The 68,122-nt window shown below is 33.5% G+C and overlaps 1 protein-coding gene and 1 long non-coding RNA gene across 2 annotated transcripts; both read right to left on the reverse strand.

Moving 5' to 3' along the window:
* Positions 1-1,386: 1,386 nt before the first annotated feature.
* Positions 1,387-6,773, reverse strand: LOC138312116 (fucolectin-5-like; the record flags this gene model as incomplete). The annotated part of the gene is made up of 4 exons (XM_069253156.1): positions 6,704-6,773; positions 5,782-5,988; positions 4,850-5,083; positions 1,387-1,626 (listed from the first exon to the last, which is right to left on the reverse strand). Coding segments are annotated over exons 1-4 (751 nt in total), but the record flags the coding sequence as incomplete, so codon positions are not given.
* Positions 6,774-14,968: 8,195 nt separating this feature from the next.
* Positions 14,969-16,250, reverse strand: LOC138312117 (uncharacterized). Its single transcript, XR_011206863.1, has 3 exons — positions 16,192-16,250; positions 15,806-15,861; positions 14,969-15,613 (listed from the first exon to the last, which is right to left on the reverse strand). It is a non-coding gene; the product is annotated as an uncharacterized lncRNA (long non-coding RNA).
* Between the last annotated feature and the right edge of the window lie 51,872 nt (positions 16,251-68,122).

Here is a 68,122-nt window from a genome sequence, read left to right on the forward strand (position 1 = left end):
CAGCGACCTGCACCACCAGTTTGCCCCATTACCCTCTTGGGATTGGCCTTTCCAAGGACAAATGTATTTGGTCGTTGTTGACTCTTACAGTAAGTGGAAGTCCGCAACCGACAGGTGACTGTCAGTAAACTATGTCAGATTTTTTCGCGGAACACGGTTTACCGGAAAACTCGTGTCTGACAACGGTCCATGTTTCGTCAGTGAAGAATTTGAGACATCCATTCGAGAGAACGGAATCAAACACGTGCTTAATTTCATCTCATCACCCTGCTACAAACGGATTAGCTGAACGGTCAGTTAGAATCTTCAAAGGGGAAAAGAAAAAGATGGGAAATTTTGGTGACACTACTATGGCGATACTAAATTGAGCCGTCTTCTTCTCTCATATCAGTCAACACCGCATACTTCTACAGATTTATTACCAGCAGAACTGTTATTTGGTCGCAAGTTATGGACAATGTTAGACTTGGTAAGACCTCAAGTACGCGATCGAGTCGAGAAACGACAACAATCTCAGAAAGACTATCACGACGCTCGTGCTAAGCATCGTTCGTTTGCAGTCGGTGATAAAAAAAACGTCTATGCAGGACATAAATGGAAGTCTGCCGAGATAGTACCTAAGAACATACCTGTATCGTACAATATTGAAGGACAAGACGGTACTGTTGTCAGACGTCATGTCGATCACATTCGACAAAGACATTGTCTGACAGTCAATGAACCAGACAGTCAATAATTGCAGGATAATGTGGAATAGGACAACCCTACCCCTACTCCAATTCCAACAGATGTAGCAACCACAACGGAAGCTCAACCTGTGAGGAAAGGGAAGATCAGCAGACAGCCAACTCAATCTGTCCGTCCACAGCGTGTGAAGTAACTATGTGACTCCGAAATGAACAGTCCCCAGAGACACAGTTAATTAAATGTTCAAAGTGTTTTGAAGAAATCTTAAATTTTACAAGTTATTTAGTATACCAGCAGTATATTTTAAGTGTTCGAAGTTCTAGTTATGATGAAAAACAATGATTCTTACAGTGTTAGTACGTTTTTGAACAGCGGTGATACTATAGTCAGACATGTGAAAACATTAATCATTTCGTTTTGATAAATATTTATAGACGGTTTATAGTCTTTACTTAATGGTGGAAAGATGTAATGTATCTGCATAGTTAAGTCTTGTCGCTGTTTGTCAGTCGACACTATCCGTAGTATAATTCCGGTAATAAGTATGACTAATGTAATACCGAACTGTAATCATGGGTAATAAAAGCACATGTTGACTCCGCCATATTTGTGTCTTTCACTTATGTCATGCGGTCCACATATTTGTAACAAAGACTACAATGTAACCTTCATGTGAAACTAAGTAAAACAAAATCTTACGTGGTCCGACAAAACAGCTTTTCCCTCTCCATCCAGACTGACATCGTCCTCCCGGACACGCCCCCGTATCTATATCACAGTCCCCGCCCCCGTCACAGTGACATCGGAGACTACAGGACAGCCCCATCCACCCTGTCTGACATCCAATTACATCACACTGTCCAGTATCCGGGTCACAGCCGCCAGTCTTACAGTGACAGGTACCGCCACAGTTATATCCAAACTGACCAACTGGACATCCTGCAACAGATAAAGAAATCTATATTTAATAGATATTCACTTCTTAGAGAAAAGTTTGGTTTATTACAACCACAAATTGCAAGCTTGTTTAATCTGTAACCTCTGTGGATAAAATCACTGAAATCGAAGATTATATTATTAAAACTTAGCTGATGCCTCGCACTTTCGTGGTGTTCTTACCTAAATACAGCATATATGTCTAGTAGTAGAATATCAGAGCATTTAAATATAATGGTCAATATGGCTTATTAGCGAACAAAAAGTAATTGACAACTCACGTGACATGTAAACAATGAATATAAAACATTGTTTTATCTAATATGTCCTAACGGAAATGTCTTAATATTACATTTCAATTTCAACAAATTTTATTTCAAAATATTATTTGAAAAAAGGATTGAACAACAGGCATAGCCTATTTCAGTTCTCTCCCTAAGAAACAACTAGTGCATAGCAATATATATAAGATGTATAAGATAGTGATCATACGCAGTGTTGTTTACAATATATAACAATAAATAACAGTATAAACATATAGTAATTAACAGATATAAGATTTGAATTTGGAGATTTGTATTTACGGATATTTTTTAATCATGTTAAATTGCTAAAAACTATATGTATATAGAAGATAATTGCCAGGTTTTAAAAGGTTATTGGTACTGAATCCAGTATTTAATGAAAGGTTTCCCTCCATCCAAAAGTTACATACCAAAAAATTCCATATTGGCTTACTAGCCATTTGCCATGAGTTTAGAGGCTATAGTCATGGATACTGGATTCTGTATTTAAAGTAAGATTGTTAAGAGCAGTGAGTCAGTTTTGCCTTATTTATGAATACACTTTGAAAGATTTTTAAAAGTGCATATAAGTTAATCTACATATAAAAGTTATATAATTATAGTGTTAGAAAATATAGGACATAATGATAAGATGTTGATTGAATTAATCCATCTCCAGAAAATTCATATTCATGTTAAGAGCTAAAATATAATCATCTAAACAACACTGCATAGTAATTATTATAATTAATACATAATGCATACAAGTATAAAATATTCAAAAAATCAAACAAAGCAACCACTAGATCTATATGGAGGAATGGCAACCAGTGATCAAAGGCACAGTGATATGATTATTTACTATTGTGAAGTGCAATCAACGTATTATTGCATTTGTTATATTTTATTTTACATTACATGTCCTGTATTATATGCTCAAAACATCTATTTGCGGATCTTACAAACTCAATAGTACTTTCAACTATATATTTATTGGCCTGATCATCACGTTCACAACAACCTGATAGAATCCTATCTAGATTATAGTGGTTGTGACAATCATCAAATAATTTATCTTTTAAAGTTCTGCGTGGAATATCATATTTCACACTGTCAAGAAAATATTGTTGTACAGTACATGAGCATTACCACAGCTACAAGTTGGTGATTCAGTAAGATGGTCCCAATAAAGATCAAAATTAAGATTACTTGAAGAATTTTTAAGTAGACATAATAAAATATTATCTTTCCTATCACCTGTATTTACAAATGCAGTGGTCCTAGTTGTGTCTGTGGTAATGTCAATTACAGATTTGTTTAGGAGTTGCTTAAATTGGTATAATGATGTGATATTAGTTAAGTCAAACCTTGCTGCAAGTTCATTATAATCTCTTATTGTAGATGGTAAAAAAATGCATATGCAGTTGTCCTTCATACAGGTATTGTAAAGATTCGTTCATTTCTTAATAAATATGGATTTACATTATTTTAAAAAAATCACTCAATTATATTAAGTAAGTGGGAGCAGCTCCCATAATAATTTTTGTACAAGAGAATTAGTCTTTTTAGTGTTTTTTTCCGTCTTGTAGCAAGGGTGTCCCAACCAAGTTCAAAACAGTTCATAGTGCGAGGTTCCCTTGCGCAGTCCTGTAATAACTCTAGCTGCATCTAATTGATATATATCAGAAATAGAAAAGGATCGAGGACTGATCCCTGGGGACACCAGCACTTATCTGTCTATATGACGAGTAGAAGCCTTCAGTCATAACTCTATGTTTACGATTACTGAAGTAGTTTCTAAACCAATTAAGGAGATTTCCCTTAATACCATATTTTTCAAGTTTAAATAATAACCCAGGATGTCATACTATATTACATTTAATAAGTACATAATGTTTTGGCAATTTGTACTTATCATTGTTGGGGCATAGATACAATACAATTACAACAAACACTGTCAGAGTTATAAATGCTTTCATATCTTGTTGTCCTCCATGTTTTCATAAAGTTACAGCTAGTGCCGCAGTCTATTAATAACAGTTATGCCAATATGAATATTAGAAAAAATAGCCATAAGAAAACGTTGGCATCTCAGAAGAGAATATCCTTAATGTAAAACTTCCCTTTATAACGAAGTTGTTGTTTTTTAAACTGCAATTTAAACCATAAGAACTGTAAAAATATCTTCATTATTGAACAATTTCTGTGCAAAAGGTACCAACATGTATATTTCGATGCTTTAAAACTACCAAAAGTCCATTAAGTTAAGCATTGATGTCATTTTTTGTTAAAGATATAAACTGTGAATCCGCGTACGGATTCTCACAAGTTTGGAAACAAAATTTATTTTGTTACTAGATGAACTTAAAAATAGTTACATCAATGCTTATAATTTATTTTTCAGATAACATGATAACATAAAAATACGTTTAAACGTACTATTTTATTGGTTTTCCAATGGATTATTTTTCTTAATCTCTATTGTGACGTCATGATAACGTCGAGTTTTCGCGCTTTAGTCTGAGGGAAAATACTTAATTATTCTTCAATAACACTCAATGTAGTATTCTTTACAATTTTCCACTTCATTTATGAATATGTTTCCGCGCTGCTTGATTTTGGCATATAGACATTTATAAGCCCACATAATCTTTAATTATTTATTATAAGTAAGAATGTCAGAAAGACTTGGTCCTTCCTCTTCATTCTCACCTGTTTCTTGTCTTTGGTTGTGGACTAGAGACGATGTTGATAAGTATTGTATGTGTAAGTAAAGTGAGAAGGTAAATATCCTGTACCCTGAAGTAGATATGTCGTTATAATATGTTAATACGGTTTAATACGTAATACAATCATTCAACTTTCTGTTTGTTACTGTAATTAGTGGTTAATATTTGTAATATAAAATGAAACAATTACAAGTACCTCAACAATATACTCACCGTAGACCTGGACCTCACACAGTTCAATATATGTATCTTCACGTTGTCTCATATTGAAGAACACGACATAACGTCCTTTCATATGGCAATTGCGGATCTGGTTGAATGTTGGGTACCCTGGACTGTTGTCAACGTAACACAGATGTCCGTCATGTTCGTTGATAGAACCATCAGTCTGCGTCATGTTGGTGTTGTTTGTGACGTACAGACTGTAACCGTCCAGGCGATGTATATCTGTAAAGGAAATAGTCTGGTATACAAGCCATATTGCAATATTATAACTGATAACTTTGCTTAGTCAAATTAATTTGAAAGACTAATTCATACTAACCACTTAAACATAAGTTTCCCTACGGTAGTAGCCTGGAAATTAAAATACCTAGAGGTCCCGGGTTCGAATCCCTATCCCAACATTTTCTCCTTTTCTGTTATAAAGAAATGACGAATTACTCATTTCTAAAACGTCTTTCGAGGATGAACATAGCCTTGTTGTATAAGGACATCGTCTATACTGATGATTGCATGATAAAGTGATACATTGAATCTAAAAATTGAAAGGGATTTGTTATGTGCGATTTATTTTCTCTGGCATATCTGAAAAAGAAATAAAAATACATAAGAAATGGACAGAGTAAAACGAACATCAGTTATGCTTCTGCCGAAAGGAGCTCGCCTACTTAAATATTTGAAACAAAGTGGATGTTCAACCGTGACGTATCAGTGTATTGGGCTATCAATATAATTTTGGAACATCTAAAACATCGAAATAGCAGTCAATTATGTGAGAAATATACAGGCCTGTAGGTTAATCAGGTATTCAAAATATTTACTCTACATGTACCGGGCAAAACGCATCAAATAATGGTGAAACTATTAAGCCATCATATTTACAGGTAGAATATTTTGTTAAGGTTAGCATCATTACTGCTTACAGTCGTGTCTGTAAGTGATGTTGATCATCTGTATCCGGTAAACCTGTCTTAGGTCAACCTTCCACCAGGCCTTGCGTTGTCCAATACCCGTGTGGGAACAGTGTCCAGAATTTATATCACTCGCGAAGATACCGTCCACAGCTTTCCCAGCGGTGTAAACGCTAAAAGTCGAACTTTGTGTTGCTGTTTTATTAACAGCCAAATTTCCTGAATAATATATATAAAGTTATGTATTTATATTTCAAATAAAACAGTAAATATCAAATATATTCGTCAATCATTGTTTTTTTAATTCCTCTAATATTGTGATTCAATAGCTTATAGTGCAGCACTAGATATGGTTATTTATTAAATCTGTAAAATTTAATTTATCAAATCACCTTTTGTAAAAAATCTAACATTCATTTTCTCCAATTACAAAGATTAGGAATTGAATTTACTTAGTTATTTAAAAGTTGATATCCTATTAAATAAATAGCGATGGAATGCTTCGATACAGCTTGAAAGATGCATATGTTATCAAAGACTACCTAGTACATGATCGAACCTATGTTAGGTATAATATCAAAATTCTTCATTTTCGAAGACACAATATCTTATGTTGAAAAATTAAGGTACATAAGGTAAAACTAGCAAGCCAAAAAGCAACAATTAAGTGCATTGATTCTATGTTGTAACTTATAACTAAGTTGAACTTCTGTAGTTTGGATACCATTTGTAGTGGTTGTGATGGTAGTAGTAGCTAGGAGATCAGTTGTAGTTGGTTTGATGGTAATAGTAGTTTAGATACCAGTTGTAGTGGTTATAGTAGTAGTAATATTTTACAGGAAAAGGCGGGGTAAAATGACATCAGACCATAACCAAACCTAACAACAAACGATTCCAAAGACAACTATGGACTTTATATCAACAACATACTTACTTGAGCAGTTTACTGAGTACATCAAGAAACAAACCACAAGAAATCCCTTGAAATAAACAATCACTTCCATGTTAAAATCGTCCGTCAAATATCGCTGATCACCTCATGATGTCCTAAATGTGGCCATGTTATTTGTAATGATTACAAGGAAGTAAAATTCCTCCATTACACGATATATATATATATATATATAGGAACCAGGAAGGCCGTGTTATCAGTGAAACCGTTATCATACCCGGGTCCCGCTGGAATTCTGTCTTTTTTCATATCATTACAGCTCAATGTTGTGACCGTTATCTCGTGGGGTGTACAAGGGTTGATAGTGTTATCTTAGTAGTAGTGTCATGGCGGATATAAACAATGACAACCGAAGTTTTTATGTGATCATAGCTCCTATGCTTGGATTACATATGTACTTTATAAATCCATTAGACAGTGTCGCATTTACATAAAATGTAGAGAAAGGAATATACAAAAATAGTATAGTCTAAAAACTGTTTGGTGCTTTATAACGGGAGAGGAATAAAAATGATATGTGTGTCATAAATTATAATAATTTTACGTAATCACGAGTTATTTAAAGTGTACACGGAATGGTTTGGTTTATAAGGCTTGATAAAAGCGTCATTGGATAAAATTTAGAATGCCGAAAGTACGAGTTTCATAGCGATTACGGTATTAGAGATAATGCGCCGTTTCTCTAGAACACACCTGAAGCCCCAAGCCACTGACCCCGATTCAGGACCCCTGACCTGTGACGTCACGAGGACAACGGGATCGACTCTACTCGCATAAGTTAGAGTGGCGATAATGTGAACCATCCGTTTGTAAAAATCGATTTTGAAGACACAAATACCTGTGTACATGTCCGATATCTATTTAATATTATCCTCAATCACAGATATGAGTTTGGAATATGCATGGAAATAGGGATTTATACCATACATATATTGATGTACCTGTCGTAGATAAATGAACATCTCTGCGCGATTACTGCATAATTACACACAATAAAATGTACGTAATAATCCATGTACGTTGTATATCCGCGGTGTTTGGGACCACATATACATGAATATTATATCAAGGACGTATATGTTCTTGATTATGTTACCCAAAACCCAACTCGGGTCGTCTAATGTCAACTGGTCAAATAAATCCTTGAACCCACTTTACAAAATTCCGACTTTTTCATAAAACCTGCCCATACGACTTAAGGTATGATTCTAAACAGATTTTTTTGCATATGTGCAAATGCATCTAGCTACTAATTGTACGTGTTTTGTCTGAAATCGATCGTGTGACTTAATACACATTTTATACCATTGTTTAATTACCAGTAAATATGTTTGTCATTTAATTCTACTGTGAGTTGGTGGATTTAATTCTATATACTAAGTTTTGAGAACCGTAACACATATTTAGAATTTAGATAGAGTGATATTTTCCGATCTAATTGTTTTTTGACGAAATACATTCAGCTTTCATATACACGTAATACGGTACATCCGACGACTTGTTGATATTTCGCTCACATTCATTCATTAGTGTCTTTACTAGAACAATAAATCATGCACGGGTCAGACGAACTGAAGATGTCTATGTCTTTTCCAAATATCAGATATCAAGTTTCAAAATCAGAATACTTTCAATGTCGTGCCGCGTTAATCTCTATACCTGTATACTGCAGTAACTAAAGCGCGTGATCAACCCTGGCTAATGAGGGGATTACGTAAGAAAGGTGTTAGTGACCTGCCACGCTTAGTTGATTAGCACACGTCACGTGTCAAAATATCAGTTCACAGGTAAGTTAGCGATAGGCCATCATGTTAATGTTGTATAATGTCATATTTGTAAACACTTATAAATTTTTGGTTTGAAAATAAAAGTAAAATACACCGTTTATGCGTAACATATAACAAGTGTGTCAAGCACTACATGTATATACTTCAGAAACACCCATGCATACATTCATGTATATGTATTTTTATAACAAAAACTGCAAAATTATTTACAAATGACATATAGAGAAAGATTAATGCAAATATAATGCACAATGTCAGAATTTTGATACATCTGATAGTTACTAGATTTCAGATGTCCTATTCTTTGTGAATTTTGGTCAATATCGATCATAATTATGATACCAAAAATAATAATCTATATGATCAATAAATGTACTGTTGAAGATTGTTTAAATAACACATGTCGACATAGATTAAAAGAGAAGAGAAACACGTTATAGCTATAAATGAATTTTATATTATAAATTCAAACTCTCAAGTTTTGTTTTATTGTTTACCCCCAATTTATGTCTATGATGGCTACGTATACGTGTATTGAACTATAAAATACATTCAACACATTTTCTTTTTTGTTATGTTGGTTCTTGAAATTCATAGCGGTGAATTTTTATTTATACAGAAACATATTCAAATGGATAATTATATGACCATCATTTTCCGAATTTGTCTCTTTTAAGATTACATAGTGAAAATTGAATATTCCCGAAGTTTGATAATTTAGTGATTTGTTGAAACAGGGATTAGATCTCTTGTAAAAACGTACCGAGGCGTGCACGTATAAAAGTTTACACAAGGTACACAAAGTGATGCTTTTAGACTGATTATAAATATGTATTTTAGCCTTATTTCAGTTGCGATATTTCCTAATATAATATGATCAAATCGTCATCATAACTGTATACATATTTGTCAAATTATCGTAACCCCATTTCAGGAATATATATATGTCCACCTTTGTGCTATAACCCCACTACCAAACATATACAGCTCACAACTGCCGTTGTCCTCGTGACGTCACATCCTGTTATTTCCCAAATCAGGGTGAGCGGCCGATACCCTGATTAGCAGTCGTTATACAGGTAAAAATCGAGCACTTCGGAGGGCGGTATCTCGGTACTGAAGCGGCCGATTTTGATGCGGTTTTCAACATTCTTGTCAGGAGATCAGACAGAATAACATATCAAAATATAATTTTCCGTTCCGTGTACACTTTAAGTTTCGTTATCATGCAAGCTAATCATGCAAGACTTGTCTGAGTTTCTAGTTTTAGTTGTTGCATAATTGAAACCTACGCTCACTAATAGGAATCTTGTAGTGTTTTATCGCTATTTCCGCTATTTATTTATTTCAATGTTAATTTTATTTATTGGTTTATTAATTTTAAATCATGTATAAGTTCTTATTTGTCAATTTATATTCATTTTTATCATTTTCAAGTTGTCTGCTAACATGCATCAATTCATATTTCAGGACCGAAAATTATATTCCAATTCATGTTCTGTGCATTTACATTATGCCAATGTTTTTTTCATAAATGAGGCGATTCCGTTCTGCATGCCAATTTCGTTATCTAAACTAATCTTTTAAAATCACGCCTACCATATTATCTTTAGCACAGTGATATCAAATGTCTCATCCTCGGGACATACTTTAAATATAAATAAATTGTACCTGAACAACAAGGCCTCTTTGATCCTTTTTTTATTGATTTGTAGATGTCGATAAATTGAACAAAAAATCCTAATACTAACACGTACACAGAGCCATAACTGTTATCACTAATCATAAATAGAACACTAGAATGAGCATGCACGCCTAGGTAAATTGCATTTCTGTCGTAGATCATGGATTCCATTGTCGAATTGTAAGTTTTTATGTGCTATACACTCTAATCTCTATTTATTTCGGTGTCAATGGCACGCTATGTAAGAAAGTAAGATATCACGATTCTTTTCGAAACAGTTCTTTGATCTATGGGCGTGACGTCCATAAATCTGTGACGTTTGACTGGGAGTTCTGTAGGGAGGGGGTGTAATATTAAAATAAGAACATCGGAAAGATGTCTTAAACGTGGTCTCGTGAAAGTGCCTACAAGTTTTGATCCTATTGATTTTCAACGGTTGAGAAAACATCCTGATACCAACACGTATACAGAACCATAAAGGTTATCAGAAATCGAAAATAAAACACGTATAATACAAACTATTTAAATGCAATGTTTACAGCGTGCCGCTTTCTGTATGATATACAGTATAGACACGCGGCATTATATATTTGAATTCTATTATTTTAAGACTTTATGTGTTAATATATAATATGGCATTTACAGATGTGTATTCGTCTCCATTTTTATAACTATGAAAGGCATGGTATGTAAGATAAAACGATCCCTTTTTCTCATTAAAGCCATCCAATGTCATTTATTTTTGTACTACTCATGCATTGAACATCTCAACATTGGTATGACTCTATAAACATCATGTCTACAAGTGTATACATATATCTTGAATGAGACTAAAGCTAGAGCATATTGAAATGTCAATGTATATTTATTTTGTTCTTGTCTTCGTAATTGCTGCTACGAAATCTGCAACCAGTTTGGTATATGTCTCATCTCTTCTTTGTGTACCTTAGTCTCTATGAATGATTTCTTTACTTTGCATTTGATTGATTTTTATTTTACATATATTTTTATATCGACATTTCAGCACCAACTCTACTTTTATTCCAAATCAGATCACTGTGGCATGGCACGGTATAGTACAATGGAAACGAAGGACTACACTTTATACTTTGTTTATATGGTTTGTGACCTTTTCGTATTTTTACTAGTTTTCTTAAAAAAAGCCTTTTGGTCAAATTTAAAATGGATGTGAAAATCTGAACAGTCAAATTGTCCATGACAATGTCTAGTATACTTTGTATTTGTTTGGTGTTTCATTTATGAGTTATTATATTGATGAATTCCTCAAGATATACCGGTACCGTATTTTTATTGGTTTTGATATCAACTTATACGTTATATTTTTAATTAATATAATATAGCATATCGCGGAATATTGCATTAGAGATTAATTTAGTAACAAAAAATAGAGTCAATATTGCGGTGTTTGTTTTTGAATTCACGTTAGAAACTTATCACTTTAAAGAGATAGTGAACTGCTTACAGGAAAATCTATCTACAGACGTTATCGGACCGACCAGTATATGTCATAAGGGATTGATGATACAGATTTAGATTTATCTTGATATAGATACACAATGATTTAAGTATAAATTTACAGTTTTCCACTAAGACAATATATGATAGTATGTGTTAACAGCATCACGTACAAACCAAGTACATTAAACGCGGGCCTGACAAAATTCAATCTTTAATGTTCAAATATTGGAAGTGTGTTCAGTTTGATAATCTACATCATACACCTATACAATATTCGGGTGATAATTGTCCAATTTAGTTAAAATAAGAGTAAAATTTGTCGTACAAACATAATACATCAATGATGTAATCACTTAACTTTGAACAGTGGGTTTGTAAGATTATATTACCTGTACATACATGTACGTCGCTCTCATACAAGCTTAAGGGAGATAACATCCACTTTATAATTATAAAACAAACATGACCTGTGTGCTACACATGATCCATATAAAACTTTGCTTTGGTTTGATCTTGCAGTATGACAAATTTGTCAGTTAAATTGAAGACTACAGGTAGTATATTGATATACATAGAAGGTCAGAGGTCACCAACCCGATCGCGTGGATTTTCCAAGGCACTCGTTATTCCTCCAACTCTTGCGCTTACATTCGGGCAATCGAAAGTGATTTGTTTAAGTTGTATAATTTGTTTCGCAATCGATGTAAAATAAAAAAGCGTAGTTAGTATGCAATCATTTCTCTCAACACTGAGCTAAGGTGCAAAGCAATTAAAATTAGTTTTTGCGTAAGTTTAATTGCTAATTTAATCTGTTTTATTACTTTATAGACGATTGTAGCAATTATTAAGTAAAATAATTCAGTGTCAGTACTATCGTGTTTTATGACCATATCACTTGAGAAATATTAGGTATTTGAAAAAATATAGCAATACTATGACGGTTAACCGGAAAATATTGAAATTACTCACACGATAAGAGCTTTAGATAATGGCTGATAAGTTCATTTTTTATGTTCTTTGTTTCTTGTGTTTTGAGCCCCACGTGAAAGGCGATAAACACTCAAGATAAACAGAAAATTCCCAGAGGTTTAAGGGGGTTTATTCGGTAAAGTGTCTGTATTCGTTATGACAAATAGTTAATCCTGTTATAATTTATCATATAATTATATCAATAGCAAAATTGAGATCATAAAAAGACGCTGACTTTAAGATGGGGTAAATTATAAGCATGTCTGATGTCGTTTGTGAGTATAAGGTGACAGGGAAGACTGCTAAGTTCTAAAAGTTTATCTCTGTAGATAATATATATATATGAATAAATTGTTTATTTGTTTGGTATGAGTTGTGGGATTCATTCGCTGCTAGCGGCCGACACCCATAATTCGTGACATGATTACAATAAAATTAAATAAAAACTACGTTTAGAACAACTTCAAATATTTCTCATCTTCCAATTTCTGTTTCCAAATAACCGTTTTTATGTTCACAGCAAACTACTCTGATATATCGTAGATACAATTTCAAACCTGTTCTGATATTTGTTGAAAAGGAGAAAACCAAACTTCCATCGACGTTGTCAGCATTTGCTTTTGTTCAACGACCGAGGATCAACTGCTTTTTACACGACCATACTTACTACATGAGAAGGACTATTAACCCATCAATAGTCTCTCTTGAACAGGGGACGTTGAATAAGCCCAGTCACACTTCTCTTATACTAAATATCCACACTTTTTGTTTTTGATTTTTTTTGTTACGCTATGACATATCTTCAAATGTGGAATATATTATCGTTGATGAGATTCCTAACGCCGATTTGTTTCCATGTCGAGGTATAAAAGCATGTGTTGTTAGAAAAATACAACATATTCTGTCGATCCTGTAACAATTTGTTTGAAGACAAATTACTAAAGAAAACCAATTGTTATGGTGTTTACTCTGTATCGCTTTCTGTTTGATTCCGCTTCGTCACATCAATTTACAAAAAGTATTGTTAGGATTCGTCATAGTTTTGTCGTCGACTCTTATATGATGATTTATCTGGACTGGATATATCTGGCTAGCTTAGTCATTTGAACCATAACGTTACTTCATTTAAATGACACCATAACATGATGAATTGGCCCATAAAATATTACTTGAATTTTACAAATGTTTGTCAATTGAACAGGTATATTTCAACCTCTTTAGTGGTCTGTATCTGTTTGTAGAAAGGGGCACAACTATGCTAAATACACTACATATTTGCAGGTAAAATTCATCAATAGGATGATCCCTTTTTGGTTATTGTTTCTATGTTCATTATTTACCCTTTATAGAGAACAATATGTTATTGTCTGCTACTCCATTTATTTCATTACAAAATGTATATAAAATAATAATCATAATATTATTGGGGTTGTCTCCCTTAATTTCAATGATTATCTTTGTTTTGTGAGTAAATGTTTGGCCAAATGTAATTTGATCCACTGTATATTGACACTGCCAAGCACTCTGTTAAGTATGGAATATATAAGAAGTATGTTACTAATGTATCAGGTATTGCGTATTCAATTATTCCTACTGTTTTATTCACAAAAAACATCTCAATATCGCCAAAACAAGCGAAAAAAAGAGAAAAACACAGTTTGATGCTTTCTTTTTATTAAAAATTGACATGATAACAATTTTAAAAGCAATCTGAAATAATCTAAAATATCTACAAGGACTGTCATATCTTAGAAACATTTGTAAATGCATCAACCTCTTCTTGATACGCCAGTATTTTTCTCCTTAATATTTCTATTATGGTATCAATAATTACTCTTACAGGTTTTAGGGGCCGCGGTGGCCGAGTGGTTAAGATGTCACCACATAATTCCACAAGCCCTCCACCTCTAGGATACGGGTTCGAATCCCATGTGGGGCAGTTGCCAGGTTCTGACCGCTGGCCAGTGGTTTTTTTCCCCGGGAACTCCGGCTTTTATCCACCAACAAACCCGGTCACGTCCTTACATGACCCTGACTGCTAATGGGACGTAAAACTAAAACAAACAATTTTGGACGTTTTGTATGAATTTAGTACCTAATCTTCTTTATATGAAAAATAGGAATCACCAAAACCATGATAGCTATTATGCACAGAATTATGGTATTATGCCGTAAAGTCTATGCAGACATAATGGATATCACTTCATTATATTCATAGTTCGTTATATACATATTATATATCATTAATGGGAACGAATAGGAACATAAAATACGTTTTAAGTATATATTCGTTGTAAAGATTTAAGTTATAAACGTGTTTTACTGTAATCACATCCATGACAATATCAAGGATTTATTTATATTACGCGGTTATACTGCATATATCAAACTGAAACAGAGTGTTCATAAACTCCAAACGAGTTTTTTTATCTGAAAAAGGGTCATTTTTTCAACAATTTCAAGTTATTGTAGCAATAAAACTATGAGGTTTCGTTGATGTTAATATTGGATAGCATTAGTTGTTATATCATTCTACTTATTAAGTTTATTTAGGAATGTGTAATATGTTGGAGGTCGATGAGTATCAGGAGAACAATCATTTACGTTCGGGATAAATAGTAACTCATTAGGTCCAAACTTTCGACATATTTGAACTACTCAGTAGCAACCATCTTAGTTATACAGGTTTAGTGGACTACTCTGTGTGTTACCATGCATACAAAGTACACACATCGCATACATACCCAGTGTGAAAACATTGCCGGTGTCTTTGTTTTAAAGCCTATGGCGACTCTCCTGAACCTATTTGTTATCACAAGCAAGAGTATATGTAAGTAAATATTATTGATGCGATAAGTCTCTCCACTTTCATATCTTAATCACCCTGTCTACCAATAGTATCATAAACATTACGTGTAGTGTCTATTTTTGTTGAATCCAATCCTTCATAATTCCTGTCGGGGTCGGGCATATCTGTAAAGATATATGTGGATGTCAAATTTTCTATAGACATATTTAAAGTTTACATTAATATAAAGTTAAGAAAAACAAGATTATTCAAATAGCCTGTTGATATTCCAAACGAAATTACGTATGGATAAATATGGATAGATCGTTACTCGTGTAACCAGTCTATATCATGTTACACATAGAGTGTATACTTACGATAAGTATGTAGTTCGGTGGAAGGTCTTGACGTACGAACTGTTTTGCCACGCATCCTTAAATATATTAATTAATTTGTAAAGACATAGAATTACACATACTTTTAGAGACTTCCTATTAGTTCCACAGTACCTTGGTTAACGCCTTTTGATATATTTATCTAAACTTAAATAGAATACTCGAATAAGTTTTGTAGTGCTATGATCACGTCGATTTCACGTCAACGAGGAAGGATTATATAATAATTATGGTCAAGATAACAGCAAAACATTCTTACTACACGCGTACGTAGGTATAAGGGTAAGATTTATAAATAGGAGTGAAACAAAAATGTTAGCAAGAAATCAACAAGGTAATTTAAATCCTGATAACTGATTGTAACTCACCTCAGGCAGTGTATGATAAAACCTATATTAAAGGTGATGGCAACAGCCAGAATGCTGCCGAACACGGCGTAACCGGTGGTGCATTGTGGGTAGGTCTTTATCTATAACAAATATAAATAAATAGAATGAATGAATTTCGAATTCGTTTTCAAAAAATCATGAATACTGAATCGGATCGAAATATGGACCATAAACTATAAGTTAGAATAGTTGTACTTACTTCTTCACAGTGACATGTCTTTGTTGTGGCTTCTGTCTGTTTCTGTGCTGGTAATGATAACATAAGCATGTATTATTCGCAGTGATATGTTGTAATTAAAAAAAAACATTGTAAGGAATCTCATATATCAAATACAATAACATAAGGCCTATAAATGCAAATTAAACTTGTTTAATGTATTTTATGAATGTTACAGTTACATTGCTTTGACGTTACTTACGGTTAGTAAATGTATATATTTAAGTGTCAAGTTAATTAAGTTATATTTCAATAGCATTACTGTAGTTGATGCTGCCTGCGGTGAAGAGGTTACTGGGTTAAGAAAGACATTAATCTACGGCTTATTTTAGCACGTTGCATAAAGAAAGCGTACGCTGACCTCAGGTCATTCTAACACGGACAACAATGGAGGAACAAGGTCTGTACATTAATGTATTTCATTTGTAACCAGTGCCTGTTGTAAATAATCTATTGTGTGTAAAATTTCTTTCCTACCACCTCCCCTTCAGACCGCCTTTTTATATGGTAAGGTGGCTGTTAAGATAATGTTTTGTTTTCCATAAGTGTATTCAATTAATCATTACTAATGATACATTTTTGCTATTGCCGTTTTTTGTACTCCCATCTTTGACTTGTTTAATTTGTATTACGTAATTTCACACGTAAAATGAAACAGATTGTTTTATATACTACTCAAAATTTGCTAAGGATCACTTTTATTTTGTAGTATATCAAATTCATGCTATTGTACAATATTCATAAAAATACTTTAATGATGTCTTTAAGATGTCTAAACACAAGATCCAACAGGAAAACTATTGAATTTTCACGAGTGCTCGATACATTACTTGCGAAAGAGAGCTACCCCCCAAAATCACAAAACCACGGCAATGCGAGCGAAAATGAAATTCGCGTTAAATCAGTTTTCTCGTGAAATTTTCATTTCAGTATATTGTGTGACGTCCCCTAGCTTCAATAAGACTTCGACATCGCCGACGCATGCTCGCAATTAAGTCCCGTTTCCGGTTTTGCTGGATGAATGCCCACTCCTGTCGCAGAGCCGTTCCATGTTTTTGCAGTGACCTTTGATGGTAAGAAATGGATTACTGTGGCATGTCCTACACATGCTCTATTGGATTTAGATCCGGGGAACGAGCAGGCCAGTCCATGCGTTCGATACTTTCCCTCTGAAGCTTGTCCTCAGAGGTTTAATAACGCTACGTCACTACGAAATGACTTCATAAACGCCACTGGAACTCGAATATCTATGCAATCTGTACATAATCATGCAGACTGAGGTTCCGTAGACCTACAGAGATGATTCCCTTGACCGGTAGGCATGCTCAGGCTACACTTACATGGGCCTACGATCATGCGAGATGGACTATCAGAGACTGGAGCCCTGTTCTGTTCACAGACAAGTCCAGATTCAGTCTTGACTTGACAGACAGGCGTGCTAGAATGTGGAGACTACCAAATGAACGATTTCCTACAGCCAACGTCTCCGAACACGACCGACATGGCGGCGGGTCTGTAATGGTCTTGGGCAGTATAAGTGTCCAAAGTAAAACAGATCTCCATGTCTTACCGAACGGCAATTTGATAGCCCAGAGGTACTGCGATGAAGTCCTCGATGTCTACATTAGACCATATGCTGGTGCTATCGGTTCGGAATTCATTCTAATGGATGATAATGCTCATCCACATAGAGTTGGGTCACTGTCGCCTATCTTCAGAGGAAAACTATCGAACGCATGGACTGGCTTGCTCGTTCTCCGGATCTAAATTCGATTGAGCACAGGTGGGTCGTGCTACAGGAATCCATTTCTTTCCCACGTTTACTAGCCAAGGTCAACGCAAGAACTTGGAACGGCTCTGCGACAGGAATGGGCAACCATCCAGCACAAAACCGGAAACGGGACTTAATTGCGAGCATGCGTCGGCGATGTCGCAGTGTTATTGAAGCTAGGGGACGTCACACAATATGCTGAAATGAAAATTGCATGAGAAAATAGTTTTAACGCGAATTTCAGTTTCGCTCCCATTGCCGTGTTTTTGTGATTTCGGTGGGTAGCTCTGTTTCGCAAGTAATGTATCGAGCACACGTGAAAATTCCATAGTTTTCCTGTTGGATCCTGTGTTAAGACATCTTAAAGATATCATTAAAGTATTTTTATGAATATTGTACAATTACATGAATTTGATATACTGAAAAAATAAAAGTGATCCTTAGCACATTGTGAGTAGTATACATAGTGATATGTATCCGTCGTTTTCATAAAACGGTCACTTTAAATCTAATTTACGTGTTGTCATTTATATCAATCAAGTCACACGAGCTTGCCATGGAAGAGACTTATTAGGTTTCAACTGAAATCATTTATAATGTATTATATTGAGGAAACTTTAATTGCCTCCATGTTACTGATGGCAACGGTAGGACAAACTGGAGCATTATCAAACCTTCAATATAACATAATTTACATATAATAAACACCGTTGTTGTAGCTCGGTTATATCAATGATGTGACATTATTTGGTATATGATCGTTTCTTTATTTTATGTCTGTTTCGAAATCTTCCTTGACAACTCGTTTTTGGCCTACCAAGTGCAACGCATCCGCTACTGTAAAATGGCGATGGGATCTTTTTTCGAATCAATACATATATATGTCTATGTAATTCATACATTAGCTAGTACAGATCATTATGCTATCACGAAGCTGCTATTGGTATATTAAACGAATACATATACAAAAGTAATTTTTCTTTGGCTATAATATCAATATAAATGTTAACCTCAATATTTCTTATATAACGGATTTTGACAGAAAATACTTGCTAAATATCAATTGATATAATCAAAACCAATGAACAACATTGGGCTTAAAATCTCAAACGTATAATTTGTTTGAATTTTACAATTTCTTCAGCACCAAATGTTTAAGCTTGCGAAGCATTGTACAACTATGACAATGAATACTGTCTTGTCCGAATGGTATGAATGTATAGAAGATGTTAATAAGGATCAACCACTTTATTACTTAATAATCTTGATACCTTCAAGCCAGTGTTTCAATTGTCTAACAACTGAATTCATATGCTATGTTTTGGTTTTGAATATTTTATAAGGGTTCTAACCTCGACTGCATGTCTTTCCAAACCATCCCTCGTTACAGCCCGCCGTATAACATACCCCAGTCCTCCTGTCACAGTAAACTAAACGGGTTGACACTTATATCACAACAGGCATCTAGTTACAATTTCTATCGTTACTATCCCATGTACATGAAGAGTATTTATACAAATATGACAGGTACTAAATGCAGTTGTATCAAATCTCTCATTCTCCCAAATTTAATACCTTAAAACAAATGTCGCTGATACCTTCAAAAAATGATATACTTGTATGAAAAATTAATATGTATATTTAGAATTAGAGTAATTTCAAGAATATGTTTAAATTTTACAAGTACAGTAAAAGCTGAGAATGAAGAAGCATTACATTTACATATATGGTGAAGTGAAAAGAGTACATACGGTCAGACCAAGACGCCAACTTTTTACAGTGTTATAAGTAATTGTAAAGTGATTTTTGCAGTAGTTTTTCCCATCTAAAAAATATTAAAAGTATATCATCAACATTTCTAAATAACATAACTTCTGTGTTGTCACCAAAGTTTATGAAGCATCTGAAGTCATTTGAATGATTTTTACAGCTAAATTTATCAAATAGTATGTCAAAATGTTCGCCCATTTACAACATATAACTAAACCAATTATACCAAACCTACGTTGGTCACAAGCTTCTCCTGACCACCCCGCTTCACATCCCACGTTGTGACATGTTCCATTTCTATGGTTACAGCCAGGACTCTGACAATGACACTCTTCTGTACAGTTAGATCCAAAATATCCCGTTCGGCATTCTACAAGTACATCGAAATGATCATCGCAATATGATGCATAATGATGCATTAGGATTGATTTTGATTAAAGTATATCAATCGTTCTTGAATTTCACAAAAAAAAAAACAATCAATGCAAACTAAACAACAAAGTATTTTAACTAGAATTATAAGCAAACACAAAATGCTATAGGGTTACCTTGGCTACATGCTTTTCCATTCCATCCTACCTCACATCCGGGTACATTACATACCCCAGTCCTACTGCCACAGCCAGAGTTAGCACAATGACATGTTTGGGCACAGTCTCGTCCGAATGTGTTGGTCACACATACTACATTATGATAGTTTCAATTAAACGTTGATGTCATTATTAGTTTTCTTCATTTCGTCGTAGTATGGAAGACATTTTTATTGTAAACTGTCCTCGTATGTTTTTCATTATTTGAGAAAATTGTAATATCAATGCTTTTCATCATTTTTTTCAGACTACTTGATAAAATAAAATACGTCTAAACGTCCGATTCTATTTATTTGCCAAGGGAGTATTCTTCCAAATCGAAACGCAGCGTCGATGGCTCTATTTTGACGTCACGACAGTTTTCGGAAAAAAGAATCGGCCTATTATAACACGGCTACAGTACACTTATTCAATACATCGATACAAGTCAGCGGCAGAGCGTTAGGGGTTTATATACACGCGTCGTTCTCAGTTGAGGTAGCACGGCTATAATGCAATCTTAAAATCCTTAAACATTTTTTTTATTTATATTTTTATCTATTTCACAGAAAAACAAAAAGAACATATAAAAATCAAAACAATCTAAGACTTAACTTTTAACAAACAGTTGATATCATAACAACTGATCGAATCATGAATTATGATATTAGTTTTATAAGTATCTTCACTACACGTTTGTCTCCTTCCGTCTTTCCGTATATGTCAAGCTTTTCACTAGAATCAATTAGTGAAATTAGCTAACATAAGGAAAAAGAAATAATTAGATAAAGATACATGCATAGTAACCTTGACTGCATGTCCGTCCCTCCCATCCTTCCATACATCCGGGTATATTACATACCCCAGTTCTCCTGTTACAGTCAGAATTGGCGCAATGACAGGTCTTGGTACAGTCTCGTCCGAATGTGTGGTCGGTACAGGCTGTAGCAAGAAACACTAACATACAAAATGTAGTCAATGCAATCCTTATTTTAGAATATAAAAACGTTTGTCATGCGATAGAGATAATTTAAGATTTAGCCAGAATTAGCATGACAGATCTGGGTACATGTCTTGTCCACATGTTTGTCTGGTATAGGCTGTATTTTAAAGCAAATGACAGTTAATGAATTGGCTATGAAATCGTCCGAATGTTTGGTTAGTAAAATCACATTGCACAAAGGGTTTATTCTAAGAAACGTTATATAGTGCGTTTCCTTGTACATAAGAACAAGGCAGCGGGTTTATTTATACTCTAGATGACCAATTCATCAAAATTAACTATTTATTTGACCATTTATATGTGGGAAAGAAAACAAAAAGTAACACATGCAAGGAAATCATGAATGTTTTAACACTTATGACAATACACCGTATCATGCAGTTATCGGAGAGCATCTACTGATACCTTAAATATTATCATAATTGCTGACGAGTTATTTCCCCCTTTTAAATGACCATTTGCAACAGTGATAATTTTGATAGAGGCTAAGTTTATGCGCAAACAAATCATTTTTTGAGCACTCAATTTCTTCACCCACCCTAAAATCTACCCATTGTTGGTTTTTATTTCTGCTTTTGTTTGTTCTTTGTGTTTCAGCCATTGTAATAGAAGGTATATGGTCGTCACAGTTTCTGGTACAAGTCAAGTGTTAACAAACAGTGGCAGAATTTTTGTGCGGTTTCTGACTTTGCAGATTTTGCGGTACAAACTAATGACTTGATTGATTGACATCATATTGATTATATAAAGTATTCTGTTTATATTGACGTGAATCAGATGATATATATTTCCCAGTATCACTAATCATTAATGTCGTCTTATTTATTGATTGATTAATTGAATTTATTGTTAAAGTGATTGAGAATGGTTTCCCAGAATCAAGAATTTGTGTGACTGCTGGCTTGTCTCTATGGTCTATTAATGGACCGACTGCCATGTTAATTTGAGGATTGTTGTTTCTCATTTATCAAAATATCAATTAATTTGTATTGTTATGTAATTTTGATTGAATTTGTTTGATGACGTGCCATTATGATCTATTGACAGGCCGTGCTGCCATATGTAGATACCAATTAAAGCTTTGACCAGAAATCCAAAATTTAAATTCAGAGTTGTCTTCGCATCTACTGATAACTAATAACGTCATTCAATAGTAACAACACATGGATGCACCAATAATTTAAACTAATATTTTGAATCAAAGAAGACCACATTATTAATGTCATTTAAGACACTAGAAAATAAATTTAGTAGCATCATGATAGTGAATATTAACAATATTATATATCAATGCATATAGGTAACATATTAGTAATATACATTGTAAGATTCTTGGGTTTGTATTACCTTAATTACAATTGCTTCCCCTCCGACCCTCCTCACATCCGGTATTAAAACATAACCCACTGCCCTATTCACATTCCGAGGTATTATTTTCAAATAATAAGCACTAACGCTTCAACATTGGTCGCATTTACCTAGACAGTTGGGCAATTATGTAGAATATCATACTCATATCAACAGTGCTTATTATCTTATTTATATCAGTATAATAATGAAAATCGCTACAGTATACTATAAAAACATTCAAATCTGACTCAAAAGCATTTTTCTATCATATCATATTGTATCTTTTCGATGGCTTTTCAGGCAAAGTAGGGAATCAATCTGTTCTGACAAGACCTTTCCTGCAAATTTGTCTCCTTCTATCCTTCTATTTAAGTCAAACGTTTCACTGGAATCAATTACTGTAATTTATTACAATGAGGTGTGCATTCTTACCTTGACTACATGTTCGTCCCTCCCATCCGTCCATACATCCGGGTACCTTACACACCCCAGTCCTCCTGTCACAGTCAGAGTTAGTACAATGACAGGTTTGGTTACAGTCTCTTCCGAATATGTGATTGGTACAGGCTGTATCAGGAAACAATTGCAAAAATATTATATAGTGTAAGCATCGAGTTGTAATATTGTTACACAAATAAATGTGATAACTTTTTACATGCGATAAAAAGGAACGGATGATCATTGTCAGATGATCCACCGCTGACAAGTTGGAATTTTTCAGCATTAAAAACAGGAGCAGACGATTAAGTATTCTTCGTCAGTTACAAAAGTTACTAACTTTACACCGTTATCATCATTAAAACAGTTGAGCTTCTAATTTTACTTGAAGTTAGAGATTTAAAAAAGTAATTAATTGCATCCCGAAAAAACTCCGTGGCACTATATCCTATATTGAATGAAGTACTGTTTGCGCATGTACCAGGGTGTTATGTATGAGTGTTAATTAAGTATATATTAAGAATGGTCGTTAAGTTTCTGTTGGACGGAAATAATATATATAAATGCATGGATACGCTTGAAATAATTGAAAACCTATCACAAAGTATAGAAAACTGTGCCCGAGTGATTTTCTGAGGCAGTGCTCCACTACGAGATATAGGGACCATTTCGTACCCAGCCGAAAGGCATAGTAGGCCGGGTGCTTATATTCGTTCTAGACATATATATATCCACGATTATTATTAAACTCAATTATTTTTCACATGATGAATATCATTTTATGCTCTGTCGGCGGTGGAGCATCTTTAATGAATTGAGCTATTGAATTATGCGATATATTATGTATGTGTTGAAAGCAAATAGAAAAATGACTGGGCGTTTACATTTAAAGTATAAGATCTTAACTTTCAATCTCATTGTCATATCATAGATTATAACACAGGACGTCAATTTTGGGATATCGATATACTTTTAGATCAGATATATTGTCCCTAAATGCAAGAATATTGAAAATCAAATTAACAAGTATAACATATATAATCATTCCTACTAGTATACTGGAATAAATTAAGTAATTCATTATCAAAACTCGAATAATCAGATAAATATTAATGCATTGTTACCTTGACTACATGTCTGTCCCTTCCATCCTTCCGTACATCCGGCTACTTTGCATTCCCCAGTCCTCCCGTCACAGTCAGAGTTAGCACAATGACATGTCTGGTTACAGTCTCGTCCGAATGTGTGGTTGGTACAGCCTGTCAACGAAATAAAAATGTGTGTACGTTCAATAAGGCAACACCTGCAACATGAATGTTTGCCCACAAAACCTACATTATACTATAAAACATTCAAATCTGACTCAAAAGCATTTTTCTATCATATCATATTGTATCTTTTCGATGGCTTTTCAGGTAAAGTAGGGAATCAGTCTGTTCTGACAAGACCTTTCCTGCAAATTTGTCTCCTTCTATCCTTCTATTTAAGTCAAACGTTTCACTGGAATCAATTACTGTAATTTATTACAATGAGGCGTGCATTCTTACCTTGACTACATGTTCGTCCCTCCCATCCGTCCATACATCCGGATACCTTACACACCCCAGTCCTCCTGTCACAGTCAGAGTTAGCACAATGACATGTTTGGTTACAGTTTCGTCCGAATGTGTGATTGGTACAGGCTGTATCAGGAAACAATAGCAAAAAATTATTATATAGTGTAAGCATCGAGTTGTAATATTGTTACACGAATAAATGTGATAACTGTTTACATGCGATAAAAAGGAATGGATGATCATTGTCAGATGCTCCACCGCTGACAATTGGGAATTTTTCAGTATCAAAAGCAGGAGCAGTATTTTTCGTCAGTTACAAAAGTTACTTGCTTTACACCGTTACCATCATTAAAACAGTTGAGCTTCTAATTTTACTTGAAGTTAGAGATGATTAAAAAAGTAATTAATTGCATCCCGAAAAAACTCCGTGGCACTATATCCTATATTGAATGAAGTACTGTTTGCGCATGTACCAGGGTGTTATGTATGAGGGTTAATTAAGTATATATTAGGAATGGTCGTTAAGTTTCTGTTGGACGGAAATAATATATAAATGCATGGATACAATTGAAATAATTGAAAACCTAAAACAAAGTATAGAAAACTGTGCCCGAGTGATTTTCTGAGGCAGTGCTCCACTACGAGATATAGGGACCATTTCGTACCCAGCCGAAAGGCATAGTAGGCCGGGTGCTTATATTCGTTCTAGACATATATATATCCACGATTATTATTAAACTCAATTATTTTTCACATGATGAATATCATTTTATGCTCTGTCGGCGGTGGAGCATCTTTAATGATTTGAGCTATTGAATTATGCGATATATTATGTATGTGTTGAAAGCAAATAGAAAAATGACTGGGCGTTTACATTTAAAGTATAAGATCTTAACTTTCAATCTCATTGTCATATCATAGATTATAACACAGGACGTCAACTTTGGGATATCGATATACTTTTAGATCAGATGTATTGTCCCTAAATACAAGAATATTGTATATCAAATTAACAAGTATAACATATATAATCATTCCTACTAGTATACTGGAATAAATTAAGTAATTCATTATCAAAACTCGAATAATCAGATAAATATTAATGCATTGTTACCTTGACTACATGTCTGTCCCTTCCATCCTTCCGTACATCCGGCTACTTTACATTCCCCAGTCCTCCCGTCACAGTCAGAGTTAGTACAATGACAGGTCTGGTTACAGTCTCGTCCGAATGTGTGGTTGGTACAGACTGTGTTTTTAAGCACGTGACAGTTGTATCAATTGTCGATGAACTCGATGTTGCTTACACTTGTATGATTCCTCATGATATGGTGTTTATTTGATAGTTTATATAATGATAGGAAATTCTTTAATTGATACGTCTTCACCCGAATAAATAAAAAACATTAGAACAAAAATATTATTTTTTTTCTGTTTCATTGATCATAACGTTAAATACTATAACACTGTTAAGATCACTTTGATATCCCATGCCTTTATATATTTATACCTTGACTACACCTTTTCCCCTTCCATCCCTCGGTACATCCGGGTACAACACATACCCCAGTGCTCTTGTTACAGTCAGAGTTAGCGCAATGACAGGTCTGGTTACAGTTTCGTCCGAATGTGTGGTTGGTACAGGCTGTAGTTGGGATGCATTAAAATTAACAGACTCACGAAACCATATGTCAAAAGTGATAAACTAATGAAATTGATTGAAAAATTGTCTATAAAAAAGCAAATGGAAAAACCATTTTCAAAAATTGTCAAGAAATGAAATACACTATATTTTGTTCAATAAAGAAACGAGAACACAGCAAACATTCAGTTTATCTATTCTCAAGATCAGTAATGCACCATTTATATAAACCAACATTAAAAGCAAACAACATTATTGTTGTGTTCTAATGAATTCTTAAATTGAATGTGCAGTATATAGTGAATATTAACAATAAGTTATCGATGAAATAAGAAAACACCATGGTAAATTACCATAGACTCCCTTTCTTTTAACTTTTCACTTTTTAAATTGGCGTATATGTATTGTTTAGTTTACATAAATATAATGTTTCTTGTACATTTGGGTTATTAATTTATGTTTTAGTAAAGTAAGTGTGAATGATGTTTTGTTTTTTAATTTCAGTTTTTTTCCCAAAAATTCTAAAAGCTATATTGATTTGCAAACTTAAGTAAGTTTAAACAGCTTGGTATACGTGGCTAGGTAGGCTTTTAAAAGTTCATTTTCATTCCCGATAACAAGTTCACAGTGATAATTTTATGCTCGTTTTTAATTGATGTTAACCAATATCTTCTCCTTTCAAACCACTGGCGACAATGTTTTGTTGCGTGTGTAAATGTCTGTAGAATTTAGAATGTTGCTGTATATTCATGTTATATTTCCTTGAAATAGTAAAACCCATATAGGCTTTTCTCACTACAGTTAGCTGCAATATTGTTGCTCAAAAGACATAAGACAGAACATTGTGTCGTCTTCAGAGCTACAATTGGTGCATATTACTGCTAATGGAGCAAAATAATCATCATACAAATCATTATCAAAACGTTTGTAAGCATTGTATCATACTTGATTTATATCTCTTAGCTACTAGGCAATAAAACTGAACGGTATAAATTATCAAATTCACAGCGAGAAAGTATTTTTTTTTACATATGCATATGAAGGTCTTTCTTAAGGTAATTGATACGGGAAGTCTACAAAATGTGATTTCCACGTCTTGTGAGCGGGACGGTAGATATTAAAATGGTAGTTATGTTTGCTTTGGACAAAAATAATATATGAATGCAAATATACGCATAAAATAATTGGAAACCTACAAAAAGGTAACTAAAATTGTGCCCGAGTGATTTTCTGAGGCACTGCTCCACTGGGACACTTGGGCACCATTTCTTATCCGACCGAAAGGTTTAGTAGGCCGGATAAATATATTCCTTCTACACTAAAGTATGCTACCAAGGACACTGAATTTACTATCACTTTGACAAAGTGTGGCTTGTCTCGACTAATGAATCGAATTTAATTGCCACCATTTGTATACACATAATCTAATTCAATATTTAATCATTCATTTTCACATTTTTCAACTATTTCAGAGGCACTTAGAAGTGAGCTTCCAAATAACGGGAATGCTGATAAAATGTAAAAATACATTCAAGTTACAATTCCTTTATATTACACCGTTGCAAACAGAAGCCAGACGTTATGCAACTTAGTATATATCCTGAAAGTTACACCTTCTCTTAATTACAAAAATTAAAGGTACCGACAAGCAATATATCAAGTCGATAAAATGTTTGTCATCAACCGAACGGAGAAAGCCGAAGACATCACATATAGACAGGAGAAACGGCGCGGTGGTAAGTGCTTGTACATAATACCAACAGCGTATATATCATATCTAAATATATTATATCACATCATATCATATATATATATATATTTATAGAGAATGCTGCATTAAAAGAATTTGGGTATAAGCGTATTCAGCACGATACTCACCCTGAAACCCTTGGTGGATATCGCGTTAAAACTGAAGCTTTTGCTTTTGAATTCTCATTGGATGAGGCTAGATTCAGCTGACCTATGAAAACGCAGTTTTGATCCCAACAATACTGAAGCAAAGTGAAGGCAGCGACCATTGAGACAAACGAAGCCATATTAACTATTTTGTAAATTTTTATATCTTTACACCATGGTCCAGCTAAATAAAGTACGTGGACACGTTGCTCTTCAAACAGATAGGGAAAACAAAGTCATATGTAAATCTCTGACCAAAGTTAAAACTTATTATGCAAAAATATTTACAGTCAGTGGTGAATTGATAATATAAACCCCGTTGATTTCAACCAAAGGCTACTCAACTTTATTTCTCGATAAATTGAGTATGTCACGCGCAATTTGGAGCCGCGCGGATGAATGATGGTCCAAATCAGAAACTTTTGGTGTTTTCAGTACAGTAACCGAACGTACGTTCGATGAACATGTACATGTATCAAAATAGGTTTGAACACATATACATGTACGTGTGTAAATACAAATGTAGAAAAGTTACATTGTTTATGTTACTACCGTACCTCTTTGAGCACTGCTTCCGTGCGTATGATAAATAAACAATGTTGTACAATGTACAGTTTTGCACATTCCGATGACGTCGCAATGTTTACATGTTGTGTGTCTGTGAGTGTGTGTTGTTCTCTACAACATGTAGCCTAGATCTACATTATATTCGTATTTTTAACATCTTTTGGTTGTACGCGAATGGATAAGATATGTCAGAACACGTCAGTATTTGAGTTGGATAAGTGTAACCAAAACGACCTAGCACGACAATGCATTTTTACAGTCCTGTACGTTATCTAGAATCTACTGTGAATCGGCGAGAGTAGGACTTACATACACAATGTACGTTTGGGTGTTTCGAAATATCAATGAAACAGAATCCTTCAATTGTAGCTTTACAATACTTGTAATAGATACCTCTAATATTTATTGAAGTGTTTAAAACAACAATATAAATATAGCTAACATTTTGAGAGCGGTACAGTAAACGTTTACAGTAGTGGGCCTACCTGTGTTTGTACATGTTCCTCGAAACGACGTCCGATATATTTGAAAATCTCTAAAATCCGGAAAGAATGACATGGAACTATGTAAACATCCGTGTATTCAAGAAATTTCAAACGTGAACTGATTAAGTAGAACTCAAGTGATCACGAAATTGAAGAAACTCTCTGTTTGTCACACCTCCTTGACACAGGCGGTTTGAATCGGACGCCGCGTCACAACTACGTTAAATATCCTGCCACGTTATAAATTGTGTAAGCGTGTGAAATCATACGAAGCAAAATATTAAAACCAAACTGCTTTGCACCATGGTGTTTTTAGCTTCGCGGTCCATTCCAAATATCGATACCCTACTCAACTTTATCCTTCGATAGAACCACCAGAAAGAGACTTTAATCCTTAAATAACCTTCCATCTCGTGACAAAATTGAACACTGAAGCATGAAACACAAAATTAGTGTCCGAAATACACAGGCAAACGTGTCACGCATGTAAATCATGCGTGCCAATTTTCATGTGATTTTCACATGAATCTCATGCGTAAATCATATGATTTCTTGACACGCATGATTTTCGCATGAAGATTTCATGTCATTCTCATATGATTATCATGCGATTTACATGTCATTCATTTAACACATGGGAATCGCATGATTTATATTTTCATGTCGAAAACATACCTATGATACATATGCATATCACATGAAATATTTTACATGTCAGAATCATAACTGAAATTTTCATCAGATTTTTCCTAAATTTTCATTTTTTTCCTAAATTTTGATATTTTTACTCTTTTGCAATATCTCTTGTAATTTTTCTGTGTATTCTACCGAATCTGTTTTCTCGTCTGTGGATTTAGTGTTAGAGACTATATTGTATGGGCGGTGCGTGCTCTTGATTTTTAAATGCACATATTTATTATGTCGTGTGAGGCAGCTAAAAAATCGTGATATATATATTAAGTACATATCCGCGTCATGTTCGGAAAATATTTTCCAAAAAAGTACAAAATGTTTACATCAAAACTCTTCACGAAAATAGGAACAAAACAGTTTTGAGAACAATTGTTTTAAGAAATGAGAACTTGTTGTCATGAATGTGATACCAAAAATGCCAAATTTAAAACATATAAGTTATATGTAAGTGTATAGGTGTGTCATGTTCGAAAAATATTGTCAAAAATGGAGCAAATTTTAAGTGGTTACATGAAAACTCCACACGAAAATTAGGATAAAAACATATTTTTTAGAACAGATTTAAAAAAAAAAACATGCAATTGAAACCAAATATTTATTTTGTGTAAATATAAGTCCGGCCCTACGATGTTGTTCTAATGTTTGATCTAATACAAAGGGACGGATGTCTGGACTGATTTTTTTAACTAAACAAATTAAGTTGCAAAATATTCAAATTATGGTCATGTTTAGGATTTGAGCAGTTAAGTAAATTGTGTGTCCTTTAGAAATAACCCGAAAATAAAAATAGGCTACAGTTTACCATTTAGTAGAACATTTCAATTGCAAATATGCAGTAGGTCACTGATCATGGCTTCAAAGTCAACTTTTCTACTGAGTTAGGATGGGATCCCGGACTTGCACAAGACTGACGTTTCTGACGTCACTAAACATTCTAACAACTAGAATCATGTGTATTCCGTACATATCTATTTACAACAAAAATACTACTCGTTGATTTTATTTCAGCCAATAAAGTTCTTTTTTAAACAATTTTTAAAGATGAGTAAAACAAAGGATTATTATTTTTTAATCTAATTATTGAGAAAAAAATGTCGATATATATATCTTCAAGTATGTGCAATCCAGATTATGTCGTTTCTGAAATTACACCATCCCGGTACCGAAGGACGCTGACAAACAGACTTGACGAATGTTGGCAGCAGTTGAATAACAGCTAAACTTTACATGGTGAGTTGTGTTGGATGGGGGCATATAGGGCCTAACCCGTTGTAAGTTAGCTTAACATTTTTTAATTAAAATCACCATGCTTGGTTTTTTATGGAGGTGTTTTTATGGAGGTTTGTATACACCTTCCATTATAAAATCACCCAGGTTCTCATGATAACCGGAACATTATATCTTGATAATCCTATCGGCAATCTCCGTTACTAAGGGAGATAACTTTTACACTGTGTATTGTAACGTTGTGTATTGCACAGAGGGCAATAATTGTCAATGATTGCCGGTTCTCACATGCTTCACATGCTCTGCACATACTTTAATTTATTTGCTTTATTTGGTTTTGCGTCCTTTCAACATTAAGGGTCATCATGTTATATTATCACCCAATGTTATACGTTATTTGATTAATTGTTTGACTACATTTAGATATACTGACTTTTAACAGTGAGTCGGCCAGTGTCTAGTACAAGCGTTATACGTAGTGCTAGATCTAGTATTGTATTTGCTTATAAACTTCGAATCTGATTGTAAATAATAAAGTTGATTGTTAACAAAAAAAATTCAGATCATCTTCATCAGTATCCTGAATGTTTTTATATCGCCAGTATTCGTTCTACTTGACGCATGCGCGGCGGCAGTTTTCAGTTTTACAAAAAACTAGAGGCAATGCTAGGCCTAGTGAAAAATTAAGTTTTTGCGACCATGACTGAGTAAATACTGCAATATTTTTTTCCAAAATTAAATATCTACAGCAATGTTGTAACCGTTATAGTCAATGTTTACATAACGGTAGCTTACATTACGGTGCTGTTCAATCAGATAGTTTATATTAAATTTCTGCAGCTGAAGTACGAGATTAAGTAAACAAAATCCTAACTACCCCAGTATTTATCCTTGCAATATCAAAACCAAAACATATATCTGACTTAATGTGATACACGATAGTCACCTACGTAGCTTATTGTAAATATATATCATAGCTTCCATAGCTTCCATATGCCTACTAGAACGAAATTTGAGGGGAAGTGGCCACGATCTTTTGACAGTGTATCTTTTGAACAAGTAGTTTATCTTATTACATGTAATATATTCTATTTACATCTTAGGAATCATGATTCAATATTAGAATTGATATTTCAAGTCATTGTTTAATTAATATTTTTTTTTTTCAAATATTACTTGAGAAGTGCATTTTAAAAAAAAGTAATTTTCATAAGAGAAAGATATACCTTTCATATGGATAACTAATACAGTGATATTTTTTCATTATAATAACTGCATATATAATTTTTACCAATCATAACTTTGTGTTGATTTTAATATTTAACAATTCATATTGGCCTATAATCTACAGTTTGGAAAAAATAAGCCAATGGTTCATGTCTAATTTACTAGCATTCAGCAGTCAATTAAATAATTTAATTCTATCAATATATCGACATTATATAAAATCAGATGCCTCTTGATGTTTCTTTTAAATTTTAGAAAGTTCATTTTTGAGTACATTTATTCAGGAAATACAGTATACTGTACAAACTTTAAGAAACATGTGTACATTGATATAAATTTCTTTTTTGTGGTATGGTATGTATATTTCATAAATCACTAAAAGGTTATAAGGATATCTTCATACCTGGTATTTTTGTCTATCCATTGTCTAAATCTATATATATATATCTGTTAATTCACTAACTTTGATTATTTTGATTTCCTTATTTCATAGTATAAGAATATTCTATTGCAGCTCACATGGATGTTTTCTGAACAAAATATGTACATGATTGTATGTAAACAGATCAGATTTAGATAGTCCTTTTTTTCTTTTTTTCTTTTTTGCACTCAAAATTGAGACGCCAGTCCTGTCTAAATCTGTGATGTAAGTGAGTTTGATTTAATGGTCAACTGTTATGGTCATTTGGCGAAAGTGTCTATATAAATTTAAAATATTGTTTTAGATGAATAGCTTGCATGTTGAAGTCATAATTCAAGGTCATTTGAATTACATTTTCCTTTAAACAGAATTTCCTCAAAACCATATAACTATGAGGTCTAAACAGATATACACATATTTTTATATGATCAATAAATAAAAGGCGTACAGCCCTATCTGTGAGCTTATAACATGCTGGGATGAATGACTGCAAAACAGGTTCTAATTAATAAATTTTACCTGAACTAAAGGTCATATGAATCAAATAGCCAAATACATGTACTTTTAACTGACTTCTTGTCATAAGTTCAGATGACCTTATGCATTATTAGAACTTTGGTATTAAATTTAATACAAAGTTTAAGGCTTCAAAGTATGTCCAAATGTTTAACAAATTGCATTGACCTCCATTCAAAGTCACATGGTTCAAATAAGCTATTTGTAACAACTTCCTGTTAATATTACAGCTAAGAGTACTGATATATAATTATTTTTAAATATTTAAAATAATAACAGTGTTTTGTTTGTATTTTAAGTGAATCCAAATTTGTCCTGGTAGCAAGTGACCAATGCGTTCTATTGGACCCTTGTTTTTTCTTTCTATGACAATGAATCTTTTTAATGTATATATAAAAATAACAAAGGAATAATATACCCAATGAGTTTAACAAAAGACTTAAAAGAGCGTGGTTATGAGGTTATTTCGAGGAGGCCAGATAGCAGAAAAGGTCAGTCTATATGTCTGGTGACAGTTAACTTAAGAACCTGATGTGTTGTTTGCCATAATTTGCATGCGTTAACACTTCCTTTCTGATAAGATCATTGGAGAATACAGTTGTGTGAATGAAATTTGAGGAACTGTTATATGCTTTATCTTAATTAACAAAATACCATATAGTTTTGAAATTGGGACCATTATATGTCCTTCTCATGATTTCGAATAACACCTCCTTCAGTTATTTCAGTATTTTGATTTACGATTAGGCCTAACCGCAATGGTGATCAAAATATGCAGTCAGTGATGAGTCGTTGTCACTCGCGATCGGCATCAGTTAAACAAAACAAATAGAGTGTGTAGTTGCAATATTAAAAAATAAATATAGGCATGCAAAATTAAACTGTTTTATGCTTAAAATATTTAGGAAGTAATACAATACCATGGATAAATCAGATAAATCTGGAGTCAGAATTAATCAGGTCGTTTCGGTACCGAGTTGTACTAAGTCGTTTCGGTACAAAGGGAGTCGTTTCGGTACAAGCGAGAGTCATTTCGGTTCATTAATAACTTGTAAGCTATTTTGGGGTCTAAAGTAATTGCTGTTAATGTTATATATTTGTATAAAGCTTAAGTTGGAATAATACTATATACCAGTTTATGATATTTTGAAATGATCTTTTAAATGGGCGATACGCATTGAGGTATTACATTAGTTGTTTTTGAAGTTTCATATAGATTTGTCTACCTAATCGAAGTTAATTACTTATGTAATCCTTTTTTTGATTTTTTTTCCGAAAAAAATTAACATGGTTGTTGATTTTTTTTATGTTGATACCACCGATGTAATCCCCAGCTCCTTTGACAGACAAAAAAGGCTATAATATGCAGTGCAACTGTCAATTTCTATTCAAGGTAAATATTACATGATGAATTAATCAATAAGCAAACATTCAAGTGAAGACCAAACTCTTTTTGAAAATTTGCTTTACTAAAGAGATAGGACTGTACAGAGATACATTTTAGGTTCTACATTTTTACAAGGATAAGTACATTATAATAAGACAAGCATACCAACAAAATAAAAATGAAAATCTGACTGACATCCATGAAAACAGGTTACAAAAATATTTCAATAATAAATAGTTTGAGTCAGTGGTTTTCAAGTGGCAAATAAACAATATATTTTATTTTAGGCCTAACTGATGAACATATGGCATATATCAAGGGGCCCTGCTTAAGTTAGAACTGATATAACCTTATAGGAAATTGACTTTGATATCCAGTAGTGAATCTAGCATTGAAATAATAAGGCAAAAGGCATAGATAGTTGAAAGCTTAATGTGTAACACTTAAAGACTGACAATTCAACTACATTTGAAATATTGTTTATGTTATAGAGATGCAAGGGGAATTAATTTTGGTTTACAGTGTATCTTTTGATTGTTTGTTCATAATCAAATTGAAATGAATCATTTTCATCTTATCTGATGAGTTTCCGTCTGTTCCTTAATTCATTATTTTTATATAGTTTGAGATTTGATATATGACTGTATTGCTTAGTTACTATGACATAATGCGAGATATGACATTTGACATAGAATGCGTACTTGTTATATATAGTACATTTCTAGAGAAGTTTTTGAACAATTGGAGACTTTTTCTAATCATTATGATAGAATGTCTAGACATTGAACATGAAATTTACAAATTTATTAAATGTGCTCTTTTTTTGTATTTTACATACATAATTTAAATAAACAATTACAAATGTAAAATGCAAGATAATAGATTAACCTATGACATAATTTACATGTGTGATATGCATCACCATTCACGCATATGTGGCTACACAGGATTCAATGTCATTTCATTTGCTTCGGTTACTTTATACAGTAATTGTGACAAGCAAATGTAAATATAATATACAATACATGTGAAAAACATGCGTGGCACTTTTCGGCTGATTTACATATGATATAATTTACATGTGTGCTACGCATGTGATACACATGATTTACATATGTGGCTACACATGATGTACGCATGTTGAAATTTACGCATGAGAATCATGCGTTTCTCGCATGATTCTCATATGTGGCTACACATAATTTACGCATGTGGAATTTACGCATGAGAATAATGCGTTTCTCGCATGATTCTCATATGAATTTTACACATGATATACGGGTGTGCTCTTTACAGTTCAAATACGGATGAAATTTTCACATGAAAATCATGCTTTTTTCACATGTATTTCATGCATGGCACTTCTGCCTGTGTAATAAACAAATATCTCAAAAATATGTTAATCATTTGGTATTTTAATATGTTGCATACAAAATGTTTTTCCAATGTCACTGTTTTTTTTCAATCTATGGAACAATGATACGTGTTTTCATTGGTCGCTTATGGAATGGGCACAACTGTGTTGATCCACCAGATTGCGCACTCAGAAAATTTCATTTTTTTACGTAAAATTATCCACGGGTTTTAAGGAGAGTATCGAACTGAATAGCATTGGCTAGCGAAGTTGGGTGCGTGTATATCGTTCACGTTTCGACCTTAAGGTGACCGTATTCATAAAACGACTGCAAAGTCGTTTTACCATCGTGCGATTTGCGACTTTTCGTGCCTTTTCATAATTATTTTTGTCACATAGAGCGCATCAGAGGATCAAATAATAGTATAGCTCATTAGTCAGCGTAATAAAACACTGTTTAATCCTATTCTCAAAAAAAAGAAAGACGTAGTTAATAAGATATTTGAATTAGATATCAGCGAGACTGCTTATAAATTACAATCAGAACAGTTTCAGGCCTGTATAGGTCAGATTTTTGAGTCGTCCTGATGTTCAGTATTCGATCCACCACCTGGTCCCTTCATTTCTTCATTTTTTAACAAGTACAATGAATCCTTTGTTTTGTCATATCAATTAGATATTTTCACATTCTAATTATATTTAATATCAAATAAATATATTCTAAAGTAAATACAAAAAATCGGAAAATATCTTTTTATATAAACGAATTGTCTATACACATTTTTCATATATCTCGTGATATAAAATGTAAACGGAGATAATCAATAATCAGTATGGAAAAGTAGTATAAAATACACTTTCATTTTTCCGCATACACATATATCTGATTGTATGTACTAATTATTTTTTTAGATAATATAATGAAGCTGTGTTTCTCATTTATATACGAATATTGGAACATACCATGGTGTTCTATTTTGGGTCTGGAAGATCCATAACATGACGTGACATTTTACTTGTATTACATTTCAGCTTGGGCAAGAGATGTACATGGCAGGTGGAAAGTAATCATACCCCTTCGTAATTGTAAGTTGATGCAACTTTAAGCTTATCAATGCTGATATACTTTGGATGTATATAGAATATATTTATTGCAAAGAAGAAAATGGGCAGATTATGAAATAATGTCAATCTATTATTGTAGCATACTAATTCATAAGAAAGAATCTGGAAAATAGGACCTATGTTATAGGTACTTTTAATTTCCTTTAAAAGGTTGACAATTTAGTCCGGGAGTACATTAATTTTGCATATATATCAGAAAACAGACAAGTTGTAATGGGAGTTGGATTAGTTGGTACTACTGTTTTACAAATGTATGACAGACAAGCCCACTCTATATATTGGCTACCTTCGACTCGCAACTTTCGGGTCGACAGAGTTATTACTTTGGCAATCGAACGCACAGGGTTCTTACTCGAGTATGCTAAAAATAGATTTTATACAAAAGGAGAAGGTCATTTTCAGAACTCTCGTATATGGAGATTTTGATCAAAGTTAAAACTGCGGAACGAGGATGGCCGTTTTCATTTATTCGGAACAAACGGTTCGGGCGTTTGTTAAAGTTATTATTTCAAGTATAAATCATGTCTAACCTGTAGTTTTTGACACAAGCTTACGAGGACAACTATATGTTCAACCATTCAGACCGTATAAACGGAATCGGCCTTACTCTCAAGAGTAAACCATTCGACCGAGAGAGAGTTTTGACATTACTCTAAATAGCATCACTCATTCACGAGAGTTAACAGTTGAGGGCAGCCACTGTGACTCGTAGGTTGTTGTGTTTCTTGTAATATTTTACAAAAATATGCAACAAATGTATATTTCAGTTTAGTAACAAGGTTCTGTACATATTTCTGTCACTAAATAGCCACGCTATTATGTTTACTAGTGTATGTAGGATGCACAAGGAGCGCTTGTTTGATCGCATTCGACTTTACAAAAGCGTACACATTGAGTCATTTTTGACATTGTCATGCATATGGCGGATATAAATTTTATCGTGCAAATATGGCATATATATTTCAATCATCAAACATGCGACTTTTACACTGCTGTACTATTTTGTATATTTTGCCAAAATTTACAAATGATACAACAATCCACGACTCAACGGTAATACCTAAGACTTTATTAACTTAGTTATGTTCCAATACACCTACGAAGTGATAAATAGGCATACAAAATATCACTAGTTTTAAGAGAGTATAACATTTTAAAGAACAAATGTACAGTTTACCTGTGAATTTGTGTGTACCGTTAGTATACATTTGAAAAACCAAGTAGTTAAATAGATCGGAAGCTAGACAAAGCAATCCGGTTGATTCAGTATGTACTTGCTCTCCCAGTATCATACTGTTGCCATAATTATAATTCAATCTTTACTATTTTTAACTATGATTACCTTGACTACATGTGTTTCCCTTATATCCTTCTTTACAGCCGGATACTTGACATGTTCCATTTCCTTGATCGCATTCAGAGCTAGCACAATGACAGGTCTGGGTACAGTCTCGTCCGAATGTTTGGTTGGTACAGGCTGTAATATTTAGCGGCATAAATGTACAATCATAATACAGTTCAAGTTTGGGATTGAGCGATATAGCAAATTTCTGGTTTCCCGATACTTGTCTATCTCCCGAGGTGAAACCGTGGGAAATGTGCTATATCCCTCAACCCCAGAAATGTTTTAACTGATACATATAGAACATATGGTTTGACTAAAGGTTAGTTTGTCTCATAAGTTACTATTTTCTACCACAAGGCAAAATCCTAAAATTATCTGTACATACATGTACATATAACAGGTTTTGTCCACTGACATCATTACGTGATAAACAAGCATCTCACTTGCAAAATAAGAATGGTGTTCGGGTTTTTGTTGATGTGTTCTACTCTGTATTAACCTTCTACATCTCAGTCACACTTTTCTAATCAAACATATGTCCTGTTTTAAAGACTTTCAAGAACTGTTTTTGTTTAAACATAATTAATATTTCTTTAACATAAAGGTATATATATCATGATCTACCTACATTAATCTCTCTTCTTGAATATATCGTGAAATAAAATACCCCAAGCCCCTAACCAATCCCATCCGAGGAAAATTTCATTACTTTTCATATTACTTATACATTCATACATATACTATATGATGAAAGTAAGAAGCAATGAAACAATATTACAAAAAAGTATACAACCCTGGACAAATTAAAAGAAATATGGAGAATAAAAATACATCGGAACACATCTTTACCAGATTTATATTTACTCATTTTCATTATTCTGGTGATTTTTTGAAAATGTAAGCTACCGCAAAGTTAACTTTAAGAACACTATTATCATTAATTCACAATATTTGTAACGAGTAATAACTAGCACGGACGTTTTTTTAATAATTTGGTTTGTCTGCAGACGAGGTGCACTGGAAGTCATATCTTAATATCGAATGACCAGACACTAACTTAGACAATTTCCATTTTGTTGTAGAATCGCACATAGGATTTCGTTTTAACTCCTTCACCTTTGAAATCAATAAAACGCTGGCACAAATTCAGCATTTTGATTATTAGCACGTAATAGCATAGAAAACAACGTGTATTTATACCAACGATATATTGTATAATACTTTCTCAGAACAAGTCATTTTAAACTATAAATTATTTGGTAGCATGTCATAGTTCTCAACTGTTAATAACAGCTTTAAAAGGGTGTTACCTTGAGCACATGAAGTGCCCCTCCACCCAGCTGAACACCCCGTAGTTTTACACACACCCGTTTGTTTGTTACAGTAAGACGTGGCACAGTGACAGGTCTGGTTACAGTCTTGTCCAAACGTACCGGGATCACATGCTGATAACATAAAACTGATTTGGTCATTTCGTATAATCTGTTGTCATGATTTTGTTAAAATCCTAAAATAACTGGAGAAATTACATGGGAGGTTTACAAAAAAAAGGCCGATACAGTGATATTATCTATATCTGAATACGTTAAGCATTATTTTGTTGTTATTATAAAATCGGCATTCATGTTTCAATTTACAATTGATGCCCCCGTGATTGAGCGACATGACGATTTGACCACCCGAGAGTCGTTATGTTACCCGAGGGCGACTCGATAACATTCAATTATCATTGCTGATTTAACTTTAATCAGGTGTAAATCTGATTTAAATGTTTGGCCTACGTAAACCATAGCAAACGATTCATTCTGAAGCCGCCATATCTCTTTTACCTGGAACCTCTCTTGAAACATTAACAGTAGTACGTTACATCTAGAGATTACCCGGATGAAGCTCATGCATACAACAACAAACAAAGTGTTATAATGATGTTAAAACTCACAAAACTGACCGCTTTAAACAAACAAATGTCACTTAAAAGCAATATTGCTGTATGAAACTATGTAACCTACGAATGCATACCTATGCAATATTTCGTCGTTGAATAAGAAACTTTGTAATGAACGCTAACATTTGTAAATACCTGAAGTAATGCTTTATTCCCTTGTCAGCAAATGTCACATGTAAAAAAAAACACTATTATCTGATGATAAAAATTTTACAACCTAAAGGTGACCGTTTTGGAGTTAAAATATTTTAAAACCTAAAGGTGAGCATTTTGATTATTAGCACGTAATAGCATAGAAAACAACGTGTATTTATACCAACGATATATTGTATAATACTTTCTCAGAACAAGTCATTTTAAACTATAAATTATTTGGTAGCATGTCATAGTTCTCAACTGTTAATAACAGCTTTAAAAAGATGTTACCTTGATCACATGATGTGCCCCTCCACCCAGCTGAACACCCCGTAGTTTTACACACACCCGTTGTTTTGTTACAGTCAGACGTGGCACAGTGACAGGTCTGGGCACAGTCTTGTCCAAACGTACCGGGATCACATGCTGATAACATAAAACTGATTTGGTCATTTCGTATAATCTGTTGTCATGATTTTGTTAAAATCCTAAAATAACTGGAGAAATTGCATGGGAGGTTTACAAATAAAAAGGCCGATACAGTGATATTATCTATATCTGAATACGTTAAGCATTATTTTGTTGTTATTATAAAATCGGCATTCATGTTTCAATTAACAATTGATGCCCCCGTGATTGAGCGACATGACGATTTGACCACCCGAGAGTCGTTATGTTACCCGAGGGCGACTCGATAACATTCAATTATCATTGCTGATTTAACTTTAATCAGGTGTAAATCTGATTTAAATGTTAGGCCTACGTAAACCATAGCAAACGATTCATTCTGAAGCCGCCATATCTCTTTTACCTAGAACCTCTCTTGAAACATTAACAGTAGTACGTTACATCTAGAGATTACCCGGATGAAGCTCATGCATACAACAACAAACAAAGTGTTATAATGATGTTAAAACTCACAAAACTGACCGCTTTAAGCAAACAAATGTTACTTAAAAGCAATATTGCTGTATGAAACTATGTAACCTACGAATGCATACCTATGCAATATTTCGTCGTTGAATAAGAAACTTTGTAATGAACGCTAACATTTGTAAATATCTGAAGTAATGCTTTATTCCCTTATCAGCAAATTTCACATGTAAAAAAAACTATTATCTGATGATAAAAATTTTACAACCTAAAGGTGACCGTTTTGGAGTTAAAATATTTTAAAACCTAAAGGTGAGCATTTTGATTATTAGCACGTAATAGCATAGAAAACAACGTGTATTTATACCAACGATATATTGTATAATACTTTCTCAGAACAAGTCATTTTAAACTATAAATTATTTGGTAGCATGTCATAGTTCTCAACTGTTAATAACAGCTTTAAAAAGATGTTACCTTGATCACATGATGTGCCCCTCCACCCAGCTGAACACCCCGTAGTTTTACACACACCCGTTGTTTTGTTACAGTCAGACGTGGCACAGTGACAGGTCTGGGCACAGTCTTGTCCAAACGTACCGGGATCACATGCTGATAACATAAAACTGATTTGGTCATTTCGTATAATCTGTTGTCATGATTTTGTTAAAATCCTAAAATAACTGGAGAAATTGCATGGGAGGTTTACAAATAAAAAGGCCGATACAGTGATATTATCTATATCTGAATACGTTAAGCATTATTTTGTTGTTATTATAAAATCGGCATTCATGTTTCAATTTACAATTGATGCCCCCGTGATTGAGCGACATGACGATTTGACCACCCGAGAGTCGTTATGTTACCCGAGGGCGACTCGATAACATTCAATTATCATTGCTGATTTAACTTAACGTAAATCATAGCAAACGATTCGTTCTGAAGCCGCCATATCTCTTTTACCTGGAACCTCTCTTGAAACATTAACAGTAGTACGATACATCTAGAGATTACCCGGATGAAGCTCGTGCATACAACAACAAACAAAGTGTTATAATGATGTTAAAACTCACAAAACTGACCGCTTTAAACAAACAAATGTCACTTAAAAGCAATATTGCTGTATGAAACTATGTAACCTACGAATGCATACCTATGCAATATTTCGTCGTTGAATAAGAAACTTTGTAATGAACGCTAACATTTGTAAATATCTGAAGTAATGCTTTATTCCCTTGTCAGCAAATGTCACATGTAAAAAAAAACTATTATTTGATGATAAAAATTTTACAACCTAAAGGTGACCGTTTTGGAGTCAAAATATTTTAAAACCTAAAGGTGAGCATTTTGATTATTAGCACGTAATAGCATAGAAAACAACGTGTATTTATACCAACGATATATTGTATAATACTTTCTCAGAACAAGTCATTTTAAACTATAAATTATTTGGTAGCATGTCATAGTTCTCAACTGTTAATAACAGCTTTAAAAAGATGTTACCTTGATCACATGATGTGCCCCTCCACCCAGCTGAACACCCCGTAGTTTTACACACACCCGTTGTTTTGTTACAGTCAGACGTGGCACAGTGACAGGTCTGGGCACAGTCTTGTCCAAACGTACCGGGATCACATGCTGATAACATAAAACTGATTTGGTCATTTCGTATAATCTGTTGTCATGATTTTGTTAAAATCCTAAAATAACTGGAGAAATGACATGGGAAGTTTACAAATAAAAAGGCCGATACAGTGATATTATCTATATCTGAATACGTTAAGCATTATTTTGTTGTTATTATAAAATCGGCATTCATGTTTCAATTTACAATTGATGCCCCCGTGATTGAGCGACATGACGATTTGACCACCCGAGAGTCGTTATGTTACCCGAGGGCGACTCGATAACATTCAATTATCATTGCTGATTTAACTTAACGTAAATCATAGCAAACGATTCGTTCTGAAGCCGCCATATCTCTTTTACCTGGAACCTCTCTTGAAACATTAACAGTAGTACGTTACATCTAGAGATTACCCGGATGAAGCTCATGCATACAACAACAAACAAAGTGTTATAATGATGTTAAAACTCACAAAACTGACCGCTTTAAACAAACAAATGTCACTTAAAAGCAATATTGCTGTATGAAACTATGTAACCTACGAATGCATACCTATGCAATATTTCGTCGTTGAATCAGAAACTTTGTAATGAACGCTAACATTTGTAAATATCTGAAGTAATGCTTTATTCCTTTGTCAGCAAATGTTACATGTATAAAAAAACCTATTATCTCATGATAAAAATTTTAAACAGAAACGTGTACAAAAATGCGGTATGGGATATATGCATGTCTAAACATAAAGTTAAATTAACTCAATCGACGTTAATAAAGTTTAATCGAATTTAATACTGAATACATACCTCCTAGTACCTGTACTTCACACAGCTCTATGACTGCAGTCGTTATGCTGTAATGCTGAACATTCTGAGGTTCAAAGTCAGCAGGTCGTTTGTTGTAGAATATAACATACTGACCAGATACAGGACAGGACAGTGACTGGATATAGGATGGTAGGCCAGGTCCGTGGTCATGGTAACACAGGTGGGCTGTTCGCAGTACTTGTTTGATGTTTAGAGCAACTGAACTGTTTGATACGTACAAGTAAAATCCGGACATCCGGTAAAGATCTGAACAAAGTTTTTAAAAAAGTAAATGTTAACCGTGAAAAAAAAATCTGAAATATGGAAGATAGACTTGATACCAATATAATTTCTCTAAGATATATGCATTGGTTTCAGAAGAGTAAAATAAGTAGCGGTTTGTGTACACTAAAACCTTCGTGAATATAAATTTAAAAGGATAAAAAGCACGATTGATTTGTTTACCCTGATACTTACATTTCACACAGCTGTCTGTTCGCAATTATGTTTTAAAAAATACCAACTTTCTTTCGTGGCTACCAAATTTCGCAATTTTCATTTCAAAACAAATTCGCAAAGATTAACATTCGTAGATTTAAAAATCAAATGGAATTATATTGAATATATATAATACAGATACTAAATCATCGCAACAATTTCGCGAATATACTTTGATCGCGAAATCCGCTAAAAATAAATCGCATTCGAAACAATGTTGGTTTACCTTTACAAACTATCAGGTACATTCCCAGCTGACTGCGTATGATTGATAATCGTGTTTACACACATACAAAAACACAATTTTAACAATTTTGTTTAGATTTCCGAAATGTTACAAATACGTTTTCAAAGACTTCTGTAGTATTAAACTCTGAACACAAATCCAGCTCACAATGGATACTATTGATTTGTTAATACCTTTCTAGACAATGCCACTCATTTATTAAAGTGACGCATTGAAACGCTTTGTGAGACACAAATAGTGCGTTTGACACAAAACTGACTTTAATTTCGTTAAAAAAGAAGCATTTGTAATAGAAAAGTAAAGAAAAATATTGCTATATTTAGAAAATTTGAATATATCAACATTTGTTTTGTAACCCCAGTATTTTGGTTGTTATTGCGCCAGCAAAGAGCAGTATGTCATGGATTTCGAGCGGTGAACACTATACCGTTGAGCACTTTACTAGTTGCTGGCTCCCACACAAAAGTTCGATTTACGGTGCTAAGCATGCAAAAACACTATGTCACACACCTCTATCGAAATACCGCGTTGTATATCGGCATAGCTAGGGAACATGTGGTATTCTTGAGAAGAAAAAAAACCCAAATCATACCCATTTGTGGGAATTGCATTCCATTTTTGTTGCACTGTTGCACCACAACTACTCCAGAATGCCCTTTAGTTTAAGTTCTATTATACTGCAAGTCAGAATTCTTCATTCTAATTGCTGGATATATATTTGGTATTTTACACTGTCATACGAAAGATAGCACTCAGAGAGTATCGAAACGTTCGTAGCAACGCCCAAGCACCGAATGACCGTGTATTTTTGACAGTGCAAAATGTGAAAATGATGCGCACTTGTTTCTTATTCGATACCATCATTGTTTTGGTTGTATTAAACGACGTTTTGAAATCTTATCTAAACCTTTTTATAAATGGGTTTGCGAAATGAACCAGTTTATTTTTTTATATTTATTTACGATTACTGCCAAAACGTTGTATGTCGTCGGTGATAAGGGGAAACGGAATAAATGTGATAACAAGCGTCTTCGTGAGTTGCTAATGTTGTAAACAGATGACAGGATCGATGAAACCGGATTCATTGAATTATATTTAGATTGCGAAGGAAGTCTTTTAATCCGTTAACATTTGAATCATATTTATGAAATATATGGTACCTGGTATGATGGCTGTACGCACTCCTTATAAAGCCGGCTACCTTATTTCTACATTAATTGTGTAAATTACTCGTCATTTTTTGTGAAAGCAACAATGAATCTACAACATAGTATAATGGGTTGGCTTCCGCTGTTGTGCAAGTGTCTTTACCATTCATAACAACGGTCGAGATCGTGTGTGAATATTTCTGCAGTCTAAATGAGATTTAATTTAATTCATATTAAAGTAGATAAACATATATTAAAAGCCACACAAGGAATGAATCAGTTTTCGCCAATAACTTGTCTTCGTTTCTTTTGGGGAAACATGTTTGTGGCAGTGGTTTACCAAAAACAATAGTCTTGTAATAGATATTTTGCATTTTCAAAAACCAACAAAATGCTTTATATATCGGGTGTCCAGACAGATAAATACCAGTTTTAAACTATCAATATTACAACAAAGTCTTGCACAACAATTATAAACCTTTACATTTTCCTTCCCTTATGAATTAATATCTTTACATGCAATGTACATGTTGACGGCTCGCCAATCAAATAGATACATGTAGATGTATACCCGTTTAACTAACCATGATGTTATTTTAAAAATGCCCAAATGAAAGTGTTGCACGTATTAAAATCAAGGCTAATGAATGGACTGGCGAAGTAACTTCTATGGTCTTTGACCTCAATGTTCTTTCTGGAAATAACTTTCTCTGGAAATGAACGTCTGACTGATTTCCCAGGACTATTATGAAGCTTCTATCGTAGCGTTAGAACATTGTCCTCCATGCTACTGCCACAGGATCACCTTGTATACACCAATGCTATTCAAACGTTCTTAAAGATACGTTAACGAGTTGTCTGCTCACAGTCTTGCGTTAAGAAATACTTGAAATGTATTTGCACTATAAAATATAGTACCTGATTTACCTGATATTTTGTCTATTCAAGTTTACTAGCTTCTAGACCACATTTATTCTTCATATAAAAAGCTTTCGGGTTGAAAATGCGATGATCGGACGTCAGACGCGTAATTTCAAAAACAAAATGTTACACATTTACTTCGCTATGTCTCCATGACTCCATCACTTCTTAGTTAAGGTTTTGGATCACAAGGTGATCTCTGACCGACGTTAGAGTATATTTTTACATTTTTTTTTTACATTGGCTACCTAGATTTACGCGGCTTCAATTTTCAATAAACGTTCTGGATTGAAACTTATTAGTAAGAGTAATATCGTTAAACATATTAAAACATAAGCTGAAATGCTTGAAATGCTGAAATACTTGTCATTACTTTTTAAAATTCAAAAGAGTACACATACTTTGATAAAACGCTGACATTGCCATAAGCCCCTTTCCAACGGGGAAACAATGCTGGACATTGAGGCTCACCACCCTTCAAAGTAGGCCTAATGGAACCGAAGAATCAAACCAAAAATAGATTCTTGGAAATCCCCTTTTAGGCACAAAATCCCCTTTGGGGCACAATATTTCATAGAAAGGTGAATGTTTCGGAGCCTGCGGATTGGGTATTCAGGGCGCATCAGTTTCAAATGATTAATGTGTGGGTTGGACAATACATGTAGATGTAAAATATGTAAAGAAATTTTAGAAATTTTGTCAAGTGTGTTTCTGACAGGGGGATGTAATCAATATTGGAATTTCATGAATATTTTGGTCCATTTTTGGTGCAAAATTCAACATAAGATGGCACCGCCCACATACAAGTTTAGCAAGATGGAAGATCTAAATTATTTCTTTGTATTCAGAGGTATGCGAGATGTCAAAATTAGTGACAGGTGCCAGACTTGAAAACTCTATTAAACCTCGACAGTGGTAAACATTAACATATCGTATATAGGGAAATCATTTGGTTCTGCGGTCTTTAATCGCATGCGATATTGACCTGTATACGTATACGGTGACATACATTTTTGTAACGATATTTTCATGAAAACATGCACAAATAAGAAACAGAAACGGTTCTGTGTGTGGCAAAGTCCATATACATATGAACTTGAGCTGCATAAGGGAGATAACTGCTACGATCATGTAGTCAATTTAGATTAGTGCTACTAAGTACGGTGCTGCACTGGTTCAGATATAGAACATTCAATAAGATTACGATGTGAAAACATGTTTGCAAATACACATGTTTACGATAAGAGAGCTACAGACTGATCTCTTTCCGGAATATTCTGTGAGGTTGTTTATTTACTGACTTTAGATATTTCTAGAAGAACTCTTTATTAGAGCTATGAAGAGCTATGAAGAGCTGTTATGAGTTTTGCTGTTAATTGTTACAACATACTACATGCGTGAATACGATAATTGCATGGGTTGTACAAACTGTTTGTGGGCATTTGCAATCCTATGTGAATATTTGAACATTCGGAATATGGAAGGATTAATAATTATATAAGGACATTCGTTTTAAAAATTTTATCCATTTAGATTTATAGATTGCTCTTGTATCATCACCAACAACGTTTTTTAGATATTGTATAAGATCTCTATTCATATATATATATTGTTAAATTGTATTTTTGGATTTAGCTGCCGGTTTATCTTGTCTATTATTATCACATACGACACAATCATAAAAAATAACTAAAACGTTGAAAATAAATAAAAAGCTACTTACACTGCTGTCTGTATACGATGTTAATTGTCTGTATCTGTTGGACTCCTCCGAGATCTACTTCCCACCAGGCCTCCGGGTGATTTCTATCTGGATCTGTATGTGAACAACTCCCATAAGGTGCTACATCCTTTGTTATGACACCATCTACAGCCTTAGTGGCTACAAGCGGAACATTCGTAGAACTCTGGCTGGCGGTTTTGGTATATGCAAGATCTCCTGAAAACGATCAAAACTTATAAATAATGTCCCCACATATAAGTGGCCCTCACACGCCACACATATCTGTCATCACAATTAATCTAAACATCCATGAATTTAGGCTCAATTCTTACTTTCTTACTTAACTCTCAGACCTGTTATATATATATGTTTATGAAGTCTCCTTTAAGTATGTATTTTTTGTCTAATTCATTCAGTCATTCATTCATTCATTCATAGTTTTAAGTTTTTGCTTTCGTTAATCGAAGTAAAATTTTAATGTAGAGTAAGAGGACCCTCCTATGTAAGGAATAGAGCATCAGATTTTAACGCAAAATTCAGTTCCGAAAAGTTAGCGCAATGATGAATTCACGCAAGGCCTGTATTATCATTATGAATTACTATATAAGCAGTATGTAAAATACAATTAGTGCCATGATATTTTAGCGCACAAGCGCTGGCGCAAAAAGTGCTAAAATGATATTACCGCCAAAATTTATACATTGACAGTAATAATGAATACGAAAGAACTTATGTGTGGGGGTTGTTTAGAGATGGCGCAAAAGCTCTCCATATGTTTTTGAGAAGTTGTAAAGATCCTTCACACCAATTGAAATCATCAGTAATATCAAAATCAATTTTACATTGATCTTGACTATTTTTTTCTCACATTATGCTCAGCAAATTTCGAGTCAATAAACTTCCTGTTAAGTGAGATAATATCTATCTTCCTGCATGGTGTTACATTTTCATTACGCTCAACAGAATCACGATAAACTTGTTTCCAATGTCTGTCTATTTTATCTAATATAGCATGGTACTAAATAAAATCTAAATAAGGAATAGTATCCATGTCTCTTATTGTACCATTTTAAAATAGATCACCAACTGTTTCTAGATTGTGTTGTGCTTCCATATATTACAAAACTTTATCATTTTAAAAGGAACAAAATGTTTTACCTAAGCTTATACCCAAGCTTTTACCTAAGTATTCTTCAAGGGCATCATGCTCATTTTGTATTTCTGATAAAGCAGCTATCATATCTTTCAAAAAAAAATTAATTTGTTCTCCTGTTTCTTTTAGTTTATTACAATCAAGCTCATATAACGAATCAATTTCACATGACAATATTTCCTTTAATACGGGTTTCCAGGTTTTCTTAGTATCTGCAAATATCCCCCTAATCCATTTCACTTTTAAATATTTGATAAAAGATAAGTCATGTTTAAACCTTCATTTTCCCTACTTGCAAATAGAGCGTCCCGTTTGATTTTTTTTCAAATTTAATGTTTCATATAAAACCAAACAGTATCTTGTTTTACTAAGTAAGAAAATATTTAGATGGGTTTAGAAGTATAGAAAACAAATGTACAAATATGAGTGTTTTAAGATAGTAATAGGTCCGTTTAAAGTTACCCTGTAGGTAGGGCGTTAGAATTGTACCTGCTGCCCCTATTGCATGATCGTAAAAGGCGACTAAATTTAGGATCTTATCTTTTCTTTCTTCCTAAATTACTTTAATTCTTCCTAATGTCTCCCTTGACATCACCTCACTTTTGGCCTTTGGTTGAGCGCTCGCCCCTGTGAGGAAGGCTCTGGGTTCTGTCCCCTGGCCGAGACACACCAAAGTCTATAAAAGTGGTAGTTTCTGCTCCTGCTTAGCGCTCAGCATAACGGGAGTGGGGCGACTGGTTCGCCCGTTGTCAGTATAATGTGACCGGGTGGGGTGTGTTGCTTGGTGTCTTCGGCGGCATGCTTCAGTGTTATAGCACTATAAAAAGGGCAATAGTTCCACTATACAAGGGGACACAACATGAATATACCGCAGTCTCCCAAAACACGCACCTCCCACAACATACACGCAACACATCGCATACATGGGAGGCCGTCCTTACATGACCATGGCTGTTAATAGGACGTTAATAAATCAAACAAACAAACAAACAAACCGTTTAAAGTAAGATCGCGACAAGTCCATTATCTTTGAAGTTTGTTTATCTGAGAGAGTTTGTTATCATAATTTATTTGTTCCATGTTTTCAAGGTTAAATGAGAATACTATACCCAAAAACTTAAACTTTGCGATTTATATTCTAATCAGAGCATATTCTTTCATTGGAGTATTTCATATTTTCTATCTACAGGACACTGGATGTTTGTAAATTTAATTTTAATCCTGATACATCAGCGAAATCTTCTAGTATCTGAACAGCATTGTATTGTGACTAACTTTTGCCATCAAGTAGGAGATAAGCATCATCTGCATATTGACCAAGTAGAAACTGGTTACCTTTTATAGCCATGCCTCTAACAGTCCACATTTCTATATAACTTATATCTAATATAATACAGGAATCATTTGTTCTCTAACAGGTATGATTTACGAGTTTTTGGTTTTTGCATTGGTATCTTTTGATATCAAAAAGTAATATAGACTGCTTTCCTTTGTGGGTTTTTCTGCCTCCATGTATTTTTTTCGAATCAGGAAAAGATTACTTCTCCATGGATCTAACAGGTCAAATATGGTATTTATTCTTTTTATTGCTTCTTGACACTTAGGGTTGTTATTATGAAGAATAGTGTTTGTATCCATTTTTCTCTTTTGTACGGTATTCCAGTCATCACATAATATCACATAAATATTATTCAACGCCTGTAATGTAGACAAGAATATCAAAAAGAAATTTGGTGAGTCTTGATTAGATCCATATCGTTATTCTGTTTTGCAACATCCAGAATAATGAATTCCCCCTCGTTATCCAATCTGTTCCCATGTATATCATATTTAAAATAAAAACATTATAGCTACCCCTTCCACTACAAATAATTAAAACGGTTGTAACCCGACATACTATATGCACATGTGCCTCGAAGTGTCAAATTGAGCACATACTTTATTTGCATGAAACACGAAACCTTCAGATTATCATGTGACTAATAGAACCAAGTTAAAATAGCATTATTCTTTTTTATTCGACATTGTAAAGCAATCAGGATGAGGTACATTGGATGATCTTAGAACCGATGCTGTATGTTTTTCATTCATGTACATGTATGCCGGTAGATACAAGTTTATCTTATCGAATTCGTTACATATTTATTTCATATCAATATTGAGTTATAATATCATGACGTCTGTAAAACTATATGTATTTTATAAATTGTATATAAACAATAGCTTAATGTTTACAGGACGACAAACTGATTAAAAAAAGTAAATAGATAATTCTCCTCCATCGTATTCTACAAAAAAGAAAAACAATACCACAGGTATTTTTATATGTTCATTCAATTAATGGAAATAATATAAACCTCGGTAGGCGGGTTAAAACTGGTTTAAATTCCCGCATAAATGAAAACGAAACAGAAAATATAGTACATCACATTTTGTTCTTTTTTGTCCAATGACACCCCCCTTAATCCTGGCAGAGTTCAGTGCCCTTGCATTTATTGGAATTATCCTTATACTACCTACTGTCATTACAATGGAATATTCCATGATCATTTTGCCAACATGAGAGAAACCATGAGAAAATCATATTTTCTGAAATATTTGAATAAATCAAACAATAGATACATTTGTAAACACCACTTTCATTTCTGAACAGAACATTTAAAACATAGCTGATTGAGCATGACGTTTAGCATGATAACTATGAAAACTGCATGTTCTGATATGTTTTTGTCTTATATTATCTTGATAGGATCAAATATAATAATTATAACAATTTAACTTTTCAAAAATAAACAAAATATCGAGACAAACATTTGAAAATTATTACATTAATTTAGGCTAACTTTAATTTGACATCATCAGCACAGAGTTTAACAAAACAAAATTACATATAAAACAGACAACATTCATTTATATGTGCTTTACCATTCTATTGAAACCTAAGTATCAACATTTTGATATGGCAAATATTCTTGCATAATAACCCCTCAATACTGAGGTACCTTATAGACAATAAACTTAAATACTGCTGAATCAATACATACATTACATCTAACCATTGATGTATCAATATAAACATTACACCAGACTAATGATGTATCAATATAGACATTACACCTGACTAATGATGTATCAATATAAACATTACACCTGATTACTGGGGTATCAATATAAACATTACATCTGACTACTGGGGTATCAATATAGACATTACACCTGACTACTGGGGTATCAATATAAACATTACACCTGACTACTGGGGTATCAATATAATCATTACACCTGACTACTGATGTATCAATATAAACATTACACTTGACTACTGAAGTTTCAATATAGACATTACACCTGACTAATGAAGTATCAATGTAAACATTACACCCGACTACTGATGTATCACTATAGACATTACACCTGACTACTGGGGTATCAATATAAACATTACACCTGACTACTGGGGTATCAATATAAACATTACACCTGACTACTGATGTATCAATATAAACATTATACCTGACTACTGATGTATCAATATAGACATTACACCTGACTACTGGGGTATCAATATAAACATTACACCTGACTACTGATGTATCAATATAGACATTACACCTGACTACTGGGGTATCAATATAAACATTACACCTGACTACTGGGGTATCAATATAAACATTACACCTGACTACTGATGTATCAATATAGACATTACACCTGACTACACCTGACTACTGATGTATCAATATAGACATTACACCTGACTACTGGGGTATTAATATAAACATTACACCTGATTACACCTGACTACTGATGTATCAATATAGACATTACACCTGACTACTGGGGTATCAATATAAACATTACACCTGACTACTGGGGTATCAATATAAACATTACACCTGACTACTGATGTATCAATATAGACATTACACCTGACTACACCTGACTACACCTGACTACTGATGTATCAATATAGACATTAAACCTGACTACTGGGGTATCAATATAAACATTACACCTGATTACACCCGACTACTGATGTATCAATATAGACATTACACCTGACTACTGGGGTATCAATATAAACATTACACTTGACTACTGATGTATCAATATGAACATTACACCTGACTACTGATGTATCAATATAGACATTACACTTGACTACTGAAGTTTCAATATAGACATTACACCTGACTACTGATGTATCGACATTGACATTACACATGATTACTGATGTATCAATATAGACATCTGACTACTGATGTATCAATATATACAGCATACCTGAATACTGATGTAACAATTTAGACAATACACCTGACTACTGCATGATGTATCAATATATACATCATACCTAAATACTGGAGTACCAATGTAGACATTACATCTGACTACTGATGTATCAATATAGACATTACACCTGACTAATGAAGTATCAATATAAATCTTACATCTGGCTGCTGATGTCTGTTATGGAGAAGTCCGTCAGGGCGGAGAACTGTTCCCTCTCCCTCTTATTGTACAGTTTGGGGCTTATCTCTAGCTTAGCTTAAAACATTGCAAGTATTTGTGTAAATAAAGCACACATTCTTTCTAATATAAAACAGTAATAAGCATTCCACCATGACAAATCCGATATAGACAATGGCAACATAGAATTACCCTTGCCTGTGTTATATACGATGAAAAGCATTCATGGACGGAATGCATTAAGCGTTTTTTAGGTTGGACAACTTTCTGTAAATTAACTTTCACCATGTCCACCGACACTGTTGGAGGGAAGCGATATAAAAAGCACATTTCTTTCCATTGTCTGATGTGGTAAAAAAATGACAAATGAATCTAGACTTACAAGTTAAGGCGTTTGTTTGAAAGTGTCTTGCTAAAAAGATCGCATATAAGTGGGTTTCAGGGCAGTTTAAAACAGTCGGTGCCCCCAGAACTTTCATTGAATTTGGAGGATTTAAAAAAATCAACCTCTCTAGGGACAATCTTCAATTTATTGGGAAAATACTAAAAATCATTTTGCACACATGTATCTTTTCAACACAGCCAATGGGATTTAGGTGAAATTCTGATATATTGTTGAAATACTATCAAAAGAAGTGTTAAACTGCAATGTAAATTATTTGGAAATTTAAAATCAAAAGTGGTGTACTTAAACATCAAGGTATCGGAAAGCGAGAACTGGAGTTAATATACTTGTATACAGAAATTATGTGGATGTGTTTAATTCCGCATCAATAGATAATTAGATTATCTTCATGTTCATTGTATGGATTTTGTTTTAGTAATGGATTTAAAAAAATGATTGATTATTCCAGCAGTTTGTGTATTGTGTGTTCAACATAACTATGGGATTATACCTGGAGACTCACCCGTATTGTGTTACACTCCCATAAGTTACCGTTTACTGTCTTATAAGTGACTGTCTTATATTAAAGTCACATAGGTAACATATAGGACAGTTACAGGTAATTATAATGGTCCGATAATCCGGGAGTTAAAGTACAGAAACAACAATAGATGACTTCACAACTCTGTTTTAACAATATAGACATTGTATCTGACTACTGATGTATCAATATAGACACTGCATCTGACTACTGGTGTATCAAAATAGACATTATCTGACTACTGAAGTATCAATATAAACATTACATCTGACTACAAAAGTATATATAGACAATACTTATTTCCTGTTTTAATGTAAATATTCGTCGATTTGAACCTTTGTTTACTGGTAACAAAGAGCCACGGTCATAAAAAATAGAAGTGACGTTAGTGTACACAAATTAATACTGTTAGTATCCAAACTGATACTATTATTATGAAAACATCGCAAACTAGCTAAGGATACATTTTGCTTCATTTATCAATGATGGCATCAAAGATACTTCATTTGTCAATTATCAAATAAAAAACATTGAAGCTGTAAATCTGTTCCGAAACGTGCTTTCAAAACAATGCGGTCGTGCGACATCTACTACAATCACTTTTCTCTGTAACACCATCGTTAGGCATAGAGATAGCAAATCAGATAGATAACATTATTCTTGAATTAAACTTTTTCTTTTCTCAATGAATCATACATAAAATATAAATTCCTGATCTTGATTCTTACACCAACTCCATTGTCTGGTCACTATAGTTATCAGTAATAAGCTTTTGACATCCTGGTAGATTTTTGTATTTTTTTTATTATTTTTTTTGTTTTTTGTAATTTTTGTAATTCTGTAATACATTATACAAGTCAAACAGAAACATTTTTATTCTACACATGCACACACGTTATAATGTCATATATACAACCGAGAGACGAAATTTCATAGATGAGTACTTACGTGTATTTACAAAGCAGCTTTGTCCCGACCATCCAGGCTGACATCGTCCTCCTGGACACGCCCCCGTATCTATATCACAGGCCACGCCCCCGTCACAGTGACATCGGAGACTACAGGACAGTCCCATCCACCCTGTCTGACATCCGTTTACGTCACACTGGCCAGTATCCGGGTTACAGCCTCCAGTCGCACAGTGACAGGTACCGCCACAGTTATTTCCAAACTGACCAACTGGACACCCTGTTACAGATTCACTTCGTACAGAAAAGCTTGATTTGTTACAGCCACCAATTGCAAGCTAGTTTAAGTTTCTAAGGTAAATCCTCAAACATCGAAGCTGAGATTAAATCAAAAGGTGGTGTTCAAGCTTATGTTAAAAATCCCATAGAAACTGCCGACAGCTCATTTTTTTGAAACTTTGCATATCGAAAGAACTACTAGTTATCACTTTTACATAACAGTACTTTTTCCTTTTGTAATTAAAAAAAAAAACCCAGATGACCTGAATTCGTCGTATTTATTTTCATTAGTACTACCTGCACAAACATGCCAAAATAGGTTAGCCTTTGTTATATATTCTACATTTTTATTCATAATTTATTTGAATAGATCGTATATTTCATATGTAAGTTAATTCTTTTAGATTTTTAACGGAAAATTTTGTTTCAAATAATAGTTTTTACAAAAAATTAACATTTTGGGAAAAAACGAAATCAAAACATTGCTCTTTGTCATCTCATTTCACCCTGCTACGGGTTTTGTCAACAATTTGATCCCATTTAAAAATACTTCTGTTAAATTTTCTGTTTATATGTAAATAAGTTTCGAAATCAAAATCCGGGAAAACAGTTTTTGAGTGAATTGAAAAAATAGAGAGTGCAGACGGACCAATTTTTGTTAACATACCTAGCAATCCTGTATATGAAAATTGGTATAGTATGTTAAATATCATGGTAACACCGTCGAAAATATTGGTTGTTATGGTAACAAAATGGAAGCCTTTGAAAGGCTGAAATTTAAATGATGTCAGAATTAAGTGAAAATTATTATTTAAGGGTAACGAGGTATGCTAAGTAACATGGTATCACTTTAAAAAAACTGGTTGCCATGAAAACAAAATAGAGGCCTCTGAATTATTGAAATTTAGGTTTTTTCAGATATATGTGAAAATTGGTATATAGGGGTAATAAAGTATGCTGAATAACATTGTATCACTTTCAGATGCTTGATTGCCCTGGGAAAAAATGGGGGCATCTGATTGGTTGAAATTTAGATATTAATAAATATAAGTGAAAATTAGTACATATGGATTATGGGGTATGCCGAATGAGATAGAAATAGTTTTAAATAAATTGTTGTAATTGTAAATAAAGGCCCCTTGATTGGTCAAAATTAAGTTTGTAGTCTTTCTGGATCTGGTATTATTTTGAGATTAAACACATTTCAAAATCAAAGGAAACTCTTTAATAATTTTTGATTCAATTTAAAATAGTTCTATCTACATTAGAAAAATGGATAATCTTAATGTGTATCTTTTGAGGTTGAGTTGCTGATGAAAATATATTTCTTTTGAATAAATGTTCAATTTCTTATATTAAAAAAGAAACTATTTGTTTCGCCCAAAGCATATCTAGTCGTTAGGTGTTTTTGTACTGTTAAGGAAAATTTAAGAATAAAAGTGCTCTTATTTTACAGTATATATGTTACAAAATTATATCACTAACTATTGTTTTGTCATGATGGCTTTGACCAAATTTGAATTTACAGTTATCTAAGGCAAATATATATATTTTTTAATTCTCATGCCTACATTTAGCTTGAAAATCCATTTGTCGTAAAAATAATTAATAATTTAAAATATCATTATCAATGGGTATAAAATAAAGAATGAAGTATTCTTTATTACATATAAACAAAAAATGAAATATATGTTAAAATGTTGGACACAAAGCGTCCCCTTGCCATATACCCAATGTTTTGTTAGAAAACATCATTTTATAAATACAAAATAGATAAAAAGCACAAGTAATGTAGTTATGTACCTAGACTTTTAACACTGGAGAATTTTTAAAAAAATCGGAGCGTGGGCAGATTTTGCAACCCACCTAGTTTAGATACCAACTGTCTAGCCATGGAATATCAGGACAATTAAATATGATGGTCAATGTGGCTAAGTAACGAAAAAAATTAACCGAAGATTCGACTCTTCATGTGTAACAACGAATAACATCTTAACTTACATTGTTTTATCTAAAACCGAACTATTAACGTTGAATATCACATTTACGTACAGAATATTTTGGTAATTAGTCCTCATCAATTTTGGGAGAGTAGATGGAGTAATGTGTTTTTTTTTTTTTTTTTTTTTTTTTTTTTTGTTTTTTTTTTTTTTGCTTAAAGTTGCTTGTGCCAGTAACTGGTTAAGTTTTGGTCAAATTTTCAAGTTTCAAACACCTGTAATTAATTATTCATTATATAAAACGTATAGCTCCTTACCCATTACATGTTTGCATCTGGGTACCAAGGATATCTAATATCTGTGATTATATATGCGACTCTACCAAGTACATGAAATCGTCGGTATGCATTACAAAAGCCGCTGACCTCTACGATCACGACAACATTGTACAGTATTTTTAAGTTAAAACATATTTGTTCCCCAATGTATTATCTTAAATGGTCATTTTCGAAATAACAAAATGTTGTATTAACTTTTGTCTTATGGATGTTAAATGGGCTATATAGAAAAATGGCGGAAATATAGCTCTCCAAATATGGCAATTTGTTCCATTTCCTTATTTGTTCCCGTAATATGTGAGCTCGTAGGGCCTTTAGCATTTATTGTAGGGTGTTGTTTTTTTGTAAATGGAGACATTGGCATCTTGTCTGTTAAGGGTTATAATTTCAAGGGCATGAATAAGAAAATGGCGGAAATATAGCTCTCCAAATATGGCGTTTCGTTCATACTTTAACGTAAATTTCACCGTAATTTATGAAATTTCAAGCATAACTGTTTTGAATTGGATGTTGAAGAGCATTCTCTCAGACACATATAATGACCTATTTCATGGTTATATCATTCAAAATGGCGGAGAAATAGGACATCAAAAATCGAACTTTTTATTTTTATTTGTCCTTGTGGCAGTTGTTTCAGCGGCTTTTAACCTACATGTACAGTGTTAATTTTTCGTAATATGTTGTCTGAACTTTTGTCTTCAAACATAACTCAATTCAATTTCAAGAGGTTATATAGAAAATGGCAGAAATATAGCTCTCGAAATATGACAATTTGTTCCACTTACTTATTTTATTCGGTAATTTGTGAATGTGTAGGGCCTTTATTGTTTAATGTAGGGTGTTGAATTTTTGTAAATTTAGAGTTTGGAATATTGTCTGTACAAGTGTATAACTTCGAAATCATGAATTCGAAAATGGCGGAAATATAACCCTCCGCATATGGCATTTAGTTCACTTTTTTAATGTAAATTTTACCGTAATTTAAGAAATTTTCAAGAGAAAGGTTTTGAATCGGATGTGAAAGAGCATGATCTCAGACACATATATTGACCACTTTCAAGGTCATATGATTCAAAATGGCGGAGGTATAGGACATTGATTGTCCTTCCGGCGATTTTATCTTGTGCGTTGTATGTTGTGTATGTAGTTGTACGAATGTGATGAGATTACATTATGTGGACAAAGGGAGTTAATCCTCTAATACTAATACACTGAGTGTACGAGTTATTTCCTATTGGTTCAAGACCTTCATAAGAAAAGGAGAATGAACGTCGAGTTGAAACACCCATATGTGTTTTTGTTGTGAAGAATCAGAATCAAGACATGTAGAGCGAGTTTCCCAACCCAACCTCATGTCCATGACACAACTGTAGTTTGGTATAGAGAATAACCCACTAAATAATTTTACATACACAGTGTTAAAGTTTGTTAAAGTTTTGTGATGTATTATTAACGAAATTTTAGTTGGCTATTGTGATCTATAATTAAAGTCTGGGTTCTCATATAACACTAGATAGAAAAAAAAGTTTGGATTCTTCAGCTCAAACTTCAAGCAAGGTAGCTATTTTGAAATCAGGCGCATTTTGCGTTAAAAATCCTGAAATTCTAGTGTTTTTACCTATTTATTATCAAAATTGATATTATGAACATAAATCTCCATCTGAATTTCCAAATTCATATCATGGTTATCTAGGAATAATAACCTGTCAGAAAACATTTTTACTTTTGAAATTCATAATTAGCCAGTAGCAATGCACAAACCCAATCACTGACAGGTTTAAAACCTGTTATGTGTGTGGCAGAACTGTCACCTGTGACATCGAATGTTTAAACACAACCGGTGCAATTTTGGGAAAATACCCGGTCGTTTTGAGACCACATAACCAAATAAATTCCATAGAGGACCGTGTTAACGTTTGCTACTATTCAGGTTAAATTAAGTTATCAAAATCCTTTGCAAATTTTACATCTACATGTATTGCCCGACCCACACATTAACCATTAACTGATGTACCCTGAATATATCCAATCAGCAAGCTCCGATACATTCACCTCTCTATATATAGCTATGTCCAAAAGGGGATTCCCCTCAATCTATTTTTCGTTAGGACCAGACTACTTTCGTAATAAACGCTTTCTGATTAATTGCGTGAGATCGTCCGTTTGTTCTTGAAGCGAAGGGAAAGAGTATTAAATCAATCGTCTGTCCGATAACATTACTTATATCATTACCTGAGTGGAAATCCCGTGTTTTGATCGCGATCAAATCTAGTATTATTATTAAATCGAATGAGTTGTGTGAGTGTTATCAGTTGTTATTAAAATGACTCAGAACGTTAGTAACTCTCACCTTATTGAATCACCCAAATACTTTGTCATAGTACAGTTCTGTTATATAATACAAAATAAGTCTTGCCGATTTTGTGTTGCTTTTGAAAGTGATCATCGACGTTATCATCCATGCATGTTGTTTCCATCTGTCTGAGTGCCGTGGTGGCGAAGCATTACTTGACTGCCAACTTGTTGCTAATGACGTCAGGGCGCAAAGAACGAAAACTTTGTCGTCCTAACCTTATATGCTTTCTACTAAACTAATCCGACTATATCTTGAATATAGATTATATCTATCACGTGACGTCATTAGGATTGCAAGATTCTTGTCTATGGCGGGATAATATTAGTTACACAGATTGTAAGTGATTCAATATGAAAAAAAATATTGGATCAAAAATAAACTTGAATCAGGCGAGTCGAAGCCACAAAACCAAAATCAATAGGGTGGCAGAAAAAATCTTCAAATTTGCAACTTTTCTGTCAAACAGGTGCCTACATTTGGCTGCTTTAAAACATTCAAAAGTCCTTTTTTTCAGTTAAAACTAATATTCTTCTCAACTTTCTATATAATCTATAAATAGATACGAGTTTCTTTTGAAAAGATGCTATAGTTATATGTAAGGAAAATAAAATCTGACTCTGACCTAAATCTTTTATACGTTGGCTAGCAGGTAAGAGATACAAAACGTAACCAATGAAATACATACAAAGGCATAATTAGCCTTTTTCATTATTTTTTTTACTTTAAGCTCTTTTGAGCTACCATATTGCCGCTAGTTTACACCCACCTACGCTTTAATGCTTTACTAGAGAGAGGGAGAGAAAGAGGGGCTGGAGAGAGGGAAGATATAGAGAGAAATTTTTTTTTTATGTTAATCTCCATGGCGTACTTTTAAGGCCTTTTGATTATTACAAATTTTTAATACAATTCTTTTAATCAATGTATACGTGGATATTTTCATGAGTCCTTAATTTTCGATTTGCATGTATAAATCTTTCGCGGTGTTCTTATTTCAAAGATAGAATCACTTCCAGCCTCTGAAGTTGATTCATACAAAAATATTACGCGCTGGGGGAATTTTCAATTTTCAAGCGACCTTTGCGTAATCAGTATAAATTCTCCTTCGCGTCCACGTTACAGTAGTAGTTATTCTGTGTGAAAAATCTTAACACATAACCTTATGATATACTTACCGTAGACTTGGACTTCACATAGTTCAATATATGTATTTTCATTACGTCTTGCGTTGTAGAACACCACATATCGCCCTTTGATATGACACTGACGTATCTGGTTAAACGATATGTACCCTGTGCCTCTGTCATGGAAACAGAGATGTCTGTTGTGTTCACTGATAGAACCATCAGCCTTCGTAATGTTGGTGTCATTCGTGACGAAGAGACTGTAACCACGCAGACGATACGTATCTGTAGAAGAAATATTGTGATGTACTAGGGATATTTGATTGGCCATAACTGATAACTTTGAAATATCCAATATAAAATAATTTAAAATGCTAATACATAGTAATCAAAATATCCTAAATTAGCAACCTGGGAGATAAAACCATACATAGCAACCTAACAACCAACCCATGAGAAAGGTGTCCTACATATCATGTTCATGATCGTGGTGAAAGAATGCAAATAATATCTACGTCAATTTTCGTCCATTCAGGAGATGTTTCCAGGAAACTTGCATCAGTGTATTGGAATATAACCTCTAACTTTCCCGATTGAATTTACAAATAGAGACGCTATTATGGTAAAGCTTAGTTTATTGTACATGAAGTTATTTTTTTAAACAAATTGCATCATTATGTGTATCGATAGGAAGATAGTGAGCTCCATATAAATTGTGTTTTGAAAAACAAATCTTATTAGGTCTGTGTATTGTCATTTTTTTAAATTAAATTAATCATTAAAGATGCTCCATCGCTGACAAATGGTATTTTTTCACTATTAAAAACAGGATTTAGTATTTTTCTTCAGTTACAAAAGTTACTTAATTTACACCAAAGTTTGAGTTTCTAATTTTACTTCAAGTTGAAAATATAAGAAAATAATTAATTGCATTCCGTAGCACCATGTCCTATATTGAATGAAGTACTTATTGCTCATGCACCAAAGGCAAAATAAATCATTTTATATTATTTTTTGTGTTAACTAGACTTATACATACATGATTAAACACCAATTATCATTCAATTGATGAATATCATTTATGCTTTGTCGGCGGTGGAGCATCTTTAATCATTGAATTATCTGTAGTTATTAACATAATCGCAACAGTTCGTGTACTGCAACGTATATTTTAATTTTGTTCTTAAGTTTTCATCCGTGTGAAAATAAATTTTGTTTGCAAACTTGTAATAGATTACCCTACGCGTATTCACACAGTTTGCAAACAAACATAACATGGTGAAATTCAAAAGTGTAATCAATACTGATAATTAATTTTCTATACTACTTGATAAAAATAAAACAATGATTCAAGGGATTGATAGTATTTACTTTGAAATTCGATCTGTTTCTTTAATCATATTGTACACAATGCAAGTAATAGATATCCATTTCCTTCTAATATGTTGTTTTATTATTATGTTAATAACGTAAGTAGTTATAACCCATCTTGGACTAAAGCTGCAATGACTTACACACACAAGACTCTAATTTCAAAAAACATATACAATTAAAGGTGTTTCAAAATGGAAAAATAATCAATGATATACCAAAATCGAAAGCCTACTTGTTGTGGAACATTTACGCTATACCTGATAGTTGAATGAGTTTGTGTAAAACAATATATATCAATGGGGACAGCGTCAGCGGAAATGATATCGGGCACACAAAAATAATGAAAAAACGCCCGCTTCAAGATGAAAATCGGCTGAAATTATGACATAAAAGCAATGCATTTTCTAAACCTATCGTGCGTCAAAGACAGTGTATTGTTAGAGATTATATAAAGCTATCAAATATGGTCAAACTAGCTCAGATAATGCAAACACCTCGACACAATATTTTTCGACAGCAGCGATATCGGTCACATTTTATTCAATAAAACGTTAAAAGTTATAAATAAATAAATTTTGCAGTCACAAAACCGTCCCGTTTACTAATATGTAATGTATGATTGTTGAAAGAAAATATTTCATTCATTATATCTGCTTGTGGAGAAACATAGACGGTTCTTAATTAGACATTATGAAAGTGATATCGGTCACACTTAGAACTTTAGGGGTAACGGTCACATCCAAAGTTGCGAAAACTGAATATTACAGCATTGTACATGTAATCGTTATTTACGCATTCATGCCACTCCAATGGATACCCCGTCAAAATACTTTTATTGAATTGATCTTTTAAACCCACCATCAGCAAATGGTTGGCGCGCTATAAAGATAGCCTTCCCCCCATTGCTCGTCATCCGTCCGTCTTTTATTTCTGTTATTTCTCTGAAAGTACTGGAGGGGTTTCATATGTAGATCCAGTTATGTATAATATATTTCGGAATCAATCCGAAATCGATTTATTTCGATACCGTTACATGTATTTGCCAGAGAGCATTAAGTATCTTTTTCAAATTTCATGTTTAGAAAGTCATCTTTCTTGATTCTAATAGATGGATTTATGTATATCTCTCTTTACTCTTGTTGTGTATAATGCACCAATTGGAAAATGCGGTAGTCGACAACTTGAAGTTCGTTACCATGTATACATACAATTATCAAATATCTTGTTCGATATAGACATTTTGATAATCATTTTTAACATAGGATTTAATTTATTAATGCTCATTTTTTGAGACAGATAAGATTAAAAAATAATGAATATTTGGCTATCTTGAAATTATTTGACTACCACGGTGCTTTATAACATTCATATACATATATTTACTTTTTCACTGCAACCTTAATATATATACTTACCAAGCGCATTTGATATTCAGGGGTGCTTAATCTGCTATCCGCTTATTTTTATGTGATGTCATAATTTTTGTGCCATCGATCACAGAAAATGGCTGTTTCGTCCTTGACAATATTGATTTTTTTCTTTATAGATACAAATATCTTGGGATGCCATCATATAAGTGTTATCAAATGAAAATATATTCATTAAATTGCATTCAGTTGACAATAAGGGGAGTATGAATGCCAACTGGACATCTGTTAATTCAACATGAAGCGCTAAAGATATTGGTTCAACATGTTAAATTGACCGATTTGTAAATGCAATGGTAAACGTCACGATATATCTTGGCCCTCTTGCATGTTATCAACTGATTTGCTTTTATAATTTGTTTGCATATGATCATTTGTGCTATTGTTGTTAAGTTATATTCTAAGTACCTTTTCAATCGGTATTGTGTGTTAAGTCTGTTTATAAATTATTAGTGAACTGACATGTAGAACTGTACTAACGCTATCAACTAAAAACCCTCAGTGATCCTGTGTATCATGTATTCACGTATTTCTTAAGCTTATAGATTAGTGTGCTTTTCCTTCTGTTTACATCGGATGCATTTACATCTTAAGTTTTATGTAGTTTCTTGTATATTGTCACTGCGAAGTTTTTAAATTATAATTATTTTAACACAGAAACGTACTTCAAAATAGTACAATGGTACTCCATGGAGATGTAATTTGTCTGCTTGGTAAGGGTTGCCTCAGTTCTACTTTGCTTCAGCAAACATTCCACGCAAAGACAATGCAAGAACAAAGGGTGTGTACAAATACACGTATAGACAAAAACGAAACAATATATAGTGTACGAATAACCAAAGTATTTAGCAAAAAAAAAATAGGTACGGTAATAGTTAATGATGTATCATGTATCTCGGTAGTATTTCCTCTTAACTGAATGATTAGTTAGGAAAAACAACGCTGCAATATTTCAGCAATCTTTACGAAGCGACAAACCATTTCAAAATCTTTGGGTGTGACCGTTACCCTGGGAACGACATCCTTTTTAAACACAACAAACCACCAACTAGGTTATACAGGTATGTCACTTTTGTAGCGGATAAAATGAACGATAGTACAAAATAGAACGATAGTTACTACTTGAATTATAAGGTAATTACCCCCCGCCCAACGAAGTTGGCGGGGGATATACAAATGGGTTCCGTCCGTCCGTCCGTCCGTCCGTCCGTCCGTCCGTCCGTCCGTACGAATGGTTTCCGGAGCATAACTCTAAAACCAGTAGAGATATTTCCACGAAACTTCATATACACATTGGTCTTATGGTCTAGTAGTGCCTTTTGCTATTTTTAGGTTTTCATTTTTTGCATTTTTTCCGTAACCATGGAAACATTGCTGAAAATATCTTATTTTTGTACCAGGTTCGTTTCCGCAGCATAACTGGAAAACCTGTTGAGATATATGCACGGAACTCCATAGGCACATTAGTCTTATGGTCTAGTAGTGCCTTTTACTATTTTAAGGTTTTCACTTTTTGTATTTTTTTCTGTAACCATGGAAACATTGCTGAAAATGGCAGCTTTTTGTGTAAGAATCGTTTCCAGAGCACAACTCTAAAACCAGCAGAGATATTTCCATAAAACTTCATAGACACATTGTTCTTATGGTCTAGTAGTGCCTTTTGCTATTTTTAGGTTTTCATATTTGCGCTTTTTCCGTAACCATGGAAACATTGCTGAAAATATCTTATTTTTGTACCAGGTTCGTTTCCGCAGCATAACTGGAAAACCTGTTGAGATATATGCACGGAACTCCATTAGTCTTATGGTCTAGTAGTGCCTTTTGCTATTTTAAGGTTTTCACTTTTTGTACTTTTTTCTGTAACCATGGAAACATTGCTGAAAATGGCAGATTTTTGTGTAAGAATCGTTTCCAGAGCACAACTCTAAAACCAGCAGAGATATTTCCATGAAACTTCATAGACACATTGTTCTTATGGTCTAGTAGTGCCTTTTGCTATTTTTAGGTTTTCATTTTTGCACTTTTTCCGTTACCATGGAAACATTGCTGAAAATATCATGGTAAATGGTAAATGTTACTTTGCAAAACTCCACCCATCTTTGTGTATATAGTCTAATATAAATGTCAAGGCTGTATACCTGATTCAACAATTCCAGCCCCGCTCTAATTGAATTATACTCCATCTTTCTTTAGCTCAACTTCCTTTTTCCTGTTTTTTTTTTCATACACATAAGTCTCCACAATCAAACTTACTTCAGCTTTGATATCTCCATTGACGGGGGATCTGAATGACTATGTCCTTGTTTATATCAGTAAATAGCAATACAGTTAAAAAAAATGCACTTGACATATTTTCAGTGAATGAAATGTGACCAATAGCCACGCTTTGGAAATAAAACGGACGGATGATGAGCAATAGACGAAAAGTGATCTCAATAGTTCGTTAACTATTTGCTGATGGGGGGTTAAAAAGTCGTCTTTCAAGATCAGATAAATTCAATAAAAGTATTTTGGTGTCTTATCTACAGTTTTCGTAACTTTGGATGTGACCGTTACCCCTAAAGCTCTAAGTGTGACCGATATCACTTTCGTAATTTCTAATTAAACACTGTATATGATTCTCCACTAGCAGATATAATGAATGAAATATTTTCTTCCAACAGTCATACATTACATATTAGTAAACGGGACAGTTTTGTGACAGCAAAATTTATTTATTTCCAATTTATAACGTTTTAGTGAATAAAATTTGACCAATATCCCTGCTGTCGGAAAATATTGTGTCGAGGTGTTTGCATTATCTGAGCTAGTTTGACGATATCTAATAATTTCACAGAGTCTCTAACAATACACTGTCTTTGACGCACGATAGGTTTAGAAGATGCATTGCTTTTGTGTCATAATTTCAGCCGATTTTCATCTTGAAGCGGGCGTTTTTTCATTGTTTTTGTGTGCCCGATATCACGTCCGGTGACGTAGGTTGTCCCCATTGTATATGCTAAGGTTTGATCGACCGATTTTATTTGTATTTCTTTTCTATTAACCTGTAACATATGCTTTATCCTTTACCCATCAACATAATTTAGGTGAATACGTACTACTACATCTGAAGGATTTTTTTCTTACTTGATCCGATTTT

Source organism: Argopecten irradians, unplaced genomic scaffold (genome assembly GCF_041381155.1).
Source record: "Argopecten irradians isolate NY unplaced genomic scaffold, Ai_NY scaffold_0213, whole genome shotgun sequence".
Classification (NCBI taxonomy): domain Eukaryota; kingdom Metazoa; phylum Mollusca; class Bivalvia; order Pectinida; family Pectinidae; genus Argopecten; species Argopecten irradians.